The sequence below is a fragment of the Nycticebus coucang genome, chromosome 10 (assembly GCF_027406575.1).
Source record: "Nycticebus coucang isolate mNycCou1 chromosome 10, mNycCou1.pri, whole genome shotgun sequence".
Taxonomy (NCBI): domain Eukaryota; kingdom Metazoa; phylum Chordata; class Mammalia; order Primates; family Lorisidae; genus Nycticebus; species Nycticebus coucang.
In genome coordinates this window covers 55,354,765-55,424,786 of record NC_069789.1, presented here as the reverse complement: position 1 = coordinate 55,424,786, position 70,022 = coordinate 55,354,765, and the positions used below count along the sequence as shown (strand labels likewise).

At 44.4% G+C, this 70,022-nt stretch overlaps 4 protein-coding genes across 8 annotated transcripts in view; 3 read left to right on the top strand and 1 right to left on the bottom strand.

Moving 5' to 3' along the window:
• Window positions 1–6,713, top strand: part of IL19 (interleukin 19) — an 8,660-nt gene extending 1,947 nt beyond the window's left edge. Inside the window, exons 2-6 of the mRNA XM_053607506.1 lie at window positions 370–516; window positions 669–734; window positions 2,985–3,137; window positions 4,117–4,191; window positions 6,212–6,713. Of these exons, the coding sequence (XP_053463481.1) occupies window positions 373–516; window positions 669–734; window positions 2,985–3,137; window positions 4,117–4,191; window positions 6,212–6,307 (534 nt within the window). The 5' untranslated portion in view covers window positions 370–372 and the 3' untranslated portion in view covers window positions 6,308–6,713. The remainder of the gene's footprint in view (window positions 1–369; window positions 517–668; window positions 735–2,984; window positions 3,138–4,116; window positions 4,192–6,211) is intronic.
• Window positions 6,714–21,458: 14,745 nt separating this feature from the next.
• On the top strand, window positions 21,459–24,499 carry IL20 (interleukin 20). Its single transcript, XM_053607019.1, has 5 exons — window positions 21,459–21,637; window positions 21,913–21,978; window positions 22,097–22,249; window positions 22,969–23,043; window positions 24,126–24,499. The coding sequence occupies exons 1-5, from the start codon at window positions 21,479–21,481 to the stop codon at window positions 24,201–24,203; spliced, it is 531 nt and encodes a 176-aa protein (XP_053462994.1). The 5' UTR covers window positions 21,459–21,478; the 3' UTR covers window positions 24,204–24,499.
• Window positions 24,500–46,827: 22,328 nt separating this feature from the next.
• Window positions 46,828–52,720, top strand: IL24 (interleukin 24). Its single transcript, XM_053607950.1, has 6 exons — window positions 46,828–47,505; window positions 49,051–49,246; window positions 49,973–50,035; window positions 50,988–51,164; window positions 51,634–51,705; window positions 52,589–52,720. The coding sequence occupies exons 2-6, from the start codon at window positions 49,076–49,078 to the stop codon at window positions 52,670–52,672; spliced, it is 567 nt and encodes a 188-aa protein (XP_053463925.1). The 5' UTR covers window positions 46,828–47,505; window positions 49,051–49,075; the 3' UTR covers window positions 52,673–52,720.
• Window positions 52,721–53,020: 300 nt separating this feature from the next.
• Window positions 53,021–68,628, bottom strand: FCMR (Fc mu receptor). 5 transcript variants are annotated; one of them, XM_053607938.1, is made up of 9 exons: window positions 68,439–68,626; window positions 61,846–62,181; window positions 60,990–61,121; window positions 59,827–60,049; window positions 58,328–58,458; window positions 57,844–57,987; window positions 57,609–57,667; window positions 54,668–54,721; window positions 53,069–53,168 (listed from the first exon to the last, which is right to left on the bottom strand). In XM_053607938.1, the coding sequence occupies exons 1-9, from the start codon at window positions 68,497–68,499 to the stop codon at window positions 53,160–53,162; spliced, it is 1,149 nt and encodes a 382-aa protein (XP_053463913.1). In that variant the 5' UTR covers window positions 68,500–68,626; the 3' UTR covers window positions 53,069–53,159. The 5 variants fall into 5 exon arrangements, with proteins under 5 accessions (XP_053463912.1, XP_053463915.1, XP_053463917.1 ...); XM_053607937.1 differs by having other exon boundaries at window positions 53,021–54,721; XM_053607939.1 differs by lacking the exon at window positions 54,668–54,721 and having other exon boundaries at window positions 53,028–53,168.
• Window positions 68,629–70,022: the final 1,394 nt, after the last annotated feature.

Sequence of the window (70,022 nt, the reverse complement as noted above, 5' to 3'; positions counted from 1 at the left end):
AACTTGTTTTTCCTATTTAATTTATTAAAAAAATGCTTTTCACCCCTGTTGACAAAGTGGGCCGTGTTGAGTCATAGAAGGGAGATCTATACACAACTCTGCCCCCTGGACGTGAGAGAGTTCTGTATCCTGCCCTCTGGGACTGGAGGTGGGGGCCTGGGGTGGGGACGCAGGAGGACTCACATCTAGTTGACTGAAGGAAAAAACCAAAGGAGGAGACACAGGTCCCTGAAACTGCACAGTCTGAGTCTTGTTCCCTCGGATGCTGTCTGCTTGCCCGGCGAGGTCTGCAGGGAGAGTCAACCAGGGGTCTTTTCTTTTATTGCCCTCCCTGCTTGGCTGGGCAGCTGATTCTACCCCTGTCTGCAGGACATGAAGGTACAGGGTGCTTCCCTCTGGCTCCTGGCCACAGCGCTCATCTTGAGCTCAGTGTGTTCCCGCGGTCTCAGGAAGTGTCTGATTTCCATGGACTTGCACCATTTAGAAGAGAGTTTCCAAGAAATCAAAAGAGCCATTGTGAGTATGGGTTGGGGTAAAAGTGTGGACGAGAGGGCGTGCCTCCTCTTACCTCTTTGCTTAAAAATGGAGTTCCTTCTTGTTATCTTTGCTGTCTCAAGAGAACTTGGAGTACTCATCACTTGTGTCTGTTCTTATGTTTCCCTCCATAGCAAGCTAAGGACACCTTCCAGAATGTCACTATCCTGTCTGCATCCGAGATGCTGCAGAGCATCAAGGTATTGGCCTTTGTTGGCTCTTTCCTATATTTTCATTTGGGCTCCAGGCTGAGAAGGAAATCCCAACCTTATCCCTTTCTCTTTCCTAATCCCCAGAGTCCTCTAAATGCACCAGGCTTCTCATGTTTCAACTGATGAGTCAGGGCACACTAGCATCCCAGGGCCTTGGAATCCCTGGGGAGGGAGTAAAGCCAGTCATTTCCCTGGAGAGGGATTGAGAGTGCCAGGCGCTCAGAGGGGACAGGATTTCTGTGACTTGCAGGTAATTTTGGAAGGTCTCCTGGGGAGAGCTTAGAAAATGAACAGACTTCAAAGCCAAGGAGGTGGCAGATTAGTAGATAAACGGGGGAAGGGATTTGGAGGGCATAAGAGAATACTGTAAGATCAGTGAAGATGGGAACATGCCCTGGGCCCAGTGAGGTTAGTGACAGGCAAGATGTGCAGGCAAGTGGTGGGGGATGAAGTGCTGTCATCCAAATACCCTGGCGTCATCTTATGAAGTCCCCTGAAGGCAGGTTGAGCCTGTGCCTTGAAATAGAGGCAATAGTCACTGAAGGCTTTTGAGCCCAGAGTTCTATGATCACAAAATGCTTTAGAAAGATAGTCTGATGGTGTTCTCAGTGGACAACATGAGACAGGAAAGCCAGTGAGAAGATCACCATCCAGACAGGAGGTGGTAGGAGTGTGTTACAGAATGGTTGGCTTACCAGGAGATAATGCATTTTACAAAAGGGGCCAGAAAGGTACCTTTAAAACTGAGCTCCTCCAGTGCTTGGAAGCAATTCTAGAAAGATCCAGGTTCACCTGCAACGAATGACTTTTTCCTCAGGTTTCTCTGCACATGTGAGAGACACAGGTGCCTTTGCAATTCTTCTAGGCACTGATTCATTCGTGGTGCATAGACATCGCCACTTACTGAATAATATTCCAGCCACTGGATTATAGGCTCATAGGGTATCATAGCTGTAAGGGGCCAAAAAGACTATTCCCAAAGCACCATTTTTAAATGAGATCTCAGGAGGGAGAATGACTAGTTAGTGGCTGAGCTGGGAATAGACCTCAAGCTTGTGTTTCTGTCTCCATATTCTTTCTCCTCTCAAGGTCAAGAAATAGCTGGTGCGGAATAAGGAAAAGAGCCAATCGGGATACAGGACTGTGTCACGTTCCCTTCCCCTTCCCTCCATCCCTTCTGCTCTCTTTCTTTCCTTCCTCCCTCCTGTCCACTCTTGCCTTCCCTTTTTTCTGTGTTTGTTTTTCTGTACCACAATCTTGGATAACACAGCAGTGTGTAGCTTTTTGCTCTTTGGGTTAAGGGACCCAGCAGGAGTGGAGGAAGAGAGGGACGTAGAGTTTGCCATCTAGGAAGGGCCACCCCTGGGGCTGGGGAGGCTTTGCTTTTTCAAGGCTGAGAAAGATGGATGTGCCCCCCTCCCGCTTAGACTGAGCAGTTAATCTTCTGCAGAGTAATTCAGTGGCTTTGGGGGTGGTGGGTGAGGTGCCAACTGGTAGAAGAGAATTTTATCCAGCCAGTTTCTCTAGGCCGCGCCTCCTAGGAGTTTCAGGCCCCTTTCTGGGAGACACCTGCACTCTGTGGACCTCAGATGTGCCCATTTCTGAGCTGTCTGTGTCCTTTCTTGCAAATCTTAGCCCCTTTCGAATGATCCCCATGGTTTAGAAGGGACAGACTGGAAAGAAGCCAAGCTGAGCTGCCCGGAGCAGGGTGGCCAGAATGAACACAACATTATATAGTTGAAGGAGTGTGTGTCCAGCATGATGCCTGGCATGTGATAACCCTTCAGTGTCACTGGATGAGACATTATAGAGTGGCTCGCCTTCAGCCTCTGTAATGACAGGAAGGACTTTTTAAGAAAGCTGCTCAGCCATCAGTCCTCTTAAAAAGGAGGCAGCTGATTCCCCTAGAAGGATTTGGGCAGGAGGAAGTTAGTGATGATACGTTAGGGATGCTGCAGAGAGGATCTAGTCAATGGCTGGGTTCTAGGCCCCATCTTTTGTTACTGTATCTCCTGGACATACAAAACGAAGGGTAAATGGGAATCTCTCCTTGTCATGTTTGTCCTAAATAGCTTTGATGTGAGTAAGGAGATGAATGCTCTGAGACCATCATGAAATTTTAAAACATAACTTTTGATACTGTTACTTCTTGCCATCTTGTACTCAAATAGATTGCTTTGGTCTCTAAGATTATATGAGAAGAGGGCTTCTGGGAGTTTCTCTAACTCATGTCTGTAGCCCTCAGATGTGTGCTGTGTGACCAAGAACCTCCTGGCTTTCTACATGGACAGGGTGTTCAAGGATCATCGGGAGCTGAACCCCCATATCTTGAGAAAAATCAGCAGCATTGCCAACTCTTTCCTCTACATGCAGAAAACCCTGCAGCGCTGTGTGAGTCACCACATCCGAATTCCAAGCATTTGTTCCCTGTCTGCCCCAGGGAGAGCCCAAGAGGTGCTGGCTCCAGCCGGCCTTCTGATATGGTTCCCGGAGTCAAAGGAAATTCTCTCCTGTCATCCATATCCACAAGGAAAACTGTTGAGAACCTCTCCCAGTGGTCACTGCTTCCCCAGGGCTTCCTGCCTGCTGACAGCTCAGCAGATGTGTTTCCTCATGGACAATCCTCCTGGGGTGCCAACTTGTGGCAAAGTATTCCTTAAGTGAGAGAGGCATGCCAAGGGCTCCAGTCTTACCATAAACAACTCCTAGCGTCTTTGTTTCTGGCCCTTTGGGCTTTCCATATCAGTTAACCTCCGGGTGTTCCTTGGTGTAACTTACCCCTAAGTGTCAACTATAGATTCATTGTGATCTATTAAAGTCAAATATCAGAAACAAAACTGACAAACCAACATAAACTTAGACCAGGAGAAAAATTGGATTCTAACCCTATTCCTGCTTGTGGTTTACTGCTTGATCTCATGGAAAATAACCTTAGCTCTCTATACTTCAGATTCTAAAACTGTTAGAAGGGGTAAAATCCCTGTCCCACTTACATTACTACAACAGTGGAATCACATGAATTCATTCAACCAGTTATTTAGTCAATCAGCCCAACAAATATATAGAGAGTGCCTACCTTAAGGGGTGCTGCATTCACAGGGTGGTGACAGGTAGACTAGACAAAGTGCTTGCTCTCCTGGTGCTGAGAGTCTGGTGGGCTGTAAAACCAGAAGAAGCAATAGCCATGGCCAAATGCAGGTAACTCTACAGACAGGCCCTATTCTCCCCTGGCTGCTCTCACTTGAGTTTACTCACCCGACTGTCACTGTGAAAACAAGGAGAAATGTCACTTCTCATGCAGGGAGGTGATGGTCAGAGGGTGCCAGGGTAGAAATGTCCTCTGACAGGAGCTGCCTCTACTTTATCACAGCAGGAGCAGAGGCGGTGTCACTGCAGGCAGGAAGCCACCAATGCAACCAGAAGTGTTCACGACAACTATGATCAGGTAAGCTCTTGTTAGAGAGGTATGGGGGCTTGAGGTAGTCACCAAAATAATTGAAAAGAGCAAGTAACATTTTAGCAAGAAAAACAAAGTTTATTAACAACTTGCATAATAAGCTGCACCCCATCCTAATGATAGCAGGCTCCATGGAAAGCTCAGTTTGGGGTCTTTTTTACACAGCTTTAAGGAATATCAACTATTTCTTGGAAGCCTTGCAGGGTCTTAATGAACTCTACTCAAAACAACCCACCTGCAAGGTCTTGTTAAAAACCCACCCACAAGGTCTTGTTAACAACCCACCTGCAAGGTCTTAATCAGCTTCATTCCCATGTTATCCTAGTTTAGCCTGACCCCAAACAATCCAAACTAGCCTAACCCTATCTGTCATCCACTCTACTCATATCTAGCTAATTGGCCTAACAGCCTAGGTGGAGGAAGGGGAAGGCAGATGAGAGGGAGAAGCCTGAATAAGAGAGTGTCACGCCTCCAGCCTCCTCTCCACTCAAATGCATCCATTCACTCCACAAGTAGTAATTATGGGCCTTCCCAATTCTATGCGTCTGCAAAGAGTGTATTGGTCCTACCTCATTTACTAACTGGCTGGGCTCCCCTTCTCCATCATCTCTCCACTGTTTTCTAATAGCCTCATGTATCAGGCCTGACCTCTATTCTAGTTGGGAGAAAGCACATACTACACAAAATGAGGGTACATGAAACATCTTACCTGTGTAGTGTCCTTGTGGCAGTACCTGCCATCAGTATTCTGCATGGTGAAGACTGCACAGGCTTCTCCTGTAGGTGTGGATGTGGAATATGCCTCGAGTGTAGAAGTGGGTGGGGAAGCCATGCTTCTCATGTGCATCCTTTGAAGATCTTGTTAAAACGCACATTCTGCTTCAGTAGGACCAGGGTGAGGCCTGAGTTTCTGCATTTAGATCACACTCTCAAATGACACCAACCCTTTGAACAGCGAGGTGGTAAGGAGTCTCTGCAGAGCTCTGCTTCTTTGTAGAGAGGCTCTGTAGGATAATATTATAGAAAGAGCTAAGAGTCCACGTGGTTCTTACTATGAGCCAGGTTCTGTTCTAAGGGCGCTACAAGTATTAACACATTTGTCCTTTACAACAATGCTCTGAGTCATTATCTGCATTGGATAAAGGCAGAAACTGAGGCATAGCAAGGTTAGATAACTTAAGTTCATGCTGCAACCAGGTGGTGGAGGTAGGATTTGATCACATGCTGGCTGGCTCTATAGGACAAGTTTTAGATCTTACCACCTCCTTTACATCTGCTGAAAAAGGAGGTGAAATAAGTCAGGAGACTTGGGTTCCAGGCCTAGCTCTGTTACTAATTGGCTGTGTGACTTTGAGATAGAAATTTACCCTTTGCAGCTTTAGTGCTTTAACATGTCCAATGGGGAACACATACTCTCCCTACCCAGTGTACAGCCCCATAAGGATTAAGGCAGAAATATTAGTGTGAGCCAGTGTGGAAAAGAAAATAAGCAGAAGAACTGGCCAGGAGGGCAGATTTTTCCTATGAAAAACAGGGAGAACAGGGGTGGTGCCTGTGGCTCAAAGGAGTAGGGCGCTGGCCCCATATACAGGAGGTGGAGGGTTCAAACCTGGCCCTGGCCAAAAACTGCAAAAAACAAAACAAAACAAAACAACCTGCCAAAACAGGGAGAACAGAAACAGAGGGGGAAGAATGAAGGATTTTTGATTTCATTTATAAGGAGCTGACATGATTTAACTGCTTGTTTGTGGGGGAAAAAACTGGTAGCCTTTTAGGAAAAGAATTTTGAGTTTATGGGCTATGCAAATATATTTAATGACTAAAAAGAAAACCTTGTGGGGACCAGAATATGGAGAAAGTGAATTGAAAACTATCACACAGTTTAGAACCGTGGTTCTCAACCTTCCTAATGCTGTGGCCCTTTAATACAGTTCCTGTGGGTCGTGACCCACAGATTGAGAAGCTGGTTTAGAAAGACAAGTTCTTACTGTGGTTTCACTGCTTGCAGCTGGAGGTTCACGCTGCCGCTGTGAAGTCCCTGGGAGAGCTCAACGTCTTTCTGGCCTGGATTGGCAAGAATCATCAAGAAATTTCTGCTGCTTGATGACATGAAACCTGTCCAAAATCCAGGGATGGACTCACCCTGTGCGGTTTTCAGTGGGAGACAACCTACTTTGAAGGGGGCTGGGGAAGGCCACCATGTATATCTGACTGAGAAATCTCCCTGTTGATGTGGGATTCTTTCCTCTGAGGCTGGGGAGTTTCTGGGTTTGGGCAGATCTCACCCTGTACCTGAAAGTCCTACTGGCTGGTCTCAGGCTATCTGATACCACCTGAAAAGAGCCAAATAGTCTACTGTGGTATTTATAATAATAAAATATGTCTGTGGAAAGGTCTGGTGGGCCATCCTGAAGGGAAAGGGTCAGCTCCCCACTAATTTATTGTGAATCTGTTTCTCCCATGTCTGTGATGTGAGCCAACTAATATGTAGTGCATATTGTACTTTTTTTTTTTTTCTGAATAAACTGTGTACTTTACCTATGTGTGGAAGTGTCTTCTGATTGGGGAAGAGTTAATCAAGGAATCATAAATGGAGATTATTAGAAAGGAAAGGGGCCTGGCTGGGTGTGGTGGCTCACATCTGTAATCCTAGCATTCTGGCAGGCAAAGGTGGGTGGATTGCTTGAGCTCATGAGTTGAAGACCAGCTTAAGCAATAGTGAGACCCATCTCTACTAAAACTAGAGAAACTAGCTGGTTGTTGTGGTGGGTGCATGTAGTCCCAGCTATGGGGAGGCTGAGGCAGGAGGATTGCTTGAGCCCAGGAGTTTGAGGTTGTTGTGAGCTATGATGACACCATGGCACTTTTCCCAGGGCAACAGAGACACTGTCTTAAAAAAAAAAAAAAAAAAAGAAGAAGAAAGAAAGAAAGGAATGAAAGGGACTTAAAAAACATAACAGACAGGGGAAGATAAGGCCTAGAGGGGATCAACAATGTGCTTAGGCTCCAAAAGCAAGTCAGGGCAGAAAACAGTTCCACGCTGGGTCTCTAAATTCTCCAGCACTCTTCCTCCACATAGAGATCAACAAGGGATGGAGGCCTCTGACCACTGACTCCTTGACATCACTGCATTTCTGCGTCTGTCTTCTCTCTCTGTCTCTGATTTTTCTCTTTATTTGTCTGTCTCTCTGTTATTTCTTCCTACTGCTTCCTTCCCAAACTACATATATCTTCCCTGGCCCTAATCCATTCTCCGCAGTGTATGCATCGGGCTGGGAGAGGATGTTGAGACAGGGGGATAGTTTTCACGGTGACAAAGCTGTACAAGTACGGTCCACATGCAGGAGTACCCTGGGTGGAGGTGCCAGCACCCAGGCTACAGTGGAGAGAGGCCAAAATGTGGACACTGCACACATGATTCAGAGCACAAATACATGTCTTTAACCATGACTACAACAAACGGGATTTACTGAGCGCCTTTCCCATGCTGGGTGCTGAGATAAGCACTTTACACATGTCATCTTGGGCAGCTCTGTATTGTAACTGGCTGGCCGAAGTTATCTTTCTTTATTCCTAACGGAGAAAGAGACTTTATAACACGCACTTCAGTGGAAAGAATAAGACTTTTGAAGTCAGATAGAGCTGGAAAATCTTATGAGACTTTGAACAAAGTACTTAGCATCTCTAAGTGTCCTCTTCTATAAAATGAGATATTAATACCAGTTTCACAGTGTTGTTATGAGCACCAAATGAGGTAAAGGATCTCCGGGAAGCTCGGAGGGTGGAAGACAGGTGTAGTGCAAGGTGTAGTGGAAAGATTGCCAGCTTAGGGGCCACACTCTGGCTGTAAGCCTTCTTGTACCATGAATTGCCTAGGTCAGGTGTCTAAATATATATGGCCCTTAGTTGGTAATGTGTAGAGTGATGCCTCTGTGCTAGCTACCCTATGTGATCATTTAAAAACCAGAGCCCTTATGATGGCCTTGGCAGTCCTAATATCTCTATACACACCCCTCCCAGCTCTGTTTTCTCTGGCTGTGTCCCCTCCTGCTTGCCCTGGCTCATTTTGACCCAGCCACACTGGTCCACTTTGTGTTCCTCAAACACACCAGGCATGTTCTTACCTTAGGGCCTATGTGTCCTGCACACGTGTACACTTACACACTGAGGTAGGAATGAAAAACCCTCCATGTATTATGCTTTAAGGGAATTAATAGGCTATTAAGAGGGAGCAGGATTGTTTTTGGAGGCCCTGACCTTTGCACGGTGAGATATGGTCATCCATTCTAAGCAGGCTGGATGACGGCAGGAGGACGGTAGTTATAACATTGCTGATCATTTATGATAGCCCTGGGGTGTGCTTTCCCTGGACACCTGCCAGCCTACCTCTACGGCCTTCAGACCTTTACCCCGAAGGCACCCTACTGGGGAGTAAATTCCCCATTCAACACACCTTATACTCCCTTCCTGTTTTACTAGTATCCTACTTCATCTATTAGCTATTTCCCTACTTAATGTAAGCTCCATGAGTGTGGTGACAATTTGATATATTCACTACCTGGCATCTAACAGATGTTAAATCGACATTTTTAAAATAAATGATCTGGATGAATTAAAGTAACAGTAACAGCAAACATTTATATAGTGCTTTCTATTAATATGTGCCCGGCAATAGTCTAAATATATACTTAATGCATTATATTATAATACGAAAGTCTGTTTTATTTAATTCTCCTAACAACCTTACAGAAGTTTTGAGAATGAACTAAAATGAAGAAGGTCATCTCATTGAATGTTAGCATTACAGATAATTAAACTCTAAGGAGGAAACTGGGCACAGAGAGGTTAAATAACTTATTTGAGGCCACACAGCTGATGAGCAGAAGAACTAGGCTTCCCATCCAGGCAGGCTTGTTCCAGAAGGAACCATCATGTCAATCACAATGTACGCCTGTTGAGCACTCAGCGTGTGCCAGGCACTGAGATGAGAATTTGACTTAATAATAATAATTAATCCTCCCATGTAGAGATTACTCACAAACCCAGCGATGCAGAGGAAGACGTCTGGAGCTTGGTAAGGTTTAGCAATGCACCTGAGGTCATGCAGGAAGCAGTGGCACTGGGATTCAAACTCAGCGCGCCCTACTCTAAGGCCTGACCCTTGATGGTGACAGTAAGTGGCCTGTGCATCTTGCTCGCATGACGGGAAGCCTGGACGAGAAGGAGCTCTACCAGCACAGACAGCAAGAGAAACACAGCCACTATCTGCCGTGGTGGAAGTGCTAGTGGGAGAGGAGGGGGACGAGGAGAAGGAGGAACAAAGGTGGAAGGAGGTGAGCTCGCCCTCTCTGAGCTTGACAGTATCCTCCCTTCAATTCTCTGTTGTCTCTTGTCTGCTTCCTTTATCAGCCTATTTGTCTTTTCTCTCCTTTCAGACTTGAAGATCACGTCCCAAATCTTTTTAGTCCACAGTGGGTGTGACACAGAGGTGTGTGTGTGTTTCTTCATATAGCTGGTTCTTAAGAAATACCTGGTAAGAAACTAAGTACAAAATTTCCCCCAAACCATACCTCCTGAGCCCTCTATCAGTGCCTAGTTGGCTCCCTGGAGGAATCTAGGGCTCACCTTCAACTTCTAAGGTACAAGGGGAGGGAACCCGCATCAGGTGCCAGGGCCATGCCAGGCACTTTGCATACAGGACCTCACTTGAGCCTCAGGGGAGGCGGAGGAGGTTGGAGTTGTTGTTCCCTGGTGGGCAGGGAAGGAGTCTGAGACCCAGGGAGATGGGGGAACCTGCCCAAGGCCACATAGCTGAGGGCCTTCAGATCTGGAAAGTGAATCCAGGCCTGTTCTTCCTGACTCCAGTGCTCTCCCGCCTTGCTGTTGGAGGAGTTCACTTTATTTCAGCCCTGGCATTGTAACCAAGGGCCCAGGTTACTGCACTGAATACCAGCGGTGCAGATAACTAAACCCAGATGCGGCAAAAGGGGTCTGGGCTTATTAGCAACAAGCCTCTGAAGTTACACAAAGATTAATGGACTAACACAGACCAAAGGAGCAGAGGTTGACTCTTGAGTGTGTCACACAATGTTCCTGGCCCAGCTGAGGTCTGGGCTCCTCCTGGGGATGATTTATTCTTCCAGAGCAAATTGCTGACAGCCTCACATACTCAGGGCTGCTGTCTTTTAGAATCAAGGACTTGCCTAGAAGTTGGCCCAAGTGGGTAAGAGGATAGGTTTTGTGTGAAACCTTGGCCCTGCTACTGTAATCTTGGGCAATTGTTAAAAATGAGCCCCGGGTTCCTCATGTGTGCAATGAAAGAGATAGGTAGTATCTGCCTCATGGAATTGCTATGAAGATTAGAGAGCCCATTTATATAGTGCCTGGTGTGTAGTAGGTACTCATTAAAAATAGGTGATGGTTCCTACTATTTAATGATTCTCAATTTTTCTGATCTTATTTCCCATACAACACAGCTGTTTGAGGAAAGCCTTGCTCTTCAGTTTTTGGCTGGGGCTGGGTTTGAACCCGCCACCTCCGGCATATGGGGTTGGTGCCCTACTCCTCTGAGACACAGGCACTGCCCTCTTACACTTTTTTTTTTCAACTAGCAAATGAAACAAGAGGCCTGGCCCTGGCTGGCTGTGCTTTCCTCCAGGTCTGCATCTCCACAGGGCTCTTTACCGAGTCCCTGCTATGGGGGTGTGGTTCTTGCATGGCAGCCAGGCTCCAGGCAGCCTTCCTGATTCCCGGCCACTCAGGCCCTCCTCCTCCAGACTGGTCCAGTGCCCTGTCCTTCCTCTGCCACAGCCCTCACCAGTGTGGGACTCTTCCCTCGACTCTATCTGGTCTGGAAGCTTTTTTCCTCCAGCACTGACTATCCTGGCTTCAACCACCCCTGGCACATAGGACACACTCGGTGTCTCCCATGCAGTCATGAACAAGTGCTTGACTGTAGGTGGCAGAGGAAACCCATCCTTCCTGGAGGTAAGGTCACAATAGGGGTCGGCATATTACATTTGGCCAAGGAGTTTGGGGGAGGATAAAAGTTTAAATTGTTGCTATGACCTCTAGAGCATTCTAGGGATAGTTATACTTCACATCCTCTTACAGAGGGATACTCAATTAGTCTAGTGTCAGACCTCTGCCACTGAACCACTTTGGTGCAGCTTTGAGTGCTGTAAACAAGGCCTCTCTGTACAGACACAAGTCTGGATACAGGCACGATATCCACTGGAGGGCTATTTCAGGACCTGAGGAGGGTTTTGAATGAGCTTTCTTAGTAGGAGATAAGTACAACCTAGTCTGGAGGCCTTTGGTCACTTTCTTAGATACTCTAAGATGACTTAGTGCCTCAGTTTCCTCATTTGGAAAATGAAGAGAATAATCACACCTGCTTCATAGGGTTGCATGAGGATTCAAGGAGTTCATATATAGTAGAACCTCTGTAAGTTGACCACCCAAAGGACTATAACAAACTCTTTAACATATAGAGGTGGTCAACATAAGGAACTAGGCCTACTGTACTGATACATACACGTATTTTACTTTCGGTCTACAAAAATTACGTCAATTTAAGGAGGTGGTCAATGTAGGGATGCTGTCAACTATGAAAGTCTACTACTGTATTATATGAGGAGTGCCTGGCACCACAGTAAATGCTACAAACCAAGAGCCAAAGGGCCTGTAGTCATCTTCTGGTGCATTTTAACTGTGTCCCCACCACAGGCTTAACTTCCTGAGAACCACCGCCCCAGCCCCAGAGCAGCTAGCCCTCTTCTTTCAACTCCTTGGTCTCCATCCTCACACCTATTTGTGTTCCTTGGGACCCAGAGTGGTCCTTCATTTCTTGACACATCAGAGATATTTCAATATCTACTTCCCCTCTGCAGAATCTCAGCTCCTGATGGGCACCGCTGTTGTGTAAATGGCTGCACTCAGGAAATAAATGCTTATTAAATGAATGCATGCAGACATGTGAAGCCAGGAAAGTTGCCTACAAGATGGCATCTGAGAGGCCAAGCGGAACAGCTGACCTAGTTTGCTCAGCCCAATTTCTTTTCCATCATACCTTCAATGATTATCTCATTAAGGTTTGCAAGGATGTTTACCGTAATTATTGTCAGATTGTTAGAGTAAAGGCTACTTTTATGTCATTTTCTTTGATGATTCTTTTAGATAAAGTTAAAATATTCTATATTTGTTTCTTTGTATCCCATTATAAAAATGATTAGCATTGTAACTGAGGCAGAACACTCTTGGAGAGGCTCTTCTCATTGCTCTCTAGAATTGATGGCCTTCTGATAATGAAGCTTGGTGGACGTATCCCTCGTCTCTGTGTATTGGCTGGACAGTGACAGGCAGCCAGACCCCTTCATCCGGTAACACAGGCAATCCCACCTGTGTAGGCAGTGCCCACCTGGAGGAAGCCTGTGGCTTTGGCTTTGGTTTTGGGGATCTCTCAGGCTTTCTCTTACCCTCCATTTGGATCCTCCACCTCTTGTTCTGTGTCCCTGGTTTCTAGTTTCACAGCAAGGAATCAGCTTTCTGTCCAGTCTGCTTGGCTTTGGTTTCAGTTTTTCCCCCGATTGTTGTCTTATGGTTTTTAACTTCTCATCCTAAAGCCTGAAGATAAGTGCTTCCCACCCAGTTCCTGGGCTGCCCGGGATCTGGGGTGTCTTGCTCACCTGGGTGTGATGCAGTCCCACGTGCACAGGCTAGAGGGCAGTATCTGCTCTGGCAAGGCCGGCAGCACCTTCCCACTTGGGCAGGAAGGTCTCAGCTTCTTCAGAGCAGCAGCCTTATGAGTCAGGAGTAAGAACTCAACAAGTCCTGCCTTTACCTCCTCTTCCTTCATTCCTCAATCCCTCCCAAACCTCCTCTCCACCAAGCCCTACAAGAGTAAGATCCAACTCTAGATGAGATGCTCCTGCAGCAGAGAACAGATGGTATCTTTCTGGTGGCCCCTGACGTGGTGATAGTGCAGCCACCAGGTGCCTAGAAATTGGGGTCTAATGTGAAAGTTGTTGGATGTTAGAGAGTGCAGTCCCTCTGCAGGGAATCGGTGAATGAAAACGTGCTGTGAGTCAAGCTAGGGAAATGCATCACTATGCAAGTCTGTCGAGTTGCTGTGGTGTGTGTGATGTGATCTAGGTTCCAAGTAGTTTGCCAGGGGAAAGCAGGCATTGATTCTTAGAAAGCCCCAGAGTGTAATTCAGGATGATGTTCACAGTTCATTGCAATTTGGACTTTTGTTGGTCTTTTTCATCCTGCCTCCATACACCACCCAACACCCACAGGGGCACCACTTCTCAGGTGCAGAGGCAGAAGTACTCTCTGGTCTCATGAATTTCATTCCAACTTTTCTTGCTGGAAAGAGCAAGGGTCCTTGTGACTATGTCACAGTTTCTCCATCCCCAAACTTGCAAAACCACTAGTCCATCACAGCCTTGCTCCAACCAGACTTTCCCCAAGACACCTTCCCAGCTGTTCTCATCCCTTGGAAGTAATGCTCCCCTCCAAGCCACCAAGTGCCTATGATGAACATAGACTCTGAATTTTCCTAGGAAAATTCTTGGCACACCAGTAGAGCTCATGAACTCTACTCAGAATAACATTTCTAAATGCATAAAATAAGAGAAATTGGATTATAAAAGAAACTAATAATATTAAAGTACTGCTATCAAAATTTGAAATAGCAAGTAGGTAATACTTATCTGACTCTTTATTAATGCATTAGTTAATACGCTCTAGTAGTAGGCCTATAAACTACTGATGTTTAAAAATAGTTGTGAGGGTAAGTGACATTTTGAGATAACGGAAACCACCATAATGTGATACAAAAATATTTGTGATTTCCATTAGTAACAAAGTCATTGGTAGTACTAATACTGTTGTGGTTCTATTTGTTGCCTATCCTCCTAATTTTAAAAATGCTCAATTTTGATTAGAGATTAGTGAAAAGAAACCTTCTCTGAGGTTAAGAACTCTGGCAGTGGAGGGTCTGTCTCCTTCATAATGCTACGAGGTTCCCTGGTAGGGAGAGGGGTCCCCAAAGGCCATGTCTTTTCCAAACTTTGGTAGCTTTTAGGTCAACTCTGCTCAGCTTCCGCACATAGGAGACTCTCCAATCTTGTTTGTGAAATTGAAGGGTAAAGAATTGAGTATACTTCTATTCTTCTGTGATGAAACTGTTAATTCAAGACCTTGTCTGGGTTTTTGTTCCCGACTCCAATTTCAGGGAAGGATCTTCCCAGGGCCTCCCACGCTGCAGGCGGAAGACAAGGGGGAGTTAGCCAACTGTGGGGACCTAGCTATGTCAGAGGAAGTCTCAGGAGAAAGAATGGAAACAAGTTGAGCTGGTTAAACAGAGCATGATGGAAAAATGCAGGAAAGGGAAATGACGTCACTCATGCTGGCCACTTTGAGGACAGGGAACTGAAAATGTAGCTTCTGATAGTCATTTGCTCCGCCCATCTTGCCCTGCCGGTCTCCTAAGAAGTCAGGAGTGCTCCTGCAGGGCAAAGCTCTCAGCACTGCTGGCCTGGGAGTGGCAAAGGCCTCCATCTGCCCATGTTGTGAGCTGACGTTCTTCTTGCAGCAGAACCTGGAGGCTTGTGTTTCTCTGCAAAGTGATGCAACCAGGCAGGAAGCTCAGATGTCAGCGACTATCACCTCATACACAGGGAAAGCCCTAGGCTGCAAAATCAGGACTTGCCATGGAAAAAAGGAGTGGCTGGGTTTTCCTCTTGGTGTCTAGAAAATTGTTTCCTGTCCCCAAATGGTTTGTTTAGGAAGCTGAGTTTATCTTAGAGGAAAGGATTCTCCTTCTCTTCTCTCGGCCGGGCTTATCTGTACAATTACACTGGCGCTGATTATAAGGTGGCCCTTGGTGTGGAACCTCACTTCCTCACCTTGGCATGATGTGTACATGAAATGGACCCCTGGCTGCATTCTCCACTTGTCCCATTTGGGTACTAACAATGTGCCAACCACTTAGTGCCCTTGAAGATCTCATGGTTGGGCACAGCTATTCCCATGTCTCTCCCCCACTAAAGACCCTTCAACAAATGGCTCCCCTGTTGCTTCCATGGGGAAAACAAAGAATCAGAAAACCAAGTTGAAATGGAAGAAATCATTCAATTTATTTCCTCACAGTCGATTTATTGATGGGGAAGGGAAGTGATGCTCCCAAGACCACACAGTGGGTGAAGTTGAGGCCACAGCTGGAACGTGGGTTTCTAGACTTTCAGTCTCACATTCCTAGGCCTGATGTTCTTGGTCATTGATGTTATAACTGTATTTCCAACTTGATTCCCCCACTGCTCCTCTGAACAAAACCCAGCTCCAGTCAAGTGAATCCATTGCCAGTTCTCAAGTACCCTGTGGGCTTTGCTGCCCTAGCTGATGTTCATCCTGAGTTTGACCTTGCCCTCCTCCCTCCCTCTCCCTAACATCTTTGCCCATTTAAATTCTGCTGTCCTCTTGAGGCTCGGCTGAAACTGTCCTCTACACGGTAGCTCTCTCCTCCGTGCTTCTCTGCATGTACTGTCTGCCCACTCAGTAGCGCTGATGCTCTTGGTGCTTCTGCAAGCAGATCCCGTGTCCCCTAACAAGGCAGGAAGCAACTAGGGGCCACGGCCTGACTGGGGTGATGTCTCTGTGATCCTCCCAGCATTCACTGCAGTGTCTCACACATAGTAGGTATTTAATAAAGTCTAATGAAAGAATGGCTGTTAAAATTAATTCCATCAGACACAGGGAATTATAAAAATGACCTTATGTATTTAAATTTTTAAATAAATATGCATATATATATATTCTTCCTGCCAACACAGTGAGCCATACACGTAAGACAGGTGTTATCTTCATTTTCTGGATGACACCCTGAATGCCCAAAAGGCATAAGAACTTCCGTGCCACTAAAGATCACCCTGAAAATTGGTGAGAAAGTATTAAAACTGTGCCTCTTGGATGTCGGTCCCGTGTGATCAGCAGTGTTAATATTACCCTCCACCTTCTTTCCATGGAAGACTCATTTCTTCTGCCAGAATTGCAAGCTAGGAAAAGCTTCTCTACCTCATTTCTAAGGTAAGCTATTTACTATGGAAGAGGAGTTTATAATGGGTTAAGAGAACCATATAGTGGAATGAGCACTTACTGAATTAAACTTCTGAGTCTGCCTATTACCAGCTGAGTGACCTTGGCCAAGTTACTTAGCCTCTCTGAACTATAGTTTTTCAATGTAGGAAACGAGGGAATTGGACTAGATGTACTTGAGGTTATTTCTAGCTCTAATAGTCCAGGAAGAATAGTCTGTCATTAGATAAGGAGAGTCTTGCTATTGGGATATAATTCCTCAATCCAGAAGATCTGTGGCCCCTCCAGGCTTTATTGGAGAAAATAAGTGGGAGGGGGCCCCCTGGGTCCCCTTGGAAGTGAAATCATGGAGCTTATGCTTTAGGTCACTGCAGAAAGAGGAAACAATAACAAATCAATATGCTCACTCAATAGTCATCAAGTACTAACTGAACATCTACCAGAAGCCATTAGGTGGTGAGACCAAAAAGATGAACAAGTTTCTCTTGGGTTGAAAGATACACATATGTAAGAAAAAAATTACAATTTAGCACTGGTACCTACAAATGAGTGCTATACAAGGTCAGGTTAAAGTAAAAATGTGGGAGGAATTAGTTTTGCCTTGGGAAATGGGGGATGAATAGAGGTTAGGGTGAGGCAGGGACGGTTTGGTAGGCGAGATGAGTAAGTATCTGTACAGAGTGTGATAGGGGATCTGGTCAGTGGATTTTAAAAGGATAAAATATTTTGATATAGGAAAAGGGGAGATAATTGTTAAAAGTTAAATTGGGATTGTATGTGAATAAGTTTAGTTAATCATTATAGGTAGCTTAAAACAAAGCAGTTGGGTTCTTCTTGGTTAACAGAAAAGAATTGACTGGCGGATGGCATCTGTGACTCAAAGGAGTAGGGCGCCGGCCCCATATGCTGGAGGTGGTGGGTTCAAACCCAGTCCTGGCCAAAAACTGCAAAAAAAAAAAAAAAAAAAAAAATTGACTGGCATGGTACATGTCATTATCAAAGTTTTGAGAGCTATGCAAAACTCAAGAAATGTAAAATCCATGCAGATGGAAATAAATGAAGCCCTCCCAGTAACACGATAAGCGAACAAGTGAATCATAAAGGCGCTGCAGATTGTGTTTCTTGAAAGTGCAATAATGGACCTTAACACAGTCTGTCTCGAACTTTTGTAGTGACCTATGTATAACTTAAGGCAAAAGGAAAGATGTACGCTGTTCTTGCATGCTCTTTCTCTGCACACACACACAGAGGATGCCAAAAAATGTATTCACATTTTAGGAAAGGAAAACCCGTATTGAAGTGGTTATACTCAAATCACATTCGACTTTGGCAATTACAAGAGGTACAAGATACAATATACTCAAAATCGTGGCTTCAAGTATTCTTGTCAGACCATGTTTCCCAATTTTAATCACACAGATATATGATCATGAGAGGTGGTTTTGCTTAGCACCAAGTGATGGAAAAAATGGGCATGAGCTTAAATAGTTTAGGAGATATTTAGATTAGATATTTGCACATATTTCAACATTTTTCAAGTATTAGAATGAAAAGTCATGGTCTTTGTTTTTGGAAGACTTTGGGAAGACATTGGAAGAAGTTGCAAAGAGCATTCTGATCCAAAAGGTGGAAGCACTTCAAAGAATCATTGAATGTCAGTACTGGAAAGGACTTCACGTATAATCTACTCTCTCATTTCACGTATTCATAAAGTGAGATCCAGAAAGATGAAATTATATACCAAAATCATCCTGTAAACTGGAATCTTTGGGCTCAAATATAAGACCTCAGTTTTAGATGCTGAGTGGGAAAAAAGTTGAAAAGGAATATATCATAGTATCTGCCATCTTGATAGTTCTTTTTTTTTTTTTTTTTTGCAACAGTTTCAATTTGTCGCCCTGGGTAGAATGCCATGGCATTATAGCTCACACCAACTTCAAACTCTTGGGTTTAAGTGATCCTCTTGCCTCAGCCTCCCAAGTAGCGGGGACTACACTTGCACAACACAATGCCCCAAGGCCCACCTATTTCTTTCTTTTTTTTTTTTTAGTAGAGACGGGAGTCTTGCTCTTGCTCAGGCTGGTCTCAAACTTAAGCAATCCACCCACCTTGACCCTCTTGATAGTTTTCAAAGCATTGTCTGTAAGTTTCTCAGCCTCTTTGAATTTAATCTTGTCAGGGAGTGTGGTCCTGCCTGATGGACCAGTCACTGCCTCAGAGAATCTTCCAGTGTCATAGGGACAAAAGGATAAAGCCCATAAAACAGAGGGCAACATCAGATGCTCCCGTGTGCCAAAGAAAAATCTGGTATTGGACATCAGAGAAGGAAGTGGCTGATGTCACCCAGGGTAATTCAGAAACAAGAAACTTTAGTCTCCTCTTAAGTGATGGAGGAATTTGGCCATGGTAGGAATAGTAAAAGTGAAGGGGAAACAGTGGGAATGAGCCCACAGTGTCTGGGGTTGGGGAGAAACTTGGTCAGGGAGAACTAGATTTGGAGAGGGAAAAAGCACTCCCTGGAATTCTCTTCTGGTCCTGTAATTCAGATCTTCTTGGTCCTAACTATCATTTTACCAAGCAGGAAGGTGGAGCCAGAAAGAGGCACATTGGTTTACCCACAGTAATCCCCTCAGGCAGTGTTTCTTGGCAGAAGAAGGTGTTGGGATAATCCAGCCTGCAATCGGCTGTCTCAGGACTTGAGGAAGTGCAATGCCACCAGAGAAATTCCAAGGGAGTTCCAGCCCTCACCTGCCCAAGCTCATTTCCTTCCTGTGGTATATATAAGTAACTGGAAGCCTTTCATCTTGAGACAGACTTCTAGAGGACCAGAAGCAGCAGCCCTTCCTGAGCACAGGTAAGAGACCATCCCCTCTACTGACACCGGTCACATGGTTCTGGGGATCAGCCCTGTCCTCCCAATCATTTACTTGGGTATGTTCAGGGCCATGTCTCAATGATCCTTTTCTATGAGGACAAAGAAGGGTCTAATTTTGTGCTTCAATTCCAGCACAGCATTTGGACAACATAGTTCAACAAATGCTGATTGCATTGTTGTCAGGTAGACTTACTACATATCTAAACTAAGTTGAAGGAACAAACATCAAATTTAACTTAAAATGCATGGAGCACTCACTGTGTGATGGGTGTACAAATTACACATTATATTATCCAAATGTTAAAACAAGTTTCTGAAGTAAGTTTAATGATGACCATTTGAGGGCCAAGAAAGTGAAACTCAGGTAAGTGCACTTGTCCAAAGTCACATAGATACAGGGTGCAGAACTCATTTCAGTTTATCTGTGACGTTTCCAGTTTTGAAGCTGAAATCCCTGTATCTCAGGAAACCCCCTCAGTCCTAAGAAACTGGAACAATCTACATGGATGGGAACTCAGAAAGCAAGAATTTATTTGGACCGAGCTCTCTTCTCCAAACCCAGAGTTCTGTCTGATACTTTTGTGTTTGGTGGGCTGATTCCTTTTCCCTACATTTAACATTATCTTAGGTGGCTGTGAATGTAAAAATTGTCTATCATATTGCCTAGCAGATGAGGAAAATTCAGTAAGTGATAACGATTCTCAGTGCTGAGCCAACCCCTGGAGCCAAGGCCAAAGGAAGATGTATCCAACTCTCTCTCTTTCTCCTTCTCTCACTCTCTATCTATCTATATCTACATACACGTATACAGAGGGTACCAAAAATATATACACATTTTAAGGAAGGAAAAAATTGTATTAAAATTGTAACACTCAAATCATGTCTGCAATTACAAGAGCTACAAATACAACATTCAAGATAACAAATATTGTCAGTATATCCTGACTATTATAATTTTAATACAGTTTATCCTTTCTAAAAATGTGTATGCATTTTGGGGGCACCCTCTGTATATATGAGACCTGACAATAAAGTTCACGAACTCATCCTAGGAAAAAGTTCTGCATACCTCATCACTGAATATCACTACAGTCACAGATGTCCAAGTGGAATACTTTGAAGGTGAAGTACTCCTTCAACAAAATATCAAAATTTAAAATAAAGACAGAATTTCAAGACTCTCAAATTCAAATTTTGATATTTTGTTCACTGTCATTTTTTTCACTTAGTCTGATATTGCATTAAAATATTCTTTATCTTGATGACTGAGTTTTTTGGTGGCCCCTTAATTTTTGTGTCCAAGGTGAGCACCTCAATCATCTTACCCAAACCCCAGCCCCTTATCATTTTATCTTAAAACTCAGCAGACACCATAAACTGCCCTCTTACTGAGCAGTCTCACCCAAGAAGAAACTAACTCCTTCAATACCATCTTCACCTTTTGGGATCCCTTCATCTTTTGACTTGCAGGGCCAGGAAAGAGGGCGCTCTTTAATTCACTCCGAGTGTTTGACTACTGTCTGCCTGCAGAGGGCGCTGTGAAGTATCAGACAGGAGGGAGAGGTGTTAGGTGGAATCTGGCTGATTGCCCGTCAGATCTTGCCCTTCTTTGGCAGTAGGATTGTTATGAAATCATTGAGTTTCTTTTTGCCTTCGGGGCTGAAATGAATCTTTTATTCTCATATAACCCATCTGATCTCAGATGAATGCCAAAAAGAACTAAGCACCTCTGCCCTGTGGGTGGCTATAAAATTTGCGCAATTTCCCCCAGGTGTTTTTGATGGCACAATCATAACTTCTGTGAGATTCTATTTTTACCCAATTCCGCCACAGGTCTAAGGGAACCAGAAGGGTGAGCTACATTAGCAAGCTGGAAGAGACAGATATGTGCGTCAATTCCCCAAAACAAGTATTGACATTTCCCCCGAAATGCCATCCTCCACTCACTGCACATGCCTGCTGTTCTGGCTCTCACCTGCTGGGCCATGACGGTGGAGCTGGGATGGGGACAGAATAAAGGAGCCACAACCTGTGGCACCAACTCACACTTGGACGCTGAACGAGCACCTGAAGGCTTCTCTTCACGGGAGGCTCAGTAGTATTTTATAGTAAGTCATATTAATGGGCCACCCCAGAGACAGATAAGACTGTTGGGTTTCCCACAGTGAACACTGGGGGGGGGGGGGGAGACAGGAACCTGGTGGCCGGACTGGCTACTTATTGATCAGATGGAGAAATAAGTAAGTCATGTTCTTTCCTTTAAATTTTCAGCTCCTGTTGCCTCCATATTCCAGGCATAAGATGAAAGGCTCTGGTCTGGTGTTCAGCCTTCTATCTGCTGTGTTTTATCTCCTCTGGACCCCTTCCACTGGGCTGAAGACACTACATTTGGGAAGCTGTGTGATCAGCACAAACCTTCAGGAAATACAAAATGGATTTTCTGAGATACGGGACAGTGTGGTATGTAAGGGGGACATTCACCTCTCCTGGGTGCATCTTCTCTCCCCTCCTTCTCTCTTCCCTGGCAGCACCATCAAGAAAAAAGGCAGGGTGAGGACTCCTTACCAGAAGGATGCATTTCTAAGAAATATCTATAGTTCATAATATAAAAATGTTTTGGAAAGAATGTTGCCTCCCACTGGGCCTTGTCAGGGAGGGGACAAGAGGTCTTGATATCTAAGACCCTGGTAGCAGCCACTGACCCATCCTTTCTTGCTTCATCTGCTTCTGTTTAGCAAGCCAAAGATGGAAACATGGACATCAGAATCTTAAGGAGGACAGGGTCTTTGCAAGACACAAAGGTATGTGCTTGGGTCAGATAAACTCTGGGAAGAAGTATGGAGTGGGAACGCCTCTACCACCTTGGTCTTGTCTCTGTCCTCTTCCCTCCCCTCACCAATATACTTGTTTTCTTCACAGCCTGCAGGTCGGTGCTGCCTCCTCCGTTATTTACTGAGACTCTATCTGGACAGGGTATTTAAAAACTACCAGACCCCTGACCATCATACCCTTCGGAAGATCAGTGGTCTTGCCAATTCCTTTCTTACCATCAAGATGGACCTCCGGCTCTGTGTGAGTAAGGGTCTTGGGTAATAGGATTCATCTCAGCACGCAGTTTCAATGATCTAGCAATAAAGCTGTCTTTGCTACTCCCTTTTAATGGATGGAGAGACTGAGCCCTAAAATTCTAATAATCTATGTCAAGCCCTGTCACAGAATTCAATTTTATTTTGAGTGTATGTTCTATGGAAAAAGTGCTTTGCAAAGTCTAAAGAACTACACAATGCTAGGTATTTGATGTAATAATAATTCTCTATTACCCTTGAAATTACAATTTTTCTGTAGATGAGGTATCCTACAGTATACTAGTGCACCCTGTGTCTAGGCAGCCAGTCAACAGGCCATTGGACTTGACCTCAGAATATGATCTGAATAGGACCTATGAATTAAATTTTCTATTCTCATGGGTGCTCAGAGGGGCTCTGGGATGGAGTCCCTAGGCTAGAGCTGGTGGAAAGGGCCAGATGAGGTACCAGGACCATGAACTACTTTCTACTGCTTGCCTGTTTCTAAAGAGAAACAGTGAGCTCCATATTTGACCTTAAAAACGCTCTTCATCTAGCAGATGATTAATGATCTAAAATGTTGAGGTCTAAAAGGACTTTTCGATAGGAATAGGTATCCACGGGGTTATGGGTGAGAGAATAGACTTCCTATCTGTTTTGTGCCAATGGTAAGGGCAGAATATCAGAATCTTTAATAAAATGTATCATTCTTTGGGTTCTTTTCAGCATGCCCACATGACATGCCACTGTGGGGAAGAAGCAATGAAAAACTACAGCCATATTCTGAGTCACTTTGAAGAGGTATGTGCAATTTTGGCATTGATTGGGATGGGTGTGTTTTTAGAACTGAGATCATTGATGAATGGGATGGGTACACATGCTGGTGGTAATCCTGTAGCCCTGTGAGGTCATGTGGACCAGGCTCTAGAAGGGTGCCCTCTCTGGACGATGCTCTGGAAAGGGATAAAAAAGTCCACTCCAGAGACATCATGATCTTCTGGCTGCACAAATGAGAGACAATAATGTTCCAACATTCACACATTTATGCCTACCTCAAAAATACTTACAATTTCACACACGCCCATGCCACGCATTTTCTCACCTGACACCTCTGCCATCTGCCAGGAAGGCTGGCACTCTACTCCTCATTGACTAACGCCTACACATCCTTTCTGAAAGCCTAGATGACCTCTGAGAAGTTTCTGGATGCTTCTCTAGGAGTTAGGTGCCTCCCCTGTGGTCCTGTGGGGAGCCCCATGATTTATTCACTATACTACCTTTTAGTTGCCCATGTCTGCCTGACTCCCTCATTCGACTGTGAATTCCTCGTGGATGGGGATGGTGCCATTCACCTCTGAATCCACAGCTGCCAGCCCAATGCCTGGCATATCAGTATCTGTTCAGTTGAAGTATGCACGGTAGGCAACACTTACACACACACACACATACCTTTCCTAAAGAAAAAAAATTAATTACTTTGATCTCTGTGATTCAAGAGGCTTAGGCTGTGGGTCCTGATTCTGCTACCCTCCTGGGCCTCAGTTTCTGTATATAAGACAAGAGTGATGGGCTCAGTGATATCCCTTCCTCATGTAAGGTCTTGAGGGTCTATAACTCAGTGATATCCCTTCTTCATGTAAGGTCTTGAGGGTCTATAACTCAGTGATATCCCTTCCTCATGTAAGGTCTTGAGGGTCTATAACTCAGTGATATCCCTTCCTCATGTAAGGTCTTGAGGGTCTATAACTTCTTGTAAGCTCTACATCTGGAAACGAATGCTCTGCTCACAAAGCCCTATAAACCTACCAATAGGAGAGAGGATTAACCCTGGAGCAAATGTTATCTCTTCAAAGTTCTAACATGTGAGTGTGTGTCTCTTTCAGCTTGAGCCTCAGGCAGCAGCTGTGAAGGCTTTGGGGGAACTAGACATTCTTCTGCGATGGATGGAAGAGACAGAATAGCAGGAGAGTGAAGATGCTGCCAGGATTACTCCAACCATGAGTCCCAGTCCTCAAACCTGTGGAGGCCTGGCCCCAAGCCACCCCATCTCTTTGCCATAGAAATTTAGTGCTGGTCACAGTGTATCTTATTTATTTTTTATTTCCTTACGTGGTGGTTTTTATGTGTCCCCAGTTTCACTTTAGACCACATTTTTAATGATATTTTTGTAAGAACTTATCTACTGTTGGATATATTTATTAATTATTTAATTTTCCTATTTAACTTATTTATTTTTGTACTTGAACATGAGGCTTTAAAAAATTCACAGATTTTATTTATAACTAGAGTAGATAATGTATTTTTCTACAGAAAACAAGTCCTCTCAACTTTGGAAGAGAGGCTAGAGATATTCATTTTTATTAAATTAAGGACATATTGACTCACTGCTGATGCTCTGTGACATACTTAAAGTGGAAACAATGGCTGCTTAGCTTGAGTTATGGGAGGAGAAGCTCTGATGTGAAATTACAGATCTGTCGTGCAATTACTTATCACCCCTACTCAACACCCCAGCCCCAGACTTGCGTATCTGTATGGCCAGCATGTATTTTTACAAATAAAGAGTTTGTTTGCATCATACCTGCTTGAGGTTTGAAAATGCTTTAGGAGCACACATGATGTAGAGGTTGAGCTTGAATCTCATTTCACCCAGGATCTTCTTGCTCCTTTGGGGAAGAAGATGCAAGTGTAAACCTGGGCCTTCCCTCTCCTGCAGAATTAATCCCTGCTTCTCTCTCTTCATTCATGGTCAGCTCCAATCCACAACTGCCCTAAAAGGACTGTGATGGAGGTACAGGCTTTAGCCACTTTTTCCTTTCCTGCATTGGTTTTAAGCACTGTCTTCTCCATACCCCTGTTTTCTTACTCATCCCAGGTTTCCATATTCTTGCAACACAAATTACAATGGGTGTGAGATGCTACTCCAAGGGGTAAGAACACACAGGTTCTTGCCCAGGGAGGTATATTTGCCCTTGTTTGAAGCCCTCCCATTTTGGATTCTGTCCAGCCTCAGAGTTTAGATCGTTGTGGGATTAAATCTTTGTCTTTGTGTCCAGCTATTAAGTTAGGTGTTTTCTTTCCAGGCCTCCTTCAACTTGAGCTTCCCTGGAGTCTAAGGAATCAGAGTTCTGGTCTAGCCTGCCCTGGGTCCCACCTTCCTCCCTACCTCACTCTGAACTACACCCCCAGTTTAGTAGTTTCGTTTCCTTGATCTCAGGGACAACAGACCTGGGCTGCTTTCCTGCCCTTCTACAGAGAGTTCTCTTTACTGCCTTTAACTTCTGCTCTCCAGCCCTGATATGTTTTTTTTTTTAGAGACAGAGTCTTACTTTATCACCCTCGGCAGCTGTGACGTCACAGCTCACAGCAACCTTCAACTCCTGGGTTTAGGCGATTCTTTTGCCTCAGCCTCCCAAGTAGCTGGGACTACAGGCACCCGCCACAATGCCTGGCTATTTTTTTGTTGCAGTTTGGCGGGGGCTGGATTTGAGCCCACCACCCTTGGTATATGGGGCCGGCGCCCTACTCACTGAGCTACAGGCACCACCCCCTGATATGATTTTGACAACTTTAACTTTTTTTTTTTTTTGAGACAGAGTTGCCCTCAGTACAGTGCTGTGGCATCGTGGCTCACAGCAACCTCAAACTCTTGGGCTTAAGCAATTCTCTTGCCTCAGCCTCCCAAGTAGCTGGGACTACAAGCACCCACCAAAATGCCTGACTATTTTTTGTTGCAGTTATCATTATTGTTTAGTTAGCCTGGGCCGGGTTCGAACCCGCCACCCTTGGTGTATGTGGCTGGCGCTGTCATCACTGTGCTACAGGCGCCAAGCTGACAACTTTAACTTTTAATAACCTGTTATATAAATAACAACTGTCCAATTGGAAAAGTTGGGAAAATATAGAGAAATATCAAAAAGAAAATTAAAATCACCCATAATCTCACCACCTGCAGATGACCACTTTTAAACATTTTTGTGTATTTTTTCCAGATCTTTTTTCTTGGGTTCAAATCATGTCTCAAACCACTTATTATCTTAGTGGAATGGTTTGGGATATAAAAACCTTAACGTTACTGGAATATAGTTTCTTCCTCTGGAAAATAAAATGAGAGCCTCTACTTTTCCTGGTGATGATCTTTTCTGTTCCTTTGATTTTTCCCTTGCTTTCATAAGTTCATATATCCCATTATTATTACTTATTTTCTATTGGTTTTTTACCCCTTTTCACCCCTCTTCTATCAGATTTTCCAGTTCCTTTTTTCCTGGATTTTTCTCACTAGTCTGTTAAACAACTTGGCATCAACTCTCAAGGAATAGAGTTGAGAAGCTAACTGCACTGGACTCAGTGGTAAAATTAGAACCATCACCTCCAAGTGATATTAGCTGGTAAAGAAGAGGCTGGTTTTACCTGCCAAGTTTGTGAGTCTCCTAGATGGTCATGTCTGAGATTGACCCACAGAGCTGAGGACAAAGCTCTTCCATTTGTTTCATAGGAAGCACTTTTGACTCTTCTGAAAGTCTGGATTATAGGACACCTTGGTCTTTTGGGACTCTGTGTTACCATGTTGCCATTGACTTTTTCCCTCTTTACCTGTTTATTCTTCTCCCCTGCAAAACCCATCCCCTCCTCCAAGTTATGGGCCTGTTCTCTGCTTGACTTACCCTAGTATAATAATGGGGAATCAGCACTGGAGAGGTCAAATCAGACAGGAAGTTAAGGGAAAACTTCATGAAGAGGGGGAGCCATTGAAGACAGACACTAAAGAGCAGGGTATGAGAGTCATTTCCAATAACAATAAGTAAAATGATGATTGTCGATCATTAAATGTGTGGCTGGTACTGTTTTGGGACCTTCATATACATCACATTATTTAAGCTTTAAAACAACCCTGGGAGGTACTATTATCAGTTTGCAAGTGACAATGTGCTCAGACATGATAAATAATTTGTGCAAGATTTACAAATAATGAATGGCAGAACCAAGATTTGAATGCAGGTAGCCTGATCCCACAAACCTATATACTTTTCCATTCTCCTGTCCTCTTTCCCAACAATGGTATCTCATACTTGGAAGCATAAGGAATAATGAGATTTGACTTTCCAGAAATACGAGTGAAAATCTTGATTTTGTCACTGTCTTGGGAAAGTGACATAATTATTATCAGTTTCTTCATCTGAAGAGTGGGGATTATTACAACATTGGATGAGGGTGAGGAGTGAATGCAATTTTAGTAACTGATTTGCACCAGCACTTGATATGCAGGTGTTACAATGTATTGCAAGTATCTGCTCACTTAATTTGCACAAGTGTGTGATGACATAGTGTTATTATTATTCCTGTTTTATGGATGAGGAAACTGAAGATCAGAGAGGCAAAGTACCTTGTTCAAGTTCACACAGCTATCAGTGATGGAGGTAAAATATAAATGCAAGTAGGCAGACTGGAGAAACATGTTTTTAACCAGTTTGCTTTAGTGGATGGATGGAAAAAAGCTCCTGACCAAGAGCATTTTGACTGTATCAGAGGAAATTTATGAGCCTTCCTTGCCAAGCCTTAGCATAGACCATTATTTTCCTGGTCCAACTTACCTCTATAACATCTTTATTGAATTGATTTTCCCTGGGTCTAAACCTCGTTTCCTCAACGTGCAAAATATAGGTTCCTTTGGATATGACAAGATAAATAGGCTAAACCTCAGGTTGACCTGGAAACTCTGGTTATTATTAGTTGCGAGACTGTCTTCTCTCTGGATCTTAGCTTCTGCTGTGACTGAATATACAGATAATGGCCAGACCATGTATAAAAATGGAACTATGACCTGCAATCTGCAGCAACCTTCCCAGGAAACCAAACAATAATCTATAGTAACCAGTCTCAGAATGCAGTCTACTATAATTAAGTCAGACTTATAGAAAGTCAGATCAGTATCTTTAGCATTGAGCTCAGGTGTCAATAACCTCCCCCAACAATTGGCTCCAAGTGTCTAGAATTTGATTAATAACTGACAGTGTCCCTAATTTCAATTTAGGACCAACCAAAGAACGGCAAATATCCACCCCTAACCCATCCCAGAGGAAACTCTATTTCTAGTCAGCCTGCCTACAGCTTCCCCCTCTCGCCTCCAGTCAGAGTGTACCTTTTATTCCACTATAAACGTTCCCACTTCTTTTCCTACCTTGGAGTCTCTGTCAAAACGCAGGTCATAGTGACTGATTCTCTTACTATAGCAAATTCTATAGCCCTTTCCTGTTCTCATGTGGTTGGTTTTTGTTTACTTATGCACTGCATTTGTAAAATACGAGTTAGAACCAATGATTCTGAATCCTAGAAACTGAACATACCATGGTCTAAGGGCACCAGATGGTGCTGCTGTCACTGCTGCCTTCCATCGATGGCCAAAAAGGAATCTACATGGTTTCTATATCACCAACTTTGACTTCAGACTTTGACATAAGTGCATCTGATTGAGCAGGCCCCTGTTTTACCCTGTGCTCTGGATGCCAAGGAGGCTGGACGGACCTTCCCTTTGATGTAAAGTGGCTCTTTCTCAGGAGGAGGGGCATCCCAAACCTAGGAATGAGGGCCAGGTGTTGCTGATTCAAAAAAATAAAAATAGTATTCTCCATCCCTATTTCCACCACAGCTTGGAGTTGTCCAAATTACCTATTTTCAAAGACCAAGGAGGCGGTGGTGCTTTTCTGACATAGCCCACTGTAACTTTGTCTGCCTGTCGGTCTCCATACAAATAGAGATCAAACAGACCATTCACTCACTGGACTCTTAAGTTCCTAGAAGGCAGGCCTGTTTCTTTTTCATTTCCCCAGCTTTTTAGCCTGCCCCATCCTACCTCCCCTCAGCACAGCTTTTTAACACTTTATCATAACATACATTATTAAAAAAGACTGAATTCCAAAGCAAGAGAATTGAAAGAAAAAATAAATCAAAAGAACACTAAATACCTTTTTGTTTGTAAGTGGCCCTTTGTTAATTTTTTCATGAGTCAAAGACTTTTGATATTTACTGCAAAACAGAAAATCTGCCCTGCTCTGTAGACTGGCCTTGCTCACAGGAGGTAGTACAATATATGGTGAAAAAATGACTGAATACAGCCACTCCCCAATTTCATTGGAAGGTTGGGAAGAGAATAGGTTCAACTCCACTGTCATGAGTGCAGTGAGTCACTGCTTTATGGGAAGAAGGTAGGACTGAGAGGCCTGGAGGCAGGAAGCTATGAATTACAAGAGAGACAATGCCTTCTTGAGTGTGTACTTAGTCTTACTGAACGTTAGAACTAGGAGGGAACAAGTATTTACAGAGAACCGTGTAGATACTTTCAGAGGGTAGCTGTGGTTCACAGAAAGGAAGGTGACTTGCCAAAGATTACACAGTGTGTGATAGTAGAGTTGGCATTACTGTACTTCCAAGACTTCTAAACCTCAATTCAATTTAAAGAGAAATAAAACTTAACCACATTGGAAAAGAAAAATGTCTGTATTTGTAGATGACATGCTTATCTAGGTAGAAATAGCCAATGGAATCTACAAAAATCTACTAGACTAATAATAAAGTTTGGTGAGGTTGCAGAACACAAGATCAATATATAAAAATCAATCATATTTTCATACACCAGCAACATACTATTGGAACGTGAAATTAAAGAAATTACTAATCATAATGGTCATCAAAAAATTGAAATGACTAAAAAAAAAATTGAAATTACTTGGAGGTAAATTAAGAACAAAAAATTTAAAAGGTCTCTACATGAAAGCTTTAAACTATTGCTGAAAGAAATGAAAGATGATGGAGATATGAACCATATTCATGAGTTAAAAGATGCAATAAATGTTCCCCAAATTAATGTCAGCTATCCCCAAATTAATCCACAAATTCAATGCAATCACAATCAAAATCCCAGCAGCCTTGTTTTAGATAGAAATTTATAACATAATTTTAAAATAAACTAATTTTAAGAAAAGAATAACATTTTTGAAAAACAAAATACCACCAACCTAAAGTTCTATAACAAGAGAAGATATTTGTTTTTTTTTTTTAATTTGGAACTAAAAAAAGGATTATGTTTATTGAAGGTAAGGGGATGCAAACAATGTAAAAATCAAAAGCTCATCTGGCATTTAATTGACTTTTCCTTCTCTGCTTGACAAACGGGAGTTGGATTTTATTTGTACATATTCTAAGGGTCCTGATCTGCTCATGAAATCCTTATACAGGTTGAAGCTGTGGGGCAGATGTTTGAAGCAGTCCTTTGAGAGAACACTTTTCAGGGCAGAGTAATTGTTAGGTTCTGCCTACTTCTTTCTATAATAGTCATTGCACATGATGGTGAGGCCCACAATTAGGGGAGAAGCAGCTCTGGAAGCCCACTTTGCCATCTTGGCACTGGTTCAGGTCCTTCATTATTTTGTCTAAGGCCAGAGGGTCTTTTTGATTTTCTAAAAATCCCGGGAACTCCTTCTCCATGAGCACTCTGAGATCCTCCTTTGTTAAGTAGCCTTTATCCCCAGCAAATTTGTGAAACTTGAACATCATGGTTTCCATGGCATGTTCCATCTGAGATGGCATTTTGGTGAGATCTATTGAAGTCTGGGCTGAGAGGCAGTAGTGGACACTAGCTAGCTGGAGCTGGGGGTGGCAAATAGACAAGAGAAGATACTCTTCAGAAATAATGATAAATACAGAGTTACCATCTCTTTATCAAAGTTTCAACTATTTTGTTTTTTGCAAAAATGGACAAGCTGATCTGTATTAGTTGGGGGGTCTCCAGAGAAACAGAATCAGTAGGATATGTGGATTATATTCCTATAGTGGGTGAGTTATCCCAAGATCTGCCGCTGGCAAACTGGAGCCCCAGGAGAGCTAATGAATAGTTCTAGTTGAGGTATGAAAACTTGAGAACCAGGAGAGCAAATTGCGTGTAGTAGTAGTCTAAGTCTAAGTCTGACGGCATAAGAAAACCAATGTCTCAGACTGAAGACAGCCAAGCAGAGAGAGTGAATTCTCCCTTGCTCAAAGATTCTATTCAATGCCTTCAGTGCATTTGATGAGACCTACCTACATTAGAGGAAAATCTGCTTTGCTCAGTCTACTGATTCAAATGTTAATCTTATCCAAAAACACCCTCCTAAACACACCCAGAACCATATGTAATCAAATTTCTGTACACCTGTGGCTCACTCAAATTGACAAATAAAATTAACCATCACATAATCCTCAATCATATGAAAATTCAAGGGACCCAGAACAGCCAAAATAACCTTGAAAAGATAAACAAAGTTGGAGATACACACTTCCTGATTTCAAATTTACTACACAACTACAGCCATTGAGACAGTGTAGTACTGATAAAAGGATAGACATATAGATCAGTAAAGTTTTATTGAGCATCCAGAAATAAATACTTACATTCATGACCATTTGATTTTCAACAGGGATGATACCACAATTTAATGGGGGCAACTATAGTCTTTCCAATAAATGGTGTTGGGATAGTTGGATAGCCATAGGCAGAACAATGAAGCTATACCCTATTCATACCATCTGTAAAAATTAACTCAAAATGGATGGGTGACCTAAATGTATGAGCTAAAAATATAAAACTTATAGTAGAAAACATTAAATTTTCATGACCTTGGATTAGGCCAGTTTTTCTTATGACACCAAAAGCATAGGCAACATAAGAAAAAATACATAAAAAAATGATTTGACATCATCAAAATTAAAAACTGTTGTGCTTCAAAGGACACCATCAAGAAAGTGAAAAGACAACCCACAGAATAGGAGAAAATATTTGTAATTATATCTTAAGAAACTTGGTAAACAGAATTTATAAAGAACTTTTAAAACTCAGTGATAGAGATACAACCCAGACTGAATAAACATTTCATTTGAAAAGGACCATGAATGGTTGAAAGGCACATTAAGAAGATACTCGATATCATTAGTCATTATGAAAATTCAAATCAAAACCACAACACAGTAACATAACACTTTCATTGTGTTTGTTTAAGTATGAAAAGATAGATAATAATAAGTCTTAATGAGGATGTGACAAAGTTGGAACCCTCATGCATTGCTGGTGGGATCGTAAAATGGTGCAGAAACTTCAGAAAACAGTCCAGCAGTTCCTCAAAATGTTAAATGTAGAGTTACCATATGAATTGGCCATTCCACTCCCAGGTTTGGAAAGAGAACTGAAGATGTGCCCACACAAAAATCTGTACAGGAATGTTCGTACATTCCTAACAGCCAAAAAGTGGAAACCGTGCAAATATCATTTAATTGATGAATGTATAAATAAAATGCGGTATATTCATACAATAGACTATTGTTCAGCAATAAAAAAGGAACGAAGCACCAATGCCTACTACAACATGGATGCATTTCGAAAATATTAAGTGAAAGAAGCCAGTCACAAAAAGCTACATGTTATATAATCCCCACCCCCTTTTTTTATTAAATCATAGCTGTGTACATTAATGCAATCATGGGTTTCGCTGGTTTTATATACAATTTGAAATGTTTTCATCAAACTGGTTAACATAGCCTTCACGGCACTTTCTTAGTTATTGTGCTAAGGTGCTAAATATAATTCTACACCTAGTAAATTTTACATGTACCCTTGTAAGATGCACGGTAGGGGTGGTCCCACCAGTTACCCTCTCTCCAACCATCCTACCCCATTCCCTCCCCTCCCTTTCTCCTTCTTCTTGGGCTATAATTGGGTTATAGCTTTTATATGAAATGTTCATTATACAATTTCATTTGTATGAAACATTCAGAATAGGCAAATCTACATGACAAGAAGTAAACCAGTGGTTTCCAAGAACTGAGGAGAGAGAGAAAGAGTTAGTGACTGCTACTGGGTATGAGGTTTCTTTTCAGGGTGACAAAAATGTTCTGAAATTAGTGGTGCTGGTTGCACAACTCTGTGAATATACTAGAAACCACTGATTATATATTTTCAAAGGGTGAACTTTGTGGTATGTGAATTATAGCTCAATAAAGCTATTATTAAAAATGGAAACGAAATAAAAACATTTTCAGATCATCAAATGTTGGGGAAAGTATTATAGGAGTAGTTCTTCAATGCATTATTATTTTAGAATAAAATGATTTGACTTATGAGAAAATGATTCCATTCTCATCTACTTCCATTACTGCTGTTAATTAAGGAAGAGCTTGCTCGATTAATTCTGGTCCTGAAGTTTTCATACTATATTCTCATATAACTTATTTTGGAGCCAGACTCCTGCTACTTTGCAGTCTCCCTAAACTGACTGATAAAAACTGGGACTAATTGCACATCATCTTTTCTATCGAGGGTACAATTATGAACATATTATCAGGTGTTTGTCTTTTAAAATCATATAGTTAAAGGGTAAAAAGTTGTTTGCAGCCATCTAGCCTCTCTTATCAAAGCTCTTTTTGTGAGGGAAAGGCACTGAGTGTGGCAGGGTAATACATAAAAATAATAGTACAGATATTTTTCTGATGGCTATTTTTTTCTGTGTTACTAATGGGTCACAATCCTCACAAGTGCCTATGAAGTAGTTAGTATTGTTATTCTCACAGATGTGGAAACTGAAGTTTAGAAGAATCAAATAACTGACCCAAAGCCAGGAATCCACACATAAAGTGTGACTCCATGCTCTGCATGTTTTCCAGGGCACTTTACTGCCTCCCTGATAGCTAGACTTGGGATCAGAGTCCTGGGATCAATGCTAGGTGGTTCTACCTTCTAACTCCATGGACTTAGGCAAATCACTAAATTTCTCTTTGCCTGGGTTTACTAATCCATGAAACACAAACAATGGTATCTGCTCTATGTATCTCACTGGGTTTTGTGGATATCAAATTGTGTAAGTACTTTGTAAAGCATTACACAGTCAGCTGAATTATTGGACTAGACCTGAGAATACCCCAGCTTCTGCCTTGGAGAAACTCAGCCGACAGAACCACACAATATCCTCCACACAAGTATTTATTACCATTGAATTACAGTGAGGTCGAAGAACTTTCTTGGGAAAAGGTTTGAACTCTATTTATACCTGGGGTGGGCCAGAGCATTTAGAAGCCAGATTACAAGTGGGTTTATAGAACCCCCTACCTCTCAAAGATGATTCACCCTGAGGAAAAAAAAGACTCTGGCATGGTAGGCTAGGTTCAGTAATCAGAAGCAACGTCGCTGATACTGATGAATTCCATTCCCAGACTACCAGAAACTTCCCCCATCCAACCATTCTGCAAATACGTAGGCCAAGAAGGGCTCAGAGCCCTTGGCCAAATTGAGAAAGTTGTTTCACTGAACTTTGTAATATTCTGGACCCAAATGCCCCATTAGGGGTAGGCGTGACCTTGCAAAACAATTTTTAGTAGGAGTGAATTGTCACTGAGAAACTGGCGAGGAGTTTCCACTCTCACCATCATGGGGATCACAGTTGGAGTTGGCAATAGCTGTCTTGGCTGGCCCTGAAGGTGCAGACTGGTTCACGAGAAACACCTCTTTGGGAATTCTCAAAACACTGTAGGGAGAGACTCTGCAAGAGCCTGCTATGTTTATATATGTATGAGCAGATGGAACCACAGAACTTTGAGATTTTCATTTTTATTTTTAATCACAGGCTATGGAAACATGAACATTCAGCTTATCCTACTCCAAACAATTATTTGTATTATTTTATTGTGGGAAAAACAGAATTCACTGAATCAGAATTAAGCAACTTCGTTGGGTGGCCATCTCCCTGGGATTGTGACTTTTCAAGGCAGGAAATACTCCATGGAAGAAAACACCCTCTCTTCATTTTCATGAGTAATACATTTTCCAAGAGGACACTTCTTGGAAGTTGAAGGATGTAAGTGGAAAGCCCTACCCACTGTTGCTGGAAACAGCTTCTAAGCTTCATCATTTCTTTGACTTTGAACGCTTTCCTGGATCTGATCATTTAGCTGTGGGCCAAAGCTGGAAAAAGACAAGAAAAAGTTTGGTCTAAGAACCTGAGTCATTTTGTATTTCAAGGATTACCTGAAAAGGTTTACGCATATATTTTCTCTTATTCTGAGGCAAGCTAAGATTTGCTAGGCCTTACCCCTGGCTTTTTCTTTACTTTTTCTTTTTTTTTTTTTTTTGCCAGTTTTAAAATTCATGTAGTAGGTACATGTGGTATATGTACGTGTATGTGTGGGGCTCCTTCTGAACTTCCTATTGGCATGTTAGATCATCTTCATAAATATTCTAATAGAAAGTCCTCTGTGTCACTCCCACTAACAAAAGGCTCTGTTCTGCAGATGAGCTTTCCCTCTTTCATCTAATATCCATTCTGGAGCTATGGACCTCATCATGTGATCACAGAGTGAACTGGGCAGCCACTTGCTGAGTCCCAACATGGCCAGCATCGTGCCATAACCTGACTCACCCTGATGACTGCATTGTTCACACTACGCAGTGCTTTCCATCTAAAAAGGAAGTTGAGAAATCTCTGAGACTTATAATGAATTGTCTAATAGCACATAGCATCACCGTTTTACCTATAGCAGAGTCTAAGTTGATTGTCTGCGCAGTCTATAGCATTGTCTGTATATAGCAGTCTAAATTTATTTGTCCATAGCAGAGTCTGAATTGATTTTAAACACATTAAAAGCACTGAAATCCTTCTCCCTTCTAACATGCAGATAAGTAATCTGCTTTTGACAGTCAACAACATTCTTTGTTTCTATGTCCAGGTAATAGAGGGTGGTTAGTGTTGGACATTCCAGATCACGTTGAGCAGAGGTGCCGAAATACCAGCTCAGTTTGGCTGGCAGCATGGTGGCATGGCGTGCAGAGGTACAGATAGAGAGAAGTCAGGGAAGGTGCATGGACGAGGTCTCTAAGAAAGTGTTACTCCAGGTCAAGGAAGTTCAACAATTTTCAGTGGGAATGGGGAAAACTAATAACTTATTTAAATTTCAAATAATTAAAAAAAAATTTTATTTAAATTTAAAATAAATGTAAAAAAAGAATTGCACATTATATAAAACTTGGAAAACATAAATAAGCTATAGAGAAGGAAAACTCTCATTCTCTCACCACTCAGAGATAATCTTGTTAACATCTTAGTATTTATATTTCTAGATTGTTTTCAACACATGTGCTCATTTTAGTTTTTCAAAAATAGGGCCATATTTCATATGCCATCTGTAACTTGATTTTTTTCAACCTAAAATGTTAGAAGGTTTTCATGTAAGAATACAAATATAAATTATTTCAGCATTCTAATATATGGACTTTCCCTATAGAAATAACCAGTGAAGGATTACCAAAAAGGACAAAACAATTTAATTATTTTCTCCCTTAAATGCATTTCATTTACCTGGTTTTGAAATTAAGAATTGATTTGTGAACAATCACATTTGATGAGTACTTGGTAGGTTGGCATCTTTGTGCTGGACACTGGGTGGTGGGGGTTACAAAAATAGGGTGAAAAGCAATGGGTGGGAATAGATTTCTCTCCTTGTCAGAAATCAAATTTGATTTGGGGGGGTCAAGGAATAATATGATCAGAGTTATACATTTAGAAGAGTCTCCTAGGGTGGCGCCTGTGGCTCAAAGGGGTAGGGCGCAGGCCCCATATGCCAGAGGTGGTGAGTTCAAACCCAGCCCTGGCCAAAAACTGCAAAAATAAATAAATAAACAAAAAATAAAATATAGAAGAGTCTCCTAAATGAGGCAGAGGGACTTTGTAGGGAGATGAGGCTGGAGGAGAATAAATAAGAGACACGAAATAGGGATCATTTATCCTGTAGGACAGAATGGAGCACTGGCACAGGGAAAGTCCATGACTTGGTTAAGGCAGCATGTGTGGCAGCTCAAGGGATAAGACTAAGATGTTCTTACTCACGGACCCAGAACTCTCTCCTATGCTGAACTAATCCTGAATTCTGCTTCCCTGAGGCTCTCTGTCCAAATGGGTGGTCACGTCATCATTTATGAATTTGTGCTCTCCTTCTGGGGGCATATACAAAGCTGGTCTGGGTGTTTAATAATGCCATTAGATGCAGGCCACGTCTCACACCCAATGGGCATTGCTTGAGCAAAGAGGAGGAGCCCTCTGCAAAGACCTCTGGACAAATAGGCTGGCTGACCACTTGACCTTTATACAACTAGATTTGGGGACCAGTCCAATTACGTAGTTGTAATTATACCACTCTACTCACACTAATACTTCTGGCCACTAAATGTGTGGGTTTTTTCCCCTACACCAACAAACTTTCAAATTCTCAGTGCCCTACAATTAAGTTCCAACGCTATCTACCTGGAGATAGTGAGAGATCCCACAGGTTAAGGCTCAGTCCTACAAGACTGCTCCCACTTCAGACACCAATACCAAGTCCAGTCGGTGCTTCTGACCATATAGCTATAAATTGGAGGTTCCATAATGCCCTCCTCTGGTTTGATCATATGTTAATTCCAGTTCACAGAACTCAGGACAATGATTTACTTACTAGATTACATGTTTATTGTAAAATGATACAACTTGGGAACAGCCAGATGGAGGCGATGCCTGGGGCAAGGATGGGAGAAGGGACACAGGGCTTCCATGTGCACCACTCTCCTGTCACCCCAGAGCTCTTTGAACCCTGTCCTTTAGGTATAGAGGCTCTCTGACCTAGGCATGATTGATTAAATCATGGGCCATTGGTGGTCAGCTCAACCTTCAGTCCTCTCTCCTCCCTGGAGGTGGAAGGGGTGAGGTAGAGGTATGGGGCTCAAAGTTCCAACTCTGTAATCTTATAGTTTATTTCCTTAGCAAGCTGTCCCCATCTGCAGGCTATGCAGGAAACCCCAGCTCTCAGTCATCTCATTAACACAAAAAAGATATCTATCACTGTTGAGATTCCTAGGGTTTCAAGAATAGTATGCCAGGAAAGGGAGAGAATTATGTCACATCAGTTAAATAAAATTCACTTATTCAACAAATGCTGACTAAGCGCTTTTGCCATGTGCCAGGTTCTGAGGGGAATTCTGAGATGGATAAACTCAGTGCTGGTGCCAAGGGAGCTCACAGCCTGGTGAAGGAGACAACTAGGGTATAGGGAAGGATGTTATCAGTGTCATCAAAGAGGGGTCCCTAGGAGCACAGGAGAAGAGGAGATTAATGCTGCCCAGGAATCCAGTGCCCATCAATTCAAGCTCCTTGTAGGTGTAGAGAATAGATCTGGACAAGAGGAAAGGAGGGCGCTATTTTAGGAGTACAGTAGTCCCCCCTCATTCTTATGTTCGCTTTCTGAAATTTCCTTTACCCATGTTCAGATGTGGTCTGAAAATATAAAATGGGAAATTCCAGAAATAAATAATTCATAAGTTTTAAATTGTATGCCATTCTGAGTAGCATGAATTCTCTAGACACCCTACTTCATCCCACTGGGACTGAATCTTCTCTCTGTCTGGCATATCCACACTACCTATGCCTTGCCCATTAGTCACATAGGAACTGTCTTGGTTATCAGATTGATTGTCATAGCATTGTCATGCTTGTGCTCAAATAACCTTTATTTTACTTAATAATGACTCCAAAGTGCAAGAGTAGCAAGGTAGGCAGGCATGTTGTTATAATTGTTCTATTTTATGATTAACTATTTTTGTTAATTTCTTATTGTGTCTAATTTACAGATTAAATGTTAACATAGGCATGTATGTATAGAAAAAGCCCCGTATATAGATATATATACACACATATAGGGTTTGGTACTATCCATTGTTTCAGGCATCCATTAGAACATATCCTTTATGGATAAGGTGGAGACAACTGTATTGACTCTGATTAATGACTAAGAATGGGACATATTTCATTCCCATTCACTATAGTTTGGTTATTTGTCCTCTTCAAACCTCATGTTGAAATTTGATCCCTAGTGTTGGAGGTGGGGTTTAATGGGAAGTGTTTTGGTCTTGGGGGAGGATCCCTCATGAATAGATTAATGGTCCCTTAGCTCTCAAGGATGAGTGAGCTCTTGCTGTATTATTTCTTGAGAGACCTGATTATTAAAAAGAGCCTGAGGAGAGAAGGAATGCTTATGTTCTGCTGGTGGAGCTGCAAATTAGTACAACCTCCATGAAAAACACTATGCATATTCCTCAAAGAAATAAATGTAGACTTACCATTTCATCTTGCAATCCCACTACTGGGTATATACTCAAAGGAAAAGAGTCATTTTATCAAAAATACACCTGCATTTAAATATTTATCACAGCACCGTTCACAACTGCAAGGATGAGGAGTCAATCTAAGTGCCCATCAATTCATGAGTGAATAGAGAAAATGTTGTATCCATATGCCATGGAGTACTACTCAGGCATAAAAATAAATGAAATAATGTCTTTTGCAGTAACTTGGATCGAACTGGAGACCATTATCCTAAGTGAGTATCTCAGGAATAGAAAAAAAAGTACCATATGTTCGCTCTAAAAACTGGAAGCTTAACAGGAGGCACAAACAGGCACAAGGAGATCTAACGGATGTTTGGAAACCAAGAAGGGAGAGGGTAGGTAGCTGTAAGGGTAAAAACTTACCTATTGGACCCTATTCTGGTGATTGTCACACTAAAATCCCTGACTTAAGCATTATACAAAGTATCCATATAACAAAAACATATTTACCTCCTTAGTATTTTGAAATTTTAAAGAAGAGCCTGGCATATCCCCACCTCTCTCTCTCTGCCTCTCCCTTCCTCCCTTGCCATGTGATCTCTGCACATGTCAGCTCTCCATTGCCTTATACTATGAGTGGAAGCAGCCTGAAGCCCTTACAAAATTCCCCATCTTGAACTTTTCTAGACATCAGAATTGTGACCCACATAAACGCTTTTTCTTTATAAGTTGCCCAGTCTCAAGTATTCTCTTATAGCAACACAAAGTGGACTATGATACCACTGAAGGCTTTTTCTTTTCTTCCCTGCTACCCTCTTTTAAAGAAAAATTCTCCCTCAAAGCCAGGCACAGTGGCTTATGCCTATAATCCTAGAACTTTGGGAGGCTGAGGTGGAAGGATTATTTGAGACCGGGAGTTTAAGGCCAGCCTGAGCAAAATGGTGAGACCTCATCTCTACAAAAAATAGAAAAATTGGCCAGGCTTGGTGGCATGTGTCTGTAGTCCCAGCTACTTGGGAGACTGAGGCAGGAGGATAACTTGAGCCCTGAAGTTTGAGGTTGTAGTGAGCTTTGATGATGCAATTGTACTCTAGCCTGAGCAGCGGAGCAAGACCTTATCTCAACACAACACAACAGAACAAAACTAAACAAAATAATTAAAAATAAAAATAAAATCTCATTTAGTAAAAGTACCCTTGGATTTATGAGAGGCAAGGTGACACAGGAAATGAACCATAATTCTTTACCTGGATCTACTCTGAAGAGTCTATAATGCTCATTTCCCCCAACCTGGACCCTGCTATATATTTATTTAAAATACTCATGCTTTAAGGCAGGCTTCCTCAAACTTATTAAACAGGGGGCCAATTCATGGTCCCTCAGACCGTTGGAGGGCTGGACTATAGTTAAAAAAAAGCAAACTATGAACAAATTCCTATGCACACTGCACATATCTTATTTTGAAGTAAAAAACAAAACGGGAACAAATACAATTCACACTGCTTCATGTGACCTGCGGGCTGCAGTTTGAGAACGCCTGCTTTAAGGAGTCAAAGTTGATCATTCTGCAGGCTATGGAAGGTATAGGATCTTGACTTTTGGGAACACACTTTTGAAAACTGGCTATCTATTGTGGTTTTTTTCCTGCCATTGTGCAGAGGCCTTAGCTTAGAAAGTGGGAGCTTGATCCTCTTTCTCCTCCCTCATTCTTGTCTGCAGCCTTGTGGGGTCAGTGCTACCCTACGGCTCCTTACATGCCCTGAAGTTGTATTTAAATGGTTCATTTCCATTGATTTCCACGAATCATTAGGCAAAAGAACAGTCTTGCTCTCTCTTCTGACAGCTTCCAGAATCACCTTCTCCTTGGTCCCCTCCAGTAGCAATGTGGATGTTAAATTCGAGGATGTTGCAAGTGTCTCTAGTAAGTCCCCCCTTTTGTTTTTGCTAGAGAACTCCTATTTGGCTTCAAGCCTCAGATCTAATGTCACTTTCACTGAAGAGCCTTCCCATCCCTTTCAGCACTGTGCTGACACTGAGGGAGATTCTGCCTCACCTCCGTGTTGGCAAAGGCTCTTCTGTTAGTGTGAGGTGTCTTAGTTTGTTTTCTGTTGCTTGTAACAGAATATCTGAAACAGGATAATTTATAAAGAAAAGAAATTTCTTTATTTATTTTTTCTTTTTTTGAGACAGAGTCTCACTATGTCACCCTTGTTAGAGTGGCTGTAGCGTCACAGCTCACAGCAACCTCAACCTCTTGGGCTTAAGCGATTCTCTTGCCTCAGCCTCCCAAGTAGCTGGGACTACAGGCGCCCTCCACGATGCCTGGCTATTTTTTGTTGCAATTGTCATTGTTGTTTAGCTGGCCAGGGCTGGGTTCGAACCTGCCAGCCTGGGTGTATGTGGCCTGTGCCCTACCCACTTAGCCAAGGGCATCACCCAAGAAATTTATTTCTTATAGCTATGGAGGCTGAGAAGTCCAAGACTGAGAGGCCACATACGGGGAGGGCCTTCTTGTTGTTGGGGGACTCTCTGAACAGCTCACTTGGTAAGGGGACTAGGGGGTGCTAGCTCTTATCTTCTTATAAAGACTCCAGGTTCAATTCCATGATATCCCATTAATCCATTAACCCATTAGTCCACAAATCCATGAACGAATTATCCCATTCATTAGGCTGTAGCCCTCAGGATGCAATCACCTCTTAAAGCCCCCAGCTCTCAATACTGCCACACTGAGGATTAAATTGGAGGGGACAAATATGCAAACCATAGCAGCACTCATGACACTGTGCTGCAATTACCTGTGTGCAGGTGTATTTCCAATGAGTCATGAAGGTATAAGGTCTGTGTCCAGATTCATTTTTTAATAGTTCTATTGACATAAAATTTACATACCAAAGAGGTCACCTGTTTAAAGTGTACAATTCCGTGGTTTTTAATATATACATAGAGTTGTGAAATCATTATTATAATCTAATTTTAGAATATTTTTATAACCTCCCAAAGAAATATACTCCTTAGAAGTCACTCCCATTCCTCCCATCCACCCTACCCCTAAATCTCAGGCCTGGGCAACCGCTGGTCTTTATTCTATCTCTATAAATTTGCATTTTCTGAACATTTTATATAAATATTATCATAATAATGTATTTTTTCATATATTCATTCTTACATTCAGTAGGTGCCTAGCAAGTGTTCAGTGAATGAATGAGTGAGTGAGAAACTGCATTGAAGTGTAGTACAGGGGAAAGAGCATTGGGCTAACACTGGCCTTCTCGTTCTGGCATTTATTTCTGCAACCTAGGGAAACCTGTTTGGCCTTTCTGACTCTCAGCTGTCTAATCTCAAGGGAGGGATAATACTATCTGTCTTCCCTATCTCAAAAGTTTGTTGTTAGTGTTGATGAGAAAACTCACTTGAAAGTATTTTGTACATCTAAGCATGATGTAAGAATAATTTATATCTGTGTTTACTCCTGTTCCTCGAAATGCCTGTAAAAATAAATCACTTGTTACATCCATTCCTCCTCCCTGCTCCTGAAATGACTACCATTAACTCAAGGAAGAGGGCTAGCAAAATGCCCAGGTATCCCCTAATCTATTACCACATTAGTTTCCCAGCCAAATGGGGAGATAAAGATCTGTTTTATCTTTACACAATTCACTAAAAGAAAAAAGGATATGTAACTTTTTCTTATCTTTTCACTGTCAGGAAATTCTCATTTATAATGCTCGTTATTTCTCTCCTACAGGGCATTTGCATCAATCAGAGAGGGAGAAATTCAGGTTTAAGGGTAAACGTTTTATTGCCTCTCCCAGAAGTGGAGAAGGGACTCTTCTCCATCATGGTTTAGTCTCTTTTTCTCTCTCTATGGGTTTAGAGGAATTTGTAGGGAGTGTGGAATGCAAGTAGATTTATTTCCCAAACATAAAGTTCAGGTTCTGCATATACAGGTCTGAAGTGGCATGAGATTATCAAAATAAAATCCCTAAATCCAATGAAGAGTACTTTGAGCTGAGTGCGGTGGCTCATGCCTATAATCCTAGCACTCTGGAAGGCCAGAGTGGGTGGATTGCTTGAGCTCAGGAGTCTGAGACCAGCTTGAGCAAGAGTGAGACCCCATCTCTTCTAAAAATAGAAAAACTAGCCATGCATTGTGGCAAGCACCTATAGTCCCAGCTACTTGGGAGGCTGAGGCAAGAGGATCACTTGAGTCTAAGAGTTTGAGGTTGCTGTGAGCTGTGACGTTACGGCACTTAACCCCAGGGCAACAGAATAAGATTCTGTCTAAAACAAAAAAAAGAGTATTTTGAAAAAATTGTGAAGCTTATTTTTAGATGGCTTTTCTCCCACCCAATATTTTTGTTACAGAAACTCTCCCAAAGTCTATCCTTCATAGTGATTAGAAGAGCCTCAGATGTTAGTTTGGTCCAGATGGAGTTTGGACAAAAATACACGCACATGGACAAAAGGACCAGCCCCACTTTGTCCCACCTCTCAAAGTCTGAGACTTGGGGCTCCTCTAAAGGTGAGCCAGCAGTCCAGGTCTCACCCACCTGTTCCCACCTGGCAGCCTTTAGGCACTACCTTCCAACTGGCCATCTTGTTTTTTCCACTCCCCCAGCCACTTCATCAGTCCACTGCCTCCTTCTCCAGTAAGGGTTACCTTCTTATGTTTCTGTGTTCCTAGTCCAGCTCTTTCCCCACGTCATGCCTTTGCTCTAGCTCAGGGGTGCTAAACCTCTTAGCACCACTGACATCTTGGGTCACGCAAATTTTTTGAGATGAGGGGCTGTCTTGTGTACTGTAGAATGTTCGGCGGCATTCCTGGTCCATTCCACTAGATGGTAATAGCATCTCCCACTTACGACAACCAAAAATGCCTCTAGACATTGCTCAACATCCTCTGAGGGCAAAGTCACCCCCACTGAGAACCCCTGCTCCAATCCTCCCTCCCTTCTCTTGGTGCTCTCGTTCATTAAGCATTTACTCTGTGGGAGACACTACTAAATTTGGCTTCTCAAAATTTAATGTGCACAAGAATCTCCTTGGCAGTTTCTTAAAATGCACATTCTAGTTTCATAGCTTTGGGGAAGGGCTTAACCTTCTTCTACATTTCCAGCAAGGTCCCACACTGTGCCCTTGCTGCTGGTTCAAGGGTCACACTTGGTGAAAGCAAAGCTGTACCAGGTAAGAGTGTTGGAGCAATAGACAAGGGGAAGGCAGGCAAGGGCTCAGAGTCACACTTGGAGACACATATCGTGTGTGTCAAGGTCCTGCGCGGACCCTATTTTACAGGCTCAATCACATTTTGCACTCAGGTCTGCCAGCCTCCAAAGTGGTTTTCATAACCAGAATCTCACTTGGTGTTGGCCCACGGTCCCCGAGTTCTCTGCTTGCCCTCCCTTTTTAGGTAATGCTGCTATGATAAGCTCATCTCAGACTGTGATCCAGGCATGTGTTTGCCTGGACTATCCCCATTAGATTACTCCTTCCCCAGACAGTGAACTGCTCATGATCCCAGGTGTACGCTGGAAGCAGCCGAGGTGTATCCATGACCTCATGCCTCTGTTCTAGCCTGCCCTGAGAACAGCTCATCCTGGCTGCCCTCCTGCTTGTCAGTAGGCAGTCATCTAGGATTGCAGCTGCCTGGGGCTCACTTTCCCTCTCAGCTTCCTGCCTTAGCTGTCTAGCCTCCCCAGCTCTTGCCTGCCTCCCCCTTGTCTATTGCTCCAACACTCTTACCTGGCCTTTTTTTTCTGTCTTGTCACTACCTCTTGTCACCTTCTTCTCATAGTAGTTAGGGACTTCTATTGCAGTATTGCCCTAGAATAGAACTTGAAGGAGGAGAGAAAAGTGTGCTGTGGGCCCAGGCCTAGTGCGAGAGGAGACCCGAGAAGGGTGAGGTCTAGGAGAATAGGTCCTCTCAAGGAGACCACAGGATGCACCTGCAGGGTCTTCTCCATGGTGATTCTGTTCTCGGGACTTTGTAAACTTAACTTCCTGGAACTTGGAAATTTCCAAGTTTTGTGAAATCCTGAAGTTCTGTAGGGGCTGGAATAGCATCTCCCGCTTGATTCAAACTGGCCATTGAGAAGGGTACCTGTGGGGTGGAACTTTTTGACTGCTGATAAAAAGGGAAAGACCAAGCCAGTCGGGGAGCGTGACCATCTGGAATTCTTCTATGCTGTAAGCTCCCGGCTGGTAAATAAAACCCTTCCTCTTAGAAGCATGGTGTTTGGGTGCTCTTTCTCTCCATTGGGCCTCATCTTCCTGCTACACTAGGACCAGAGAGTAAGAGATAGGCCCTCTAGGAACAAAGGACTCATGCCGGTGGCAGCTACAGTAGAGCAGGCTGCTGGCCAGGGGTTGCATGCAAGTATTTTCTTCGGTTAGGAAAACAGACAACATTGATTGTGTGATGGAGGGACCAGGTTCTGGTGCCTGAAGGATTGGGAAGGGTCTGCCAAGGGCCTACTATACCCAGTGTCCTTGTTCTTTCTCTGAGCTGGAGAAAGCTGCCCTGAGCAGGGAACAGCAAACTCTCTCTGTCAAGGATCCGAGAATATGTATTTTAGCCTTTGTGGGCCCTACAGTCTCTGCCATTGTAGCACAAAAGCAGGCAGAGACAATATATAAACAAATGGGCTTGGCTGTGACCCATTAACACTTTATTTATGAACACTGAAATCTCAGTTTTGTATAATTTTCACATGTGGTCACAGATCTTGTTCTTCTTTTAATTTCCGCTCTCCCCCTCCCCCAATCATTTGGACATGTCAAACCTATTCTTAGGTCACAGGGCTAAGCTATACTCTTAGCTTACCAGTGGCCAAGCTGGGCTGGTCCATGGCCTGTAGTTTTCCAATTCCTGATTCAGAGTCCAGTGTGTTCCAAAATGTGTTCCTCAGGAATATGGGGCAATACTTACCGGACATGCTAAATAGAATTAAACTTATTCCCCTGCTCCCCACTCGACTTCTCAATGTCTTTACTCTTCTGTGGAGTGCTGTATGTTTCCAGGAGGGGCCAGCACATGCCAGCCTTCTCTAATCCACTTGACTAGGAACACAGTTATTTCAGGGAGTGTCTTGTGAGACAAGTACTCCTCAAGACTATATTCTGTGGGATGTGCTTTGGGAAACCCTGTTGCAGCTGATGCCTCCTTTGACACATCTGGAAACTGATGTCCAAGCTCCTTGCTAGCTGGAGATTGGTCAGAGCTCCTGACCGCACTGGTACTCCTGAGACATCACACTGCCTGTGTCCCCTGGGTGGTTCCAGGCAGGCCAAGGCTGACCCACTGGGGGGCCAGTCTCAGATTTCTGGGCTCATTCATTCATATTCCAGAACCTAAGGAGAAACATATTTTGGTTGAGCAATTGCAAACCTAGGGACTGTGGGTGGCTACATGTCAGGAAACATTCCTAAAATTTCTGGCCTTGATGGATGAAAGGAGCAGTGCTTACAGGTTATCTTTAGCCTCTGGGGTACTGTCCCATTACTAACAGAGCATAATTATTAAGTTATTTTGACAGCCAGGAGCCTGATGTACTATGCACGGTAATAATGAATTTACATGTGTGTAGAGTTCACCAAGCACTTCTGTGTTATTTTTGCCTCTGTTCTTTACACCTGCCCTCTGAGGGAACAAATTTAAAAAAGAATTTTTTTACAGATGTAGATGCTGTGGCTCGGGGAAGCTAAGAGACTTGCCTTTGGCTACAAAGCCAGTGGCAGTGTCTGAAGTCAGACCCAGGTCTCATCTCATCTCAGGGGCTGCCTTCCCCATTTCTCTATTTCTTAAAGTGAAGGGTGACTAGGCAATGAAGTAATTCTTTAGGAAAGCATGACCAATTTCCCTTTCTCCACCTCCCTCTTCTTCCTCTGCCCTGCCCCCCAACCCCCATATATACTTACAAATCTCCACAAAGCCTTGTTTGCTTGCATACCTTTGCTTTTGAAAGAACCTTCACAGCTGGGACAGGAACTTTCCACTCACAGTTATACCCCTGATCCATGAATGGTGAGAGAATTGCCTGCCCAACTTTCCCCTTCTATAAAAAAAGAACTAGCCATCTCCAGACAGCAGCCCTCAAGTTTCACTGATAGGACCTGAGGTGAGCCATGGGGGATTCTTTTTCTTTCTTTTTTTTTTTTTTTTAATTTATTAACTTTTAGAGATAGTGTCTCATTATGTTGCCTAGGGTGGACTTGGACTTGAACTCCTGGCCTTAAGTGGTCCTTCTGTCACAGCTCCCAGAGTAGCTAGGACTACATAGGTGCCCAGCACCATGCCCAGCCATGGGGGACTCTTGAGTATTTTGCTTTGAAGCACTAGACTGCTGCCTTATTTGGGAATGGGAGTTGAGGGTGATGATGGAAGTCAACTTTTTGAGCATTTATGTAAAGACAAGACACGATTGTGGATAATGAGCTGCTTTCTCTCATCAAGAAGAATTGAGGCTGGATTAGAGGAAGGCCAGAAGTATTATGAGACCCAGAGATAAATTTTCAAGAGAAGCTGTAAGGGCTATGGAATTTGCAAGAAGAGGATGAGAAGATTTTTGTTTTCTGAGTTTAAAAGATTTTGAGAAGATTTTTGAGGCTGAAGCACAGACCCATGTGATGGAGAATAGTGGGTGCTGGCCCTGGGCACCACTTTCCTAGCCCAGGTGCTGGCAGACAGGTCTCCCATGGTCTTCCTGTCTAGTCTAGGGGTGGGAGACATTTTCTTCAGGAGTGAGCCTGGTGTCTGGAAGAGCAAAGGGTCTTAAATGGTTGTGGAAGTAAGTAAGAAAGAAAGAGAGGATGCCAGAAAGGGAAGAAAGAGGAAAGAAGGTAGGCAGGCAAAGGACAAAGGTCAAAGGGCAAAGAAGCCACTGGGAAGAAATTCTCTGCATAGAGTTGTGATAAATAGATACTGATGTTAAGTTCCTTCAGCTTGCAGGCTCTTCACACAGTCAGCCCAAATGACACTTTAGAGGAAGGATTTAAGAGTGATTCACCTGTAAATCTGATTTCGTCCTTCTTATTCAGTTATTTAAAAAGTGAATTCTTAGAGTCAAGTGTGAGTCAGTCAGTTGAGGTGGCAGAGTGAATGTATAGACCCTGGCCTGCCCTCTGTGCCTCTCCCTGGAGACCAGGATTAGCTCCTGGATCCCTGGTGATGAGGAGTCAAGGCTGGCTGTTCCTGAGAGGGACAAAAAGACCCGCCTGAGTGTGCCTGGTATCTTGGGGACAAGCACATACCTAGTCAAGCTCTCCAGCCTCCTGAGTGTGGGCTCCCCTCACATGTCCTTTGGCACATTAGAACCCCCTATTTCTTCCCTTTTCTTGGTCAAGCTGGGCTGTAGCAGGGAGGGAAGGAGGCACAGGGCCTGTGGGTGTGGGTGGAGGGGTGGGGTGGGGGCAGAAGGTGGGCAGAGAGAAGGCAAGACCAGCAGGCATGAGATTGAGGGGTGGAAAGACCCCTGTTTTACCCTGGTGCACCTCAGCAAGGCCACAGGTTTGCAATACTCTAGCGTGGGGACCTACCTTAGTCTCAGGTTTCCCCTCTAAGTGCTCCTGAGGTTGGCCCAGGCAGATCCAAGGAGAGTTATCCTGGAGTCAGAGGGGTCTCTGGTCAGAGCCTGCCTGAAGGGATGCCTCCTCTGTCCCAGCAGACCCTCCTGTCCTCCTCTGCTGGTGATGGGCCGTCCAATGTCTGCAGCTGCTCTCCCTTGCCTGAGTCTGATCCTGCTTCTCTGGACCCAACTGCCAAGAGCCCAGGGCCAAGAGTTCCGATTTGGATTTTGCAGAGTGAAGGGGGTTGCTCTCCAGGAACTGTGGAAGGCCTTCTGGGCCGTGAAGGACACTGTGGTAAATAAAGTGTTGTTCTAGATCCCGCTGCAAGGGTTCTCGTGGAGGAAGGATAATATTTTATGTTTATGGAGTCCTCCGCAGCTTGCTAATCAGTTTCCTATACCATGACGCTGTGAGGTCAGAAGGCACCACAAGCTCACTTTATATATGAGGAAACTGAGACTCAGGAAGAGACTCTAGAAAAATAAACAGAGCCCCAGGGAAATGAAAAAGAGAGCTTGATTCACCCAGGCTTCATCCTTCAGCTCTAGATCCAAGAACCAGAATGAGTGGCCAGCCTGCAGAGGAATCTCCAAGGGCCAGAGACAGCTCTGGGGCAGCTTGTGCCCCCAGCACCCCCACCTCCTCACCATGTGGAGGCAAAATCCTGCCCCTAAGCGTTCTTAAACCAAACCAGATAGGCCTACTTTCTCCTGTCTCAGATGGCTCAGGAGTCATCAACCTATCTCATCAAGTTGGTGCTCAGGCTCTAAGAACTGCTGGGGAACTTGCATTTGCCCTGGGGAAGTCAAGTTCGGTGGTTCTCCATGGCTGAAACCCTGCAACCCCTCCCCAGGGGCCAGCTCAGTACGGCCCCCCTTCTCGGGTCTTCCTTTACTTCCTCTGGCTTCTGAGATCTCAGAGACTGGATAGATCTAGGGTCTAGGAAAGCAGCACACCCTTGCAGGGCTGGTTTCTATGTTGACTGTTAACCTGGAGACATCTTTTCTTTCTTTCCCACAGCAAGCTCAGGATAACATCGCCAGTGTCCGGCTGCTGCGGCCGGAGGTTCTGCAGGATGTCTCGGTAATCAGACCTTGGGGGAAGGACAGCGCGCCACTCTGTGGGTCTGGCCTGTTGTAGTTGGGGGTGGGGGATGTCTTAGGGAAGGCTGGTAGAATCCCGTCACCTCTGCCCTGAACTGGCCTTACTGGCTGTACAGTGAGCCAGAGAAGTCAGTGTCTGTTTAGGGTTATCACTATGTGGTATGTGTGTGTTTGTGTGTGTGCATTTGTGTGTGTGTGTGTGTGTGTGTGTGTGGTCTTTAGGGAATGGGTGTGGATTGAGGCTTATAAACATCTTTCTCCATTTAACCAGACACCTGGCACCCATTTTTATTTCTCTTTTGCTTGTGTGGACCCAAGGGCATCTATTCAGGTTCCCGCCTCCCATTTCCATCCTTTTCTCTCACCCTTGCTATCTTCTCATTGCCCATGCAGTGAGTGGGTGAGCACAGAACTGAGCTCTGAGCCCCGAAGGCACCAAGCTCCAGGAGGATGGACTGCAACGGCTGTGTTCCAGAATGTTCATTTCTCTTCATTCCTTCTCCTCACAGTCATTTTCCAGCCAACTCTCAACTACCAAGTCCATGTTTAAGAGTGTCTCAGGGTCTCTCACCTGCCCCATAGCTATTGGATCTCTCACCTGCCCCATAGCTATTAGAAAGCTGTGTGGTATAGAAGGAGAATATTAACCAGAGGGGTATTCAGCAGTCCTGGGAACTAGGCCTGTGTCTGTCACTGGCTGGCTGTGTGACCTTGGGGAGGACTCTTCTCTCTCTGGTCCTGGGTCCCTCCAGTAAAACAAAGGTGCTACTCTCCATGCCCTGGTTGGGGTCTTCAGATCTAAGGTTCATCTCGTCTCCCAGAAGATCCCTGACTCTATTGTGCTTGTCTTGGCTTGGGTGGCATGTGGCTGTTCCTCCAGGGGGCCGGGCGGACAGAGGCCTAGGTCCCAGAGTGACCAGGACCCTCCACAGGATGCTGAGAGCTGTCACCTCATCCATGCCCTGCTGAAGTTCTACTTGAATACTGTTTTCAAAAACTACCACAAAAAGATGGTTGAATTCAGGACAATGAAGTCATTCTCAACTGTGAAGTCGTTCTCTACTCTGGCCAACAGCTTTCTTGTCATCAAGTCACAATTGCAGCCCAGTGTGAGTAGAAGGAAGCTGGGACAAGGAGCCATGGGAAATGGTGTGTGTTGAGAATACACCCCTCCCCTTATCTGTTCCTGGCTTTATTCACAATAGGGAGTCATGGCTCTCATGGAAAAGAGCATGGGCTCTGGACACTGATAGTTGTGGGTTCAAGTCTGGGCCTACTTCTAGTCAGCTAGGTGACCTTGGCAAGGTCCTCACTCATCCCCTCTAGACTTGTTATGTTTTCTGTAAAATGGGATGATCACTCTGCCTGGTGGGATCTCTGAAAGGATTAAAGGAAGAAGCCCCCTGGGGAGGGAGGGAGTTTGGCACTGGCCACCTTGACCTCAAGGATGTGGGACTCAGCCATGTCTTCCCAGGACTTAAAAGTCTCTCTGGCATCACCAGGAGGAGTTTGGGGGAAAGCTTGCCTCTGCTCCTATCTAATACTTGGCATGAATTTTCTCCCCCTGTTAACTATCAGAAAAATGAGATGTCTTCCACCCGGGAGAGTGCACACAGGCGGTTTCTGCTGTTCCAGAGAGCATTCAAGCAGGTAAGATCCATCTAGAAGGAGTAGACTAGCCCAAACTATCACATGAGGGTGCCTTAGAAACCCAATGCAGAAATTAAAGCAGGGGACTCTGCTGAGCTTGCCCAAAAGCCACCTGACTTAGCAGGAACGCCGGTATATTTGCATCAATCACCATATAATTTGTATAAGCATCACAAATGATCTTTTTTTCTGTCCATTTTCTAGTTAAAATGCTATTTTATGTCCCTACAAGGTGATTTTACCATAAAGGCCTTTGCTTGTGAGAGTGTGTTATATGTTCTTGAGGTGGACAATTAATTGAAGTCAGAAGTGAGGGAGAAAGAAAGGAGACCCTCCACCCCCACCCCACACACATCTGCGGTATCCTCCATAATGTGCAAATGGTCTAGCTTGTGGGAAAAAGTATGGGAAATTATATTACCTTTTTCCAAAGTAAGACAAAAAAAACCCAAATTTCATCCTCAGGCCCCCTCCAAATACAGATGATTTTGATCACTTTTTTGAAGAACAGATACATTAGCCTATAAATAAATGGTGAAGAGCAAAAACATCCAAGAGAAAGGGGGCACCTAGGTGATGGACCACATCCACCCCATGTCAGACGCTACAGTTCTTGTTATTGGGGCACCATATGCTGTCCCCGTGCTCCTTACCCATTGCTACTCACCGGCCAATTTGTCCTCACCCTTGAAGCAGATACAAATATATATATATATATATATATATATGGGGGATGAGTGATGGGGAGGTGAGTTCTTTAAGGCCATCCCTAAGGTGAACAAGCCCATGATCTGGAGTCCGGCCTGTTTTAGGCTTGGTGCGTTGGAGGGAAAACTATTCTTAAAGCTAACATGGGCAGCCTTCAACTCTCCTTTCCTTTTAGTTGGACATAGAAGCAGCCCTGACCAAAGCCTTTGGGGAAGTGGACATTCTCCTGTCCTGGATGGAGAAGTTCTACCAGCTCTGATGTCTAGACTAGCATCTCCATCTCATCTGTTCCCCATGCCATTTCGAATGGGTGTCCTTTCCTACGCTGTTCTCTGGGCACTATGACCCCTAGGCCCGGGCTTTTTATCAAAGACATTATTTCAGCAGCCCCCACAACAGTCATGGAAGGCACCTTTGGATGCTGTGAGTAGTTTACAATGTGGATTCCTGTATTTATTACAACTCTATTTAATTATTGTCAGTGTTTCAACTGAAGTTATATTTATTTGTGAGACTGTAAGTTCCACGAAGGGAGCAGAATATAATGCCCCCACCTTCTCTTTTATCCCTGTGATCCTTGCCACAGTAGCAGGCAGTAGATGGGTGCTAAGTAAATATTTAATAAAGCGTTTTCTTTCTTTCTTCTTCTTCTTTTTTTTTTTTGCTTGTGTTTGGATTGTTGAGGAATGATGGGGGATGCTGGGATGATGTAAAATTGAACTGCAGGGCATGGAAATCACATTGTCTTATGGGATCTGCAGAGATAGAGTAGATAAAACAGTGGTTAAAGAGCCTAGTATGAAGCAGATTCTCACTAAACATTCCATTTCCTGCCCATGCTCACCAGCCCACCCCAGCGTCCCCTTCCCTTGTGTGCCTTCCTTTTCTCATTCTAGTCGTTCTTTCCTTGTCTGCCACTTGAGAAAGTGCCACTGTCAAGCTGATATTGCTGATGGGGGTCATTGTACCTAGACGTACTGTACAATCTGTGATGACATTCCCTGCTAATAAAAGGCAACATAACTCTAGTCTGGCAGTCTGTCCATTCTACTTCTGGACAAGTGTCCAGAGAGACTGTGTTGTGTATCAGGAAAGGCCTTCTTCGCAGCAGCAAGACTGGGCACTCTCTAGCCCCAGTTGACATCAATCTAAAGGTATAATGTCCAACTATGACCTTGCTCCAACATCTTAAGGGAAAGAGCATATGTCGGAGGTGGGATGTCTCTTCTTCTATGACATCAGTGCTATTGCTGAGCCCCTGGCCCTCCAGGAACCCCAGAATGCTCTCCTTCCTACTTTGCTATGTGTTGTCTACAAATGGCAAAGAGATGAGGAACAGTCCTGACAGCAAGGGGATGTAATAGTTTTGGATGATTACAATCAACCAAAGTTAAGACAAATCCACAAATATCAGTGCCAGGCTGCAGAAAAAGGATAAGGACAATGATGATTTCTAAAATTTCTAAAAGAGGGGAGATGCTGAGGTCAGGGTTCCTATGTGCATCAAATGAGGGGCACAGAGTAAGGAGGATTTATAGATGCATATGTATACCTCACTAACATTAACAAGCCTGGTTCTGAAAATTTAGAATGCATCATCTCTTCAAAATAAACCGCCCTGACCATAGGAGCTAAGTAGAGACTCAGTAGCCAGTGCCAACTGTTGGATAACGGCAAAGATGTTCCTGTGAGTGTTTTCATACCAGGCCTCTGCTTAGATTGTGGGGCTGAGGCATGTTCTCATGATCTAGACTGAGAGGATTCTATCTGTGTGAGGCCCAAGCCTGGGAAGGGCTCCTGAAGCAATAGCTATGCCTCTGATCTGATACCATGTAATCTGGAGCCGGGGCTGCAAAGACCTTGTGATCAAAGACATTGTGGAAATAGTCTGCAAATCTAATAGCCTGTCAGATGGCTTGGAAAGCAAGTAGATGACAAAGGGATGAATGCTGTGCATGTTCAGAACCTCCTGGCAGTCACTGGGGGCTATAACGGTGTGCAAGAGAAGCTTGGGGAAGAGCTATGTGCAGGGCACAGATAGGTGGGGATCAAAGTTGAGATGGGGCATGGGAGGTGACAAGGGCTCTGAGGACAAATGGTGTCAGTATTGGAAATCAGCAGATAGATAAGACCCAGTGGCATCACTCTCTGGGAGCAGGGAGACATCTGGGGAGGTGAGTCAGGCAGGAATATTGATGTAGTCATCCGAAACAGCATCCTCCCTCTTGGCATCAGATTGGTGGTAGAAACCCACATATTCACTGCCGGTCTTCAAAGACGAGGCATGGAGCCAGGGAGCTTCGTACTCCTGGGAAAAACCAAAGAAGCATCAATGGATCTGGAATGGGTGATTTTATTATCTCTCTTGGCATATTTCCACAGTGGGCAATTAGGGACATGGGTGAGGTTGCTGAGTTCCAGAAGGCAAAGATGCAGAGGTGGCTGAGCTCCACCAAGTAAGCCAGCCCTGGGGATTTTCAGTGTGGTGTCTTACCCTTGATAAATGGAAAACACTTAGGTCCAATGTGGGCAGGAAATAAAAGGTCAGACTTAAATCATGTGGCTGGGCACAGGTCTGAAGGAGATACAGCTGCCAGAGGAATATCCCGTCAGGGGCAAGATGATGTGACTTGTGTGATAAATATGCATCTTTTTAGGGAGTTATTCAAAAGTAGGGTGAGTCACCCTCTGCACCTCTGTAAGGGCTCAGAGAGGCTTGATGTGGCATGACAGTGCATTCCAGGAAGGGGCTGGGTGGTGAAGGGAAGGAAGATAGACCTTGTGGGCACAGTGGTGCTCCTCTTCCCCAGACAGAAACTCCAGGATCATCTGGATGATTGTTAGTTCTCAGACGACAGGGCTGTGCCAATGACCCAGCCCATGGCTCAATTACTGTAACATCCACTGAGAAAGGCCTTGGGGGAACCATGATGTGTTTAAGCACAAGTTCTAAGAACCAGAAGTACAGTATCCTGAACATAGTAGGCATTCAGCATGTACTGAATGAAATGAACTTTTACATTTTGTATTTTACTAAAGAGGGAAGCAGCAGCAGCTTGCTCCAAAAGTGTATCTTTCCATCAGCCAAGGAAACAAGAAGGCACAAAATAGGAAAATGAAGAGAAAACTGAACAGAGAAATCAGAGTGAGAACAAAGAAAACCGGGAAATACAGTTCGATGGACCTGGTGAAAATGTCAGAGGAAGAGGCTTAGTCAAGCAATGAACAAAAGAAGCTAATGAGGGCGGTGCCTGTGGCTCAAAGGAGTAGGGCACTGGCCCCATACACCGGAGGTGGTGGGTTCAAACCCAGCCCCAGCCAAACAAACAAACAACAACAACAAAAAAAGAAGCTAATGAACACAAGTGGGTACTACTCCACTTGATGACGTAGGACACACAGTCAAGGAAGATCTGGCTCCTGAAACAGCTCAAGATGTCACCCTGAAGCAATACACACATGTAACAATAGGAGAAATGATACACCAATTTGGAGATGAGACAGAGGAAAGAGAGATGATCAAGATGGAATTTCTAGTGTGTGAAGTAAAGGTGGTGATATCTGCGGTTCCTTTAGAGGCCGAGGAAATCCTCGATGTATGACATGATTTTTCATTTTGTTAAATCACATGAATGTTGAATAAAAAGGAGCAGGCCCTCTGCTAGTTTTTTACATTGTCCTCTATTATGTTTTAACTAATTTTTTTTTTGGTCAGATAATAAAATTGGTTTTATATTTATTAAAACAAATAAGTAGAAATATATCTTCCACTGTTGATTATAGTTCATCATTTGAGATTCATTTCTTTGGCTTAAAAAATGAAAATACTCTCTGTGAAGGCTAAAATAATCAATCATAGACCATGTGGTAAATTTGTTCCATCAAGTTTTTTTGCCTCTAACAGTGAGAATGAGAGTTTTAGGTAGGGAGATGGAGAAAGCTTTGAGCAGGCCCAGACCCAGGTAAGGTCTATGTGGTCACAGGGCATTCTAGAGAGAAGGGTGGTGGGAGGGTGGGACACAAGCTCTGTGGCACCTAAGCTGGTGTGAACTTTCTCTAGCAGGGGTGGAGAAGGGCAAGCTTGAGCAGCTGGAGGTGATGGTGGCAGAATTGCTACTTATTTCTGCTTATCATTCTCCCTTCTTTAGAAAGATACACAATTGCCCCGCTAGGGACTACATTCCTCAGCCTTCCCTGAAGGTAGTGTTGGTACATAACTAAATTATAGCCATGACTTAAAGAAGCAGCTTTCTCTTTCCCCCTCCTGTGCGTTGGGAGATGTACCGGCTGCTGGTGACTAAGTGCTGACCTTGGAGGATGGTGGAGCAGCAAGACAGAAGGAATTTGGGTCCCTGGATTGCGTGGCTCAGGCCACCTCTTCCTGTCCCTCTGCCTCTAAGCACTTATTTGGGAGGAAAATGGGCTTCTATCTTGTGAGTCCTGTCGTTTAGAGGACAGCTGTTGCATTTGCTTAGTCTACACTCAAACTAAAACAGATTATTTTTTGCCACACTTAGTCTTTTTCTGGTTCCTGAGGTAATGTTTTAGCCACTAGGGGCTACTTTAGAGAAGAAAATGCTTTCTCTTCTTAATTCAGGAAAACAAAGAAGTAAGGAGTAAAGGGTTTTTACCCATTCTTCAATGGCTATTGATAGAAACAGCCTTCCCCAAGTCCAATACAAGTTTATAATCGAATCTCTTTCACCCTAGGTGTTGAATCCCACCTGTATCTCTGGCAAATCATAGAGGCCAGGCCTGCCTCCAGACATGGGTAAATTACCTACTCTCATCTTAGAAAGTTTACTAGAAAGTTCTTCCTCACGCAAAGGTGCAACTGTCAGGGCATATTCCATTCATTCCCTAGAAGCTCCTAGAAATCTGATCTCTTCCACGTGAAAGGCCTTCACGTAATTGTAGAATTACTACCTATCACTCTCACTAAGCTGCAGACATCCAGCACCCATTTACCCTATGACAACTGCCTAGCTAAAAGCCACATAGCTAAGTCTCACACAGGTCCTGGTAGTCAATCTCCTGACACCAAAGGAGGAAGCTGACAGAACTTGCTCCCGAGCTCCCGGCCCAGGAGCTGCAGCAAAGCCCGCAAGCTGGAGCTCTTGAGTTCAGGCCCAGCTATGGCACTGCTGCCGCCAGGTCTGGCCGCGGCTGCTAATCAGGGGAGGGGCGGAGCTTACCTGCGGCGGAGCTGGGGGCGCCGACATTCCCGGGCCAGGGACCGGGGCCTCCCCCTCGCCTAAGGGAACCAGAGGGCGGAGATGAGGGCGTGGCCGAGCCGCCGGCCCCGCCCCAGCCCTACCCTGCGGAAAGCCCTGGGAAGGAGGAGCCCGGCGAGCAGCGCGCAGGTTTCTCGGAGCCCAGCCGTGCGCCCGCGCTCTCAGCGCAGCTCGGCGGGTGGTAGAGGGCGCTCACCCGCAGCGTCTGCCGGCCGAGCGCGCCGCGGGCAGGCGCTGTAGACGTTGTTTTGGGAGCGCAGCCGCCGCGAGGCCAGAGGCCGCTGGGAGGCCTCCAGAGCTCTCATCCTCACTGCCAGTCGGCGAACTCTCCTGGAGAGGGCTTCTCAGCAACGCCGTGGCGGGAGGTAGGGAGGTGGAAAAAAATGACATCAGAGGCCCACGCCACCCTTGCCCCCTGCCCAAACTAAAGGCTGCCTCCCTTCTTCATGCCTGGCATGCTCGGTACAAGTGTGCAGAATGTACGAGGCACAGACTTGCCTTCCCCTGAAGTCCAAAGGGCCCAGGCCATTTTCCTCCTCACCCCTTTTCCGAGCCCTTGACCCCCGTTTACTTCCCTGCACCCTAGGCTGTAGGGAAGAACGTCCCCGAGTTTCCCCTGAAGGTCTAAGCAGGAGTCGGAATGATCCAGGCTCTTTGGTAAGCACAGTTCAGACGCTCACCTTTTCTCCTTTGAATGGCCCTTTTCACCAAGAGCCCCACAAGTGCTATCAGGAAAAGGCCCAGGATGGTTGGGATCAGGATGTGAAATCCTTGGCCTTCCCTCCCAGAATGTAAGCCGTGGTTGAATGCTCTGGGAAGGGAAGGAAAGGGAGAGAGGGAGGAAGAGAAGGTTAGTAAGTGAGGTAGGTTAAGGAAGCACTCTGTATGGCACAGTTAACCGAATTCACTCCACACCCCTTAACCCCCAAAAGACTTGCCTATGGAATCAGGAAAAGGGTTCAAATTCAGGTTCTGTCTCTTACTGTCTGTGTGATCTTGGACAAGTCTCCTAACTTCTTTGAGCCTTATTTCCCCATAAATGGATAGTAAAACCTATTTCACAGAACTGTTAGGAGTATGAAACAAAATAGCTGATATATAAAGAATTTAATGCACCTAGCTGATAGCAGGGTTCAAAAGATAACGGTTCCCCTTCCAATGTTTGGCACCTTGGTTTCTTCACAAGATTATTGCAAATACTGAATAACTTATAAATGTGGAAAAAACGATGTTTTTCTCATAATGCTCCTTCTGCTTAAAAGGTCTTCCCTCCTCTCCATTTCTTCTACATAGTTAAATCTTGCTTTTCTTAAAGGCATAGTAAGTCTTCTTTTCTTCCCCAATCATAGTAAACCAGAATCAATTTTTTCGTGTTCTGTGTTCCTAATTCTCTTAAAAACCTCATCACAGTCAGATTTATGTTAGTAAGACTAGGATATTGCATATTTTCATTTTTTTACATCTTCAGGAAATAGCACAATGCTGGGCATATAGTAGAGACTAAAACAGTCTTGTCAGAAATTTATCTGGTATCTTCTCCACTGATAGATTGCTGTGATTTACTGAACTAGGAATCGAGAGCTGTGAAACCACTAGTTCAGTGGAGACACTTAACTCTATAAGTGGAGTTCAGTGTCTCCACTTATAGAATCCAAATGATATTAGAGGTCCTTTTCCTCATAACATGTTTTTCTTTGCTTACGTAAAAATAATTTCAACTATTACAGATTTTCTTCGGATTCTGTTATAAGGCTGCCCCTAGTGGTATATTTCTGGACTGCACTCCAGCCAGTCCAATAGAAATACGTGAGTCACATATGTAATTTTACATTTCCCAGTACCTTACATTAAAAAAGTAAAAGGAAACAGGTGAAAGTAATTTTAATATTTAAGAGTTAAAGCATTAATTTAAATTTTATTCTCACCCAGTTCTTCCCCATACTATTAGATTTGAATGAATCTGAGTGAGTGGAAGATTTGGGTCTGTCTTCTCTCCATAGGGTCAGTGGTGGAGCACTTGTTAATAGGACTTCTTGTTACTAGGACTAATGAGTTCATGCGCTATACACATAGGTAGTATATTTTGCAGAGATCTGATAAAGACAAAGCTAAGGAGGGTCTCTAATAGTGGGCAGCCTACTTTACCTGGGTGCTAGCCCATCCTGCAGTGGACTCTTACCTCTGCCTGTGTAGCCGGCTGTGGTGGTTGTAGCTGGCGGTCTGAGGCCTGAGCAGCCCCTCCTGAGCTGAGGTCTTTGAAACTGTGGTGGATGGCAGGAGGGTTGGGGACTTGGCTGCTGCTACTGAAGATGCTCTAGAAACTCGAGGGTGGTGGATGGTTAGGGTGGTGGTGGAAGGTTGGTAGACTGGAGGGGTCTCAGTCCTCTGAGCCCGTGTGATAACTATAGGAAATAGCAGGATAAAGTGATCATCCATGTATGTACTCTAGTCTTCAGCAGGACTGAGTCACCACCTCTTTCCTCAGACTACTTGTGTTCTTGCAGTCCTTGTGGCCTGAAATGACTTCTTAGCATGCCATCTACAGCTAGCCAATGCCAAGCATATTTGCTTCCAATACTATTTCTTCCAGGAAGCCCTCCCTGACTTCCCAGGCAGAAGAGCTTATCCCCCTCTGAGCAGGGGGTAGGGGAACCTTGTTTTTAGTTCTATTCCCATTCTGCCTTGTGCTGTATACGCCTACTTATCAGTTCTCTCCCATCCTACACAAATCAGCCACAACCTTGGCTATATGATCTGCTCAGTCACACCATCCCTCTTGTCCCCCAGCAGAGTCCCCTAGTGCAATGATGTTTAATTAACGTATCTACTTCACAGGGTATATGGGAGTGTATGATGGAAATAGGGTGTATCAAATGCATTTACAACATGATATCTAAATGTAGGGGTATTGTTAATATGATCATCATTAATCTTTAGTTGCACAATAGAGTTGTTACAAAATCACTAGACACCAGCAGGTAGAAGACAGCCCTGAGGGAGCAGGAGGCGTGGTGACCTCCAGCTGGGAAACGTCTGGCCCGTGTTGGTTTGCAGTCGTTCCCAAAAGAGCAAAATTTTGTGAATGGAGCACAAACCTCAGTACAGGTGGTGCCCCCTGGTGGTCAGGTGTATGTTCTGTGAGTAGAGCCTGGTGTCCTGGCTATAGCATTTAGAAAGCACATCCCAGGAAAGTACTCTCAGTAGCAAAGGCAGGGGAAATACGCATTTGAGACTCAACCCAGCTCTGAAAGCCCCTCTGTGAACTGCACACCCCCTCTCCTCCATTCTCACCATGCCACAGCATCTTCCTCACCTCTCCCACCCTCACTGTGGTGAACTGACCTTTGGATGTGAATTTGGAAGAACTGGCATGCGTAGGCATCTGGAACCAATAGGGTACCTGCTGGTGCAGAAATTGATGAAACCATTTTGGAGGCTCAGGCATTGGATCCTCTTCCCAGAGTGGCTCATACTCTGTTGACAGCAAGAGGAATACGTTGGTGGTTTGGGGCGTGGGGGTGAGATGGAGGCTTGAGGAAGGGACTGTTGGTGTTAGCTGAAGCTGATTCAGCTGGGGTAGATGGCAGTGAGGGGGTGGGGAAAGGGTCCACTGAGAGGACCAGAAAAGGAACTGGGCAGGAGGCCTCCCTGAAGGAAATATTCATCCCCCGGCCCACTTGATATTCTCTGCAACCGTCAGAGGCTATAGGATAAGCAGGCAGGCACTGGGGTTGAATTTATGCTACATTAGTAGGGAAGTCACTGGAGTAAGGGAGAAAGGCAGGATCAGACCACAAGTAACAAGATGGGCCTACAAATGTGGCTTGATATATGAATGTCTTTCCTTTATGTTCATCCCTGGTATTTCTCATGTGACAATTATATAGGACAATTATATTTCTTTGCTTCCAATTTCCTCTCATCCTAGAGCCTCTCCTTCACCTCAAGCCCAGAGGTGGGCGGGCACTACAAGGAGAGCACCCATCTTGTTCCTCTCATCCACTTTGGTTAGAAAATTCTGTGGACCTTGAAATTAATAGACTATGAGGTTTCAACTAGGCGGATCCCAATTATGTGGCTAATATGGCTACAACATAACAGTCTGGGGACTGTTACAAGTAGATGGCTGTCCCCATCTTCCTGAGTTTGGAAATGTTTTGGAGGAGGCTCTGAGCCTCCAATCAGCTGAGATACCTACCACTGTGGATGTTGAGGGTGACTTTCTGGGTCTTGCCCCTGTCTGTGTGTGTGCCCACCCCACAAGCATAGTCTCCACTGTCATTTTCGGTCAGTTCTGTCATCTTCACTAGGAACAGATTCTTGTCTGGGGACTGCAGCAGAGTGACTCTGCCCATGTACTCCTTCTTGATGAAGTTGTTGCTGGACACCACAGTGGCACATATTCCAGGTCTACTTGTCTCGCGGCACAGATACATCCGCACTTGCATTTTAGGAATTGGGCACTTGATGATAATGGATCCACCCAGCTCCCCATCCACATGGACTTCTGGGAGGATCGTCAGAGCCCAGGATACTGCAGAGAGAGGAAGTTAATATAGTGGAAGCTACAGCCACAATGATATCCCACCCCCATCCATTTCCCTAGCTTCCACACTCTGCAACACCAGCCCAGCCTCAGCTAGCCCTTAGCCTCAGCCCTGTCCTCATTTCTACCCTTAGCTTCATCCTCAGCCTCTTCCCACCCCATCTCTATTCGCAACCTCAGGCCAGCTCTGCATCCACCCCCAATCCTATGCCGAAACCTTAACCCAGCTCTCAGACCATTAACAAACCCAAGCCCAGGTGGGCCCAGACACCAAGTCCCTGAGAAGATAGTCAAAACTACAACGCCCACTCCAAGGAGAGATAATAGGCCTTGGGTGACCGACCCCAAATAGCTCCTACACATCCTCAGCATGGTGTGGGGAGGCATGGCACAGTCCTGCTACGACAGGCTTTCCTTTCCAATTTGGTTTTGCTCAGATTTATCCATCCAACCATTTGTCTAGGGTTCTATTTATTAAATCATTCAGCAGGTATTTATTGAATGCCTGTCCTTTGACAGTAAGCTAGCCAGCATCTCTCCCTCACAGTACAAATCACATGGTGAGTGATGCCCATGGGCGGCCACTGTGGCAGCGGACTACATCTCAGAGCAGCACCTGACCCGGCTTGGTGCGTGGGTGGTGTAGATGGAGGAAGGCTTTCTGGAGGGGGTGATGTCTGAGTTGAGACCTGAGGAAGGGGCTAAGAGGCCAGCTGAGAAAGTGACACAGCTGATCTTGGAGGCGAGGAGCACAGGAGGGAAGCGGGGCATGTCAGATTGTGTGTGTGTGTGTGTGTGTACATATGTGTACACGCATGTGTGGGGAGAGGGTGTGGAGTGGAGAGGGTGTGGAGCAGGGAGGGATAAACAATGTGGTTCCTGAGTCCCTGACATCAAAAAGCTCAGAGAAAAGGTGAGAGAAGATAGGTCTAACAGACTTGAGGCAGTGACAGAAGAGAGTAAGGCCATGTATGATTCATTGTCAATTAAGTGGGTCCTGCTAAGTGCCTGCCTATTTCTGGGAAGTGGGTTGATAGGGCGGAGTGTGTGTGGGGTGAGGCAGGGCTGGAGGGCTGGGATGGAGGGAAAGAGAATCCTCCAGATGGCAAGAATAGTCCTCGTCAAGGCTGTGACATGGGACATAGCATATCCATGGGTGGAGAGAAGTTTGTGAACATACTGAGATGTATCCACAGACTGCTCATTAAGAACAGCTCCAAGGAGTGCAGTGACATGACAGTCAAGAAAAGCTTCAAGAAAGAGGCAGGCTTGAGGCTTTGGGATAGGGATATTCCTGGCAGAGGAAAGAATGCAGATGCTATAAAGAGCTGCAAACAGTCCTGGGAGCCTGAGTGGGCCTGGGGGAGGGCGGAGCGGGACTGGAGAGGGAAGAGCACATGGAGATCTGAAAGAGGAGCTGACGTTAACATGGGAGGAAAGGCCAGGCAGAGACAATCTCGGACATGGATCCTCTCACACAAAAAACCCAGCACTGCTTTAAACCAACCGGAAATTGAGTCCTGTGGTAGCCTCACAAGTGGAACACAGCAGTGAAAGGGTGACCTGCTCACAAAATGTCAGTCAAAGGACAAAGACCCGGCTTGGCGTGGTGGCTCATGCCTGAAATCCTAGCATGCTGGCAGGCTGAGGTGGGAGGATCACTTGTGCTCAGAAGTTCAAGACCAGCCTCAGCAAGAGTGAGATCCCATCTCTACTAAAAATAGAAAAAACAATCCAGGTATCATGGCAGGCACCTGTAATCCCAGCTACTAGGGAGGCCGAGGCAAGAGGATTGCTTGAGCCCCAAAGTTTGAGGATGCAGTGACCTAGCATGATGATGCCGGGCACTGTAGCCTGGGTCAATAGGGTGAGACTCTGTCTCAAAAAAAAAAAAAACACCAAAAAACAAAAAACAAAGATCCAATCATGGCTGGTTGGGGGAATCACCCTGTGTGTCCAGACAGCCCCCACCTGTATGGAAAGCTGAGCCATGAGGGTGGATGTGTGTGGAGCATTTTGAATGAGACTAACCTGGCCAGGGATGGAGTATGAATGCTGCTTTCCCGGAGGAGGAAATTACAAAGCGAGCAGGGCCAAGACAGATGGGAGCATCGCCCATACAGACACCTCCAGTGGCCTCAGTCTCCTCAGGGGCAGGCTTGGGGCAGTTCCCTGGCTTGCCCATTCATGTCCTCCGCAGTGTACATGAGACTCACCTAAGGTGATCTCCCTGAGATGCCCAGGACTTGGTCTTACCCTTAGGCGTGGTGATTACATCTGTCTAGGGCAGGGCCCAGGAGTCTAAATTTAGATGAGTGTTCCAGATTCCCTTGTCTTTCTGTAATCCTGGGCTACGTAACTACATCTACTGATGATTTAAGGAAATAAAGGGAGGGGTGGGAGAAGGTACCTAAAGGAATCAACCATATTTTAGAGAGCCTACTAAGTGACACTAACATCTAAATTGGTGACTTGATTTTTAGTGGTAATGGTAGGGGAGAGAAAGGTCATTTAAAGAGTTACTCTCAATATATAATTAGATGTAAATACATATTTAGAACATAAAAAATGCTGTGATTTTCATAATACAAAATTAAGTCAGTCTACAGGGCTTTGGCAGCTGGGGATGCTCTGGACATAGACTCTGGCTTCCATTTAGTGGTGATTTTTCTGGAGTATCTCTTCAACTCAAATCAGAGCAGAATCTTGGAAAGAGGAGGGGTGGCCTGAGACTTTTATGTTTATCAAAAGAGTGTGGAATTTTTTTTTAAAGGATGAGAAACATGGCACTCGGCCTCCTACTTCCATATGCAGCAAGCTGGGTGTGTCCAGGCTGCTTCTCTGGAGATGAACGAAGCCTCCACCTCCTTTCCAAGGCCAGTTCCTCCACCTGTATCCCAAGTGCGTCCTTCCCCACCTGTTTCAGAACGTCTCATCAGCCATGCTCCCTGTTTCCTCCCTTACTATTGGATTCTCCTTCGCTTCCAGCATTGCCATAGCTTACACACTGCCCTGGTACTACCCACTTGTAAAGGCCCGCTTTCCCCTCCCCTCCACCAGCCATCCCACCTCTCTCTCTCTTCTCTTTCTCAGTCATCAAACTCACTAAATCAAACTTCCATACCTCCTAATTTCTCTTTAATCTGCCATAAGAATTCTGTCCCCAACATTCCATGGAATCTGTTCTTGTCAAGTTATCAAAGTTGCCCTGATGCCACATTCAGTGGTCCCTTTTTAGACTCTTTCTCCTGTGCCCTGTCAGCAGCAGTTGGCAGAGTGGAGCCCTCCTACCTCGACACACTGCCCTGGCCTGGCTTCCCTGGGGAAGCCTGTGGCTGCTGCTCGTCAGACTCTGTCTTCTTCTTCCCTTCCACTTCTCAATGTTGGTCTAGGCCAGGGTCTGCGATTTGGGCCCATTCTTTTTTCCATCCTTTCTCCTCTCACTAGCTAATATAATCCTGTGGCTTTTATTGCTGACTCTCTGTAGCAGTGTTTTTCAACCTTTTTAATCTCACACACACTTGAACCTATAGTTAAACTTATCCTAGCACACTTAAATAATGTTATTAAGAAAAAAGTAAAAAAAAAAAAAAAAGGAATATACTTACTATGCTTTGATGAAATTCTTTTGAAAATAATTCAATTAATAAAATTTAAAAATCTTCACGGCACCCCAAAGATCCTCTCATGGTACACCAGTGTGCTATGGCATACCCGTTGAAAATCACTGCTCTATAGATTTCATCAAAATTCGATCTCTTGTCTTATCTAACCTCTAAGCTTTGGATTTTCCTCTCTTACCTCTCATTTAAATATCTAAGATACAGTCCAAATTTACAATGGCTAGAAATAATCTTTAAATTTCTCTTCCAAAACCTGTGCACATATTCTTCAAGGGCACCAAAACTCATCCCCATAATAAACTGCTGATGTCCAAAACTCATCCCCATAATAAATTTTAAGGGTATATTTGTGTGTTGTTTTGTGTGTGTGTGTGTGTGTGTGTGTATTGGGTGATGACATCAAGCACATGTATCACATATTATGTATGTATGTATGTATTATTATTATCATGAGTTAAGGCAAAAAAGGTTTGGAAGCCCACACCATGAGATACTGCCTTGCTTTGTTATGGAACTCCACATAGGGCTCCAGGAGATGTGGTCTGTAGCTTTGTGCCTTATGCACTGGGCCCTGGGGACCAGGCCTACCCCAACATTTGCAGGACCCGGGACAAGAGTACGAAAGAAGGCCCTGATATCTACAAATGCATCTAAATATTTTAAAGTTATAAATCAAGCTAATAAACTGTTAAATAAAATATGCTTTATTCCCCTATCTTGACAAATGCACATGCTCCTTGGATGTCTACTCTAATACGCAGTACCTGGCTACACAGAGAGAAATGGCTCTGATTTTCCTGCCCCCATCCTCTGCCTATCTCTCTTCTCTCTCCATTCCTGGATCCTGCTCACACAAGGGTCCTGTTAGACAGTAGACACCCCAGCTTGCAAGTATAGTCTCTGGCCATTCCCCTCTCCTTCAAATAGCCACCTGCGGCTACCTTTTATAGGTCAGGGATCAGCCTCAAGAAGAAGACTCAAAATAGAAAGTCAGCCCAGGGTTATCTGGACAGGGAATTATAGTTCCAGAAGAGGGGGTGTAGGTGTGAGCTGAGGGTGTGTACATCCCTCTAGGCCTAAAACTCCTGACCTAATGGGTAAGAGAAAGATGGAGCCCATAGCAGGGACCCTGGTGGCCCAGCTCAAATGGTGACACTGCTCAGCACAGACTGAGGTAGTGCAATTCAAGGACCTTTACTCCTTAGGTCTTCCAGTCCTCACCAACCCCTCCTCAGGCCTCAGTGTGGTTAACCATGTGAGTAACCATATGGCCACTCATAAATTCTACTGACTATCCCAGTGTCTGACATTTCAATAAAACTCCGTTCCTTTGGGCTTTAAGGACTTTAAATTTTCGACTCAACAAATATTTGAGTTTCTTTCATACTCAAGACATCACAAAAAAAGCAAATATGAACAAGAAACCATCCTGACCCTCATTGAAGGAACCAAACTAGGATGGACGCACCTAGAGCCACCCTCAAGGTAGAATGTGATATGCTATTGGGGCTCAGAGACAGGACTCAGGAAAGTCTACAAGAAGGAGATGAAGTTTAGGATATACTTTGAAGGACCTTTAAGAGGTGAAGGTGGGAGAAACGATGTTCATGGCAGAGATACAGAGTGGTGATGGAGGGCACAGTGGCAGGAGTGTGTGGCTTGTGTTGACAGAGAAGTCCTGTTTGGCTAGAGGTTAGGAAAATTCCAGTGAGTGCAGTAGGCTCAAAGTATAAAGGGGAGTGCGGAGAGGGGTGTATATTGAATTCAGCAGGCAGTGGGAGCCACTGAAGGTTTTTGGGAAGGGAACTCTATAATTAGAGTTATGCTTTAGGAAGATTGATTTGGAGCAGCATGCAGGCTGAGTTAGAGGAAGGGGGTAAGCTAATTAAGAGAGAATTCTGCATTCTTTTCCTTTCCATCTCCCCTGTTACCTCCCTAATAGAGACTGAGACTATTTCTCATCCCAGTAAATGTGGATTTAGCAACTACATGAATTGATCATTGCTTTGATCAAGATTTGGGTGAAAATAAATAGGAAGAGGTGCTAAAAAGTCATTCTGGTATTTTGTGGCTGGTTTCAGAGATACTTTAGACAGATGGAATAGCTGTTTGGATGGTGACCAATGGGGAGTTTGAGGTAGGGTGGTAGGTTGGTTTTATTTCAGGTTTTGGTGGTATATTGAAGTGGGTGCCCAAGAGACACTTGTGAATCAAGATAGGGAATTCAGGAAACGGTTTAGGGCTGCTGAATGGAGTCTACATTTAGAGTTGAAAGTTGGAAATTCAGAATTAAAAAAGATCTAAAGAAAGAGAATATAGCAATAAGAAGAAAGAACTATGGTGGCCCCAGCTTTAAGATTGCATAGTAATGGGCTAATGTGTCTGGGAGAGATGACACTTTCCATTGTTAAGAGTCAACATCCTTCTTTAAAAGGAGAGTGGAGAGATGGGCATTAGCAGAGACAGGTAAGGCTCCAGTGCCTTTTGGGGCTCTCCTTCTTATCCTGCCTTAGGTGTTGGTATGCAACTGAATCCATCCAGAAACCTCACAGCTGGAGATGCCCTTCCTGTGGCCAATTGGAACCCCATTAGAAGTCTGAAGTGTTTCCCCATAGTACTTACCTGGCAGGAAGCAAAGTGACCAAAGCCAGAGGCCCTGGCTCCTTCCAGAGCAAGGTCCCATCCACGCGTGCCTGGAGACGGGGACAGTGACCCACTGCTCACCCAGGAATGCTTCACAATCTGGAGCTTGAATGAGGTTGCCAGCCCCCACAAGGGATGAGGCTTGAAAATGAGGAAATGACAACCTGTCTTGTTTGCCAACTAGTCTTAAAGCTAAAACAGAATACAGGCAAACCACAGCGGAAGTCATGAGTTGAGAAAACATGTTGTGTTGAGTGAGAATGTGTCACTGGGTTCAAAGAGTCTTTAGGAAGTTCCTCAAGACTAATAGCACCTTCCAGGCCTGATATTTCTTTGCCTTGCCACTTTTTTTCTCAGCGGGGCCTCCCATGCTGTATGTATATTAATTGACTCCTTCCTAAGCCAGAGTCGCTTGCTTTCTCCCTGTCCTCAGGAGGAAAACATTTTGCCACTGGTTTTTCCCATCTGAGAAAGACTCTACAGACAGACACGCAGCCCTGAAGTCAGGAGATTCTGGTGGTAGTCCTTGCCAGTCACCAGGGGCCTCATCTTTACAAAATGTGTCAAATACCTACTCTGTGGAGATACTGTATTTTGAGCAATTTACTACTTTTTTCTGTGAGCCTTGATTTCTTCATCTTGAAAATAAATGAAGGCGGGAGTAGGTGGTCATTAGCATTCCCCTACGGAGTATTGCTCCTCATCCCTCATCTCCCCAGATGTTTCTTTCAGGTGCTGCCCTCTGGCAGGGGCCCGGGCCTCTGTCTTATGACTGCAGGGGCAATGCCAGAAGTAGACCATGACAGGTCATGCAGAATCTCTGCCTTAACTCGCAGCATCCAGACAGTGCCATCCCTTGGGACTCTGAGGGTCCAAGGGTGAAGCTTACTGACAGGTGAAGAGAGATGTTGAGGCCACATGGTGTCACAGAAAGAGCTTTGGATCCAAATCAGGAGACCTGAATTCTTGTCCTGGCTTGGCACTGTCCAGCTTTGGGCAAGATTCTCTGGGCCTCTGTTTCTTTTTATCAATGAAATAGGGATGGCCCTTGCCCTGCTGACCTTGCATGGCTTCTGTGAGGCCCAGCCCAAACCACAGACGTGGAGGTGCTTTAAGATCCTTTATCATGGAGGTACACGGGGCTGTGACTTATTGGAGAATGTTTTCTTCCTTGTCCTCGGTTCCCAGGGCTCCAGCCCCAGATGCTGCAGCCTGTGGTGTCCATGGAGGTGGCAGGCTACTCTCTCACTGTTTCTGGGAGGCTGTGGCTGATGGAGCCTCCAGGCTTCGCAGTGGTGCATTCACCACTCCCCACTCGCCCCCGCGTACCAGATTTATCATATGCTCTCCAAAACACAAAACAACAACATCCGGGGCGGAAGTCAGATGTGTGGCTCTGAGCAGGTGCAGAGGAAGTGTGTGGGGGCAGGGGACAGGGAGCAGGCAGCCCACCCCGTCCCACCCCCATCTGGGTCTCCTGTGGCCCAGATCAGCTGTGGGTGTGATGTCTTCTAGCTACCAAATGAACCAGATAGTCAAAGTGCAGTCTCAGGCCTCTGTGGT

Excerpts from the sequence above, each read along its gene's own strand:
- IL20 (XM_053607019.1), top strand. The coding sequence starts at position 21,479 with ATGAAAGGCTCTGGTCTGGTGTTCAGCCTTCTATCTGCTGTGTTTTAT. Across the intron at positions 21,638-21,912 it reads CTGAGATACGGGACAGTGTG|CAAGCCAAAGATGGAAACAT; the intron begins GTATGTAAGGGG and ends GCTTCTGTTTAG. Across the intron at positions 23,044-24,125 it reads TTCTGAGTCACTTTGAAGAG|CTTGAGCCTCAGGCAGCAGC; the intron begins GTATGTGCAATT and ends TGTCTCTTTCAG.
- IL24 (XM_053607950.1), top strand. The coding sequence starts at position 49,076 with ATGGGCCGTCCAATGTCTGCAGCTGCTCTCCCTTGCCTGAGTCTGATC. Across the intron at positions 49,247-49,972 it reads GGGCCGTGAAGGACACTGTG|CAAGCTCAGGATAACATCGC; the intron begins GTAAATAAAGTG and ends TCTTTCCCACAG. Across the intron at positions 51,706-52,588 it reads TCCAGAGAGCATTCAAGCAG|TTGGACATAGAAGCAGCCCT; the intron begins GTAAGATCCATC and ends CTTTCCTTTTAG.
- FCMR (XM_053607937.1), bottom strand. The coding sequence starts at position 68,499 with ATGGGACCTTGCTCTGGAAGGAGCCAGGGCCTCTGGCTTTGGTCACTT. Across the intron at positions 62,182-68,438 it reads GTCACTTTGCTTCCTGCCAG|TATCCTGGGCTCTGACGATC; the intron begins GTAAGTACTATG and ends CTCTCTCTGCAG. Across the intron at positions 60,050-60,989 it reads TTCCAAATTCACATCCAAAG|TTATCACACGGGCTCAGAGG; the intron begins GTCAGTTCACCA and ends TATTTCCTATAG.